Source organism: Camelina sativa, chromosome 12 (genome assembly GCF_030686135.1).
Source record: "Camelina sativa cultivar CO46 ecotype springtype chromosome 12, ASM3068613v1".
NCBI lineage: Eukaryota > Viridiplantae > Streptophyta > Magnoliopsida > Brassicales > Brassicaceae > Camelina > Camelina sativa.
The window spans coordinates 33,524,795-33,580,843 of record NC_141891.1 but is presented as its reverse complement, the minus strand read 5'-3'; the positions used below and the strand labels follow the sequence as shown (position 1 = coordinate 33,580,843).

Genomic DNA, 56,049 nt, shown 5'->3' with positions numbered 1-56,049 from the left:
TACATAAAACTCTATCGCGTTACTCTATCGGGATTAGAAACTCTATCATGTAACTCTACCTACTAATTAGTCTACCATCAACTAGATAAAGTCTACGATGGAAACTTACCATTTCTACTTATGTCTATCACATAACTCTACTGTTCTTTTCTAAGTCTACCGTTACTAGCTCCATACACTTTTGCAGAAGCGGGAAATTTTCCCTCCAAAATTTACTTACGTGGCATTTACATAAAATGGCATCCTTAGTTATTTCTTTTTTGTACCAACGTCCGTCCAAGGGCAATTTGGCCATTAAAAACCATACCCAATTTTTCACCAAACGAGTAATAACCCAACTTATATGTACTATTAGAGTCAACTTCCCTAAAAATTAATAACTGGAAAATCAAAAAAGTTTAAGTGGTAAACTCGAATTTACATAGCCACAAACAAGGGCGGTCGTGGCCAGTTGACAATTACGCATTATAAAATTTTGGTGATAAGTTAAACTCAAAGACTTTTGTTAATTAGTACATATTACATTATATTGATTTTTTTGGACAAAATTACATTATATTGATAAGTCCACAATTTGCTATATGTGTGTAGTGGTATTAATTTGAAATCTGGTTAACAAAGAATATATGTTTAAAGTGTTTGTTTTAGTTAACAAAGAATACATGTATACAAAAGATATCTTTAAACTCTAAATAAAGCACACACAAATAATCTTAACCGTGTAATTATTTATATGAGTTTGGAGATGGCATGATGATGAACTAATGTCACATGATCAGTGGAAACATGAATCACAAGTGAAAATTTTCACTTTTCCAAAACTAGCTCGGTCATTATACTTTGCATAGAAAAAAATAAATCACGCTTATTAATCTTTTTTAAAATAACTCAAAACAGAGCAAAAAAAATTATCTAAACTACCTAGGATATAGTATGAGCGGTCACAAATCAATTAACGTACGTGAAATAAGAAAGTAATTTTCGTGTTTCATCAAGTTTCATTTAAGTAATTTATTTACATGTTATCATATTCATAGCACGAAGCAATAAAATATAAGAATTCATGTGCCGTGCGTATTTATTTATTCATGCATATATTTGGCTTCATATTGGGTTGGTGTTTTGTGTTTAGGTAGTTTCTTCTCATGTTGCAGCGTTGCTTCCTATGGTGTGTCATTCTAGATTGCATAGGACAGTGAACTAAATCTGGGAATCTGGGATGCTTCATTGCGGTTGTCTCATGGCGGTGTTGGTGGATCGGCTTCGTTGTTGTTGCGGTTTTTGGGTATTTATTTTTCTGTAGTTGGGACGTGGGAGTTTTTGCTCGTGGTTAAGGAACCGGCGGTACGAGTTTCCTTGAAAGAGGTTCTCTTCTTTGTTTTTTTATGGCGCTCTGTTCAAAAAGGTTAAGTAAGCCATCTCTCTGTTTGGTTCCCCTTCGCCTCAGTTTGTGGTTGTTTGATGCTCAGTTTTTAATCTCATCCCAACAAGGATAGCTCATTGTGCGTTTCACCTCTGTTCAGATTATCACGGCTCTCCTATATATCTCCTCTGTTTTGGCTTCGACTTCGGTGTCGTAGTTTGTTTCCTTACCTTCCTCTGTTTTTGGTTCTCTATGTCTTGGCTTGTCTTAGGAAGTTCGATCTTCCCAATCCAAGTAGTTTTTCTAGTTTAGGTGATACCAGAGAACTAGCTTGTGTATATTGCCATTACGTATTGGTTTTGAGGCGTGGTTGCAGGTTGCGTATATTGCCATCCACTCCGTCTACTTCCTCTGTATCCCGTCTTTGCCCACTTAGCATAGTTTTGCCTTTGTTGATGGTATATATATGTTCCTTTAATTGTTGTTTGTGTTTCTTTTTCTATTTCTATGTACTTGTTTCAAATTTGAGTACACATATTTACTTTCGTTGGTGACTGATTAGTGATCACGTGATGAGAATGAGAATGTGTCCTTGTTTTTATTCCCCTAAGCCAGAACCCATATAATTACATGGAATTATGGAAACAAACGTATAATTAGGACATATCTATAGGGCAATCAACTCAAGCAAAGGATTAGGGTATCAAAAAAATTAGGGCATTTTTTTATAAAATTATTATAGAGTTTTTATATATATCTAAAGATTTTTACAAAAATGTGGACTTTAATATAAGTGCAAATCATAGTTTTTGAGGTTAATTGTTAGTTTTAGTTTTGATTTTGGGCATTCTAAAAAATGCCCCTTTTTCCATACTCCTTTTTAAAAATACCTCTTCATGTTGACCATTTTTAAAACTACCCCTCTTTATATACAAAATGACCAAATTACCCTTTTTTAGTGACAGCAAGAATGTACAGTCATCAAAATCGAAAATATTTTCCCGCAAAAAAATTTCCCGCCAAAATTTTTTTTTCCCGCCAAAATCGAAAATTTTTCCTGAAAAAATTATTTTTTCCCATCAAAAAAAAAATTTCCCCGCCAAAATCGAAAATTTTTTCCCGCCAAAAACATTGAAATTTATACCTTTTAAAAACATTATAAACGCTTTTAAAAAACTTTTAAAAGTGTTTACAAGGTTTTTAAGCACATTGTAAACGCTTTTAAAAACCTTGTAAATGCTTTTAAAAAACTTGTAAATGCTTTTAAAAGGTTTTTAAACACCTTGTAAACGCTTTTAAAAACTTTTTAAAAGCATTTACAAGGTGTTTAAAAACCTTTTAAAACCCTTTTAAAAATCTTATAAAAACTTTTACAAGATTTTTAAAAACATTGTAAAAGCGTTTACAAGGTGTTTAAAAACCTTTTAAAATTTTTTTAAAAAACCATTTGAAAACCTTTTAAAAAACCTTTTAAAAATCTTGTAAAAGCGTTTACAAGTTGTTTAAAAAACCTTTTAAAAACCTTGTAAAAAATTTTGGCGGGAAAATTTTTTTGCCGAAATTTTTTATCAAAATTTTTTTGGCGGGAAAATTTTTTCGAAAATTTTTTGGCGGGAAAATATGTCGGAAATTTTTTGGCGGGAAAATTTTGTTTTTCTTTTTATTGATTAAAATAATTTTCATCTAAGGGTAAAACGGTCATTAAAAATTAAAAGAGAGCAAAAATATAAATGGCCAGAAAAGAGGGTATTTTTGAAAAGGGGTATATCAAAATGGGCATTTTTAACAAATTCTCTTTGATTTTTTCCAGTTTAAGGTTAATAGTTTGCTTTCTTAAACTATTAGATAAATCTTTTCATCAAAACTAATATTTTGATTTTGGTTTGTGTTAATAAATTTTCAAAACACTAAACATAAAGTCTTATATACCATTAGTTATAATTTTTTGGTAATATATAAAAGGGCATGTTTTTTAGTTCAGTATAAGGCACTAATAAATGTCGGACCGGCACTGTCTACTGTTATTTCATCATATAATCACACATAAGTATGAATCATGAATGTCAAACTCATTTCGTCTCTTTGCTGGATTACCACCAAACACTTGGAATATTTTCAAAATTTTATGTTTGATTTGTCTTCGATGAAACCACGAGTAAAGCACGATTCGTGCTATATCCCACTATACGATGTCCTTGAACTTCAATTGTGTAATTTATGTATTTATAGAAAGTTTAAAGACGTGTATGTGTATAAATGCTTCGTATAGATTGAGTCGGTGACTGACGATCTAGAAATACTAAATAAGAGGCAATTACAGACGAATTAGTAGATAAGAGTTTCCTAATTAATCGAAAAAGCTGTGGTTTATTCAAAAAGACATGTAGAAGAAAATGGTGAATACATCGAATAACTTTTGTGGAAGAATTAAAATCAACACGCAAACCCCTAAGTTAATGTATTTTACCTACGTGACACAATACCTTAGATATATACACGAATTAGGGTACCACTTAATTACTCTTAATTATACACTTTATAAAATTATAATACATAATGTGTTTTGTAAACGTTGTACATGAACGAATGTGACAAAGTAATTTGAAAGAATCACACAAAGTTTAAATTTGTATATCAAGAATGTATGTTTATTTTTTTCTTACAAACAAATCAAATCACCAACACACCAATAACATAAAAAAAAACAAAAAAAAAAAAACAAATCAACAATCAAATCCAAAAACAAAGAATAAATCGTGGGGAAAAAGAATAAAAATCAAAGCTTTGGAAACGAAATCAGTAAATTTGTCTGTAACCAAGAATAGTCCGGCGACCACCACCACCGCCACCGACTCTTCTCCCTCCTCCACCGCTTCCATTAATAGCAGAAGCAGCTGCCATGGACATTTTCTTAAGATCCTCAACATTCGCGTAACTCTTACGAGCCATTCCCATCATCATTATCCCTTTACTCTTCTTCTCCCCTGCACTCGCCGACTTGCTCCCTCTCGAAACCGATCCCGACAAAACGCCGCCGTTTCTACTCTTCGAAGTCGGCGGAGTAGTAGTAGTAGTAGTGTTGTAATTCACCGGACGACGATTCTCTTTACGCAACACGGCGGAGAAATCAGGAACCGATTGAGCCAACGAAGACGGCACAGCTTTTCTCATCGGCGATAACCCAAACCGACTCTGTTTCTTCTTCTCCTCCGGCGAAAACTTAACTTTTTCTGGTGAAATTACCGAATTACCCTCGAATCTGACTTGTTTTTTGATCTTCGGCTCTTCTACTACGTCTTCCTCGTCAAGATATTTCTGGAAATCACGTTTCATACGAATCTTTGATTCGCGTAGTTTGGAGTATTCGTCGTATCTAGGACCTCTTTCGAAACCGGAGAAACCGTCTAACAAGAGTTTAAGCTGATGAGTGTCGGAGTTTTGAGAGAGTATAAGAGACATCGGATCTACAGAGAAGAACAGTTGTTCCATGCTCGGTTTAGAGAGTATATCCGCCATTGATTCAGTTACGATCTTCGAATTCGAATCACTTCTTCAGTAAAAGAGAGAGCTTTTTTATTTTTGTTAACTCGATTCTTCTTGTTTGCAAGAGACTTTATTTAAGGGATTGGTAAAAAAAGGTTTCTCTTTTATGGTTTCCGCAACGGTCTGATAGTAAAAAGGAAAAACTAGACTTTTCCTGTGTTGACGATTTTACCCTTTTCCTTTTTTTTTCTTACGTTCAACGGTCTTATTTAGATTGTGTGGGACCCAGTGAATCATTGATCAAACGGTCATTAATGTCCTTAATCCATCACTTTATCTATACAATTTGTGTAATTTGGTTTAGTCCGGTAATAAATATCTGATCTTTTGTTTGTTTCTTTAATAGACTTAAAACCAATAGAAAACTCATAACGATATATATCGATAAATTTTGATCGTTAACGCTTACAAATTACAATATAAGCTAGACAAAACAAAGACTAAGGGTAATAAGTAATAACAATGTTTGGACTATGGTGTTACTACTGTTACTGGTTACTGTGACAGGTATCATCACGACCAAGTAGATGTGAAGGAAATCAAACTGTGTGAAACTTGTATTTCTGTCCCAAATTGAATCGAGATATTGAGTCACTGAATCCTTCTTCAACAAGTGTCTTCACACCTTCAACACCTTGTTCCAGTCCATCATCGATCTAAACATGATTCAGTTCAACATATCCCATTTAAAATTCGATGAACAAATAGACATACAAGTTTCAGATTTGCAGAGTTCTATTGACTGATGAGCTTAGGTTTACCTGTTCACGCTCCAAAGGGCTGAACTTCTGGAGAAGAAACGCTTTCATGTCCATGTTACCTGGTGGATTTCCTATTCCTGCAATTCAAAATTACAATTTTTACTATGATTGCAAAAGGGTAGTTAGAGACAGGACTTCAAGGTGAAACGGGACACATACCGATTGATAAGCGGGGATAGCCTCGACAACCGTTTAAATGTTCTGTCACATTCTTCAATCTGGTACATACCAAAAGAAGTTATACACATGCAATGGTTACATTGTTTTAATTCTGACTAGAAATCATAAATGATGAAGATGCATTACTTTCTTCACAATGATGCGCTTCCTAGAAATAAAAATGCTTTACACTATTTGAACTCGATTCTATTTTTCACTATCCATAGGTCTTAGATCATGAACTTTTGTGTCCTTTCAAAATAGCTTCTCCCTTCCTCAAAAGCGAGTATTAAGTCTAGAAATTGAACTCGGAAAGAAAGATTGCAGGAGATTCGAATATTTGACTTCACATATGATTCCTTCTAAGTTTATAAGCAAAGACATAGTTTTTGTTCATTTCCTAAACCAAAATAACACACAGTGACCACTTCCCTCTTCAGAGACATTACTTACCCGTTGTGTTGGCTATGACCTCCTTTTGGTTGAAGCTTCAAGACACCATTAGGCAAACCCATGTCATCATATATCTACACCATAGAGGCAGATAATATCTTTTGGTCAATTCCACTTCATCATCATCACACAGCAAGCAATCAAACTCAGTACTTACCATCAGGATGTGGCGTAAGGGTATTTGATAATACGCCGCTAACGGTCCAACCTTCAGAACACATTACCACACCATTTCAAGTTTAGAGAATGAAGATACAGCAAAAGCATTTAGGCTATCAAATCTAGTGTAGAGAAAACAGTATATGTTATATCACTCAAGGGATAGCAATGTAAGAAAAAACTAACCGATTCACCACTAAAATTCATGTATGCTTGAGGTTTAACCAACAAAATCGGAACTTCTCCAACAGAACCTGTTCTGGTCACATAGGGAATCCCAAATTAACGAACAAACAAGTGAAAAAAACACCTGAAACCAAGTGAATCAAAAACAGGAAATTGCTGTGAACTAGAGAACCTACCTATCCCAACTAAAGCCTTGGACTGTATAGTGTTCATGGAAATGTCTGTAGCCTGAGCTATATGATCAATCATCTCAAAACCAATCTACACATAAACAAAACAAATCAAGAATTAAATAAAGAAGAGAACTTTGAAGTCATAAACATCAAAATTGAATGTAAAAGAGTGAAACTTTTACATTGTGCCTTGTTCCGTAATACTTCAATCCAGGGTTACCAAGTCCAACGATAAGCCATGGTGTGTATTCAAACTTAAGATTGTTATCAGAAACAGGCAACGAAGCACGCATAGAGCATAATGATCTCTTCGAATTCGATTTAGCTTGACCCAATTTATAAGCTTTTGGGTAGAGAAGAGATGTAACTGGAGAAGACAACGCACAAAACATCGCTGTAACTGAAAAAGATGTAAAAATTGCTTAGTCAAGAATTGATTCTGGAATGACCTAAAACCCTAAATTCTATCTTCTAAAGGGAAAAGTAACACTGACCCATCAATGGCGACGAGGTTCTGATGAACTCTTAAGTGTAAAGAGTTAAACTTGCGGAGATTTTTGAGGATTTCGAAGAACGATTAGGAGAATTGTTTAAACGAAACCTTCAAAGAGGATAAGCACAAGCGACAATGAGTTTATCAGTCTCACTAATTTTGCTGTTGTTTTTTATTCGGGAAAGCTGGAGAGGGGAAGGAACAAAAGGCGTTGGATGAACTTAACCTGCACCAATATTTTTGTTTCTAGATTTTTTTTAATTAGGATTATAGTATACAATTATAATAAATATTGAGATTTCAATATAAGTATTTTATGTGAATAGTCGACGAATTGGAAGTAATTGTTTATGATTTTGCTTTTTAATGTTTTTCATTAGTAACACATAAAAAACAAAAATTAATCTCGACAAAGAGAACCAAACACCATATTTAACGACGAAAATTAAAAGATTTATAAAAAAAATCTTTTATAGTTTTGAAATATGAAATAACATGGGATTTAAAACTAAGACTAAAAATGTTGGTATAGTAATTCATTCGTGTTTCTACTTAAACCGCAAAAATATTTACCCCATTAGAAATATTTGTTTTAGTTTTTCTTTTGTACTTTATCTTCATAATTTTTATAATACTTAGGGAAAAAATGCTAGAAAAAAAATCCGAATTATTTTTATTTGTGAAATGGACAGAGAAGGAAAACCAGATGGAGTGAATATCCTCATATACTGTATTAAGGCGATTACATAGCTTATATAAGTTGATACAAAATCCTAAGACATAAATACAATGATATGATATCTCCTATGATTTAATATATATATGATATGATTTCTCTAAACATGTGGGAAATGATTATAGACAATATCCCATTATCCCCCCAAGCTGGAGCATGGAGATTGCAAATGTCCATCTTGCAACGGAAAGTCTCAAATGATGGAGCCCCTAGTAGTTTGGTAAAGATGTCTGCGAGTTGATGATGAGTATCAACATGAACAAGATTAATAATACCGAACTGAAACTTCTCCCGAACAAAGTGACAATCATTTTCGATGTGCTTCATTCGCTCATGGAACACCGGGTTCGTGGCGACATAGATAACGGATTGACTATCACAAAAAACACGCATAGGTTGAGGATGTGCAATGCCAAGGTCTGCTAGAACACGTTTGACCCAGAGTAACTCCTTAGTGAGATGAACCATGGCTCGGTACTCTGCTTCTGCGGAGGAAAGACTAACCGTGTCCTGCTTTTTCGTTTTCCATGAAACAGGAGAGGCACCAAGTTGGACAAAGTAACCTGTGACTGATCGACGAGTGAGACGACAACTGGAATAATCTGAATCACACCATCCTGTGACCTGGAAATTCGTTTTTGCTTGTAACAAAATTCCCTGACCGACAGTGCCTTTTAGATAGTGAACCACACGAAAAGCTGCTTGCCAATGATCCTCTCTAGGGTGCTGCATAAATTGTGAAAGAATATGCACAGAGAAAGTCAAATCGGGTCTGATTGCAGCAAGATAGATGAACCGGCCAATGAGCCGCCGATACTGTGTAGGGTCTGTAAGCAAAGGCGACTTGGAGAGCGCCAACTTATGATTTTGTTCAAGTGGAAAAGCATCTGGTTTGGAACCAAGTAAACCTGCCTCGGCAACAATTTCAAGAGCATATTTGCGCTGACTCAGATAAAAACCGCTTCTTCCCCTAGATACTTCAATGCCCAAAAAATATTTGAGAGGACCTAAATCTTTCATCTTGAAACAGGTTGCCAAATAATCTTTGAAAATTTGCATAGCTCATGATGAATTACTTGAGACAATCATGTCATCAACATAAATGAGAATATTAATCTGGATGCCGCCTTTGTCAAATGCAAACAGCGAGTAGTCAGACAGCGACTGAACAAGACCATATTCACGAAGAGAAGACATGAGTTTTGCACACCAACACCTAGGAGCTTGCTTGAGACCATACATGGATTTCCTTAATCGACAAACTTTCTTATCGTCAGCAACATGAAAACCGGGTGGAGGTTTCATATATACCTCTTCTTCAAGATCACGATGGAGGAAGGTATTGTGCACATCCATTTGATGGACAATCCAGTTTTGACCGGCAGCAACCTCGAGGATTAAGCGAACCGTTTCCATCTTGGCAACTGGTGCAAAAGTATCTCCATAATCAATACCTTCAATCTGCTTATTTCCAAGAGCAACTAACTTGGCCTTATATCGCTCGATGGTGCCATCAGCGTGATGCTTGATTTTGTAGACCCACTTCGAACCTATTGCTCGTTTTCCTGTGGGTAAATCCTCAATGGTCCATGTTTCGTTCTCCTCCAAAGCTTTAACCTCTGTACCCATTGCATCCTTCCAGACTCGTTTTTGAACAGCTTGTTTAAAGCTGCGAGGTTCAACAGCCTCTGTAACCGCAACCAAATATGCCCAATGTGTTGCCGAAAAATGATTGTTCCCAAGATAATTATGAATTGGATACAAACATTTACCTTTAACGGGTTGTAAAAACCGAGTTTGAGCAGAATTGGTGACATAATCATTCAAGGCCACTGGTTGGGAGCGTGTGCGTTCACTGTGTGATGAAGAGGGATAGGAGCCAGAGGAGGGACGATCACTGCGACTGGTTCCGGCGAGAGTGAATCAGTATCAGAAGCCGACGAAGATGATTCATCAGCGTCGGGGGAAGTATCAGATCGGGTCGGAGAGGAGTCGTCAAGTGGTGGAGAAGATAAATTCAATGGAGGGCTTGCAATAGCAGGTGGATCGGTATCACGTGATGGGCTGCGATTTATAAGCCCAATATCATCCATAGGTAATGGACCTGGTGAAATAGAAGCCCACAGAGCATCTCCTTCCTCCAATAGAGCAGACGACGATTGTGTCGACACCTCTGTGAACAGACAAAACATCCTTGTAGAATTTGACATCATGAGAAACCAAAAACTCGTGTGTCTCAAGATCATACAACCGCTAGGCCTTTTCCCATACGGGTAGTCAACGAACACGCACTTGCGACTTCTTGCAGCAAATTTGTCACCTTTGTTCGTGTGAGCATAGCAAAGACTACCCAGAATTCACAAATGACCATAATTGGAAGCCTTATTGTGAATTCGTTCATACGGTGTTAAACAGTTCAAGACTGAACTAGGAGTTCGATTTATCAAGTAAACAGCCGTTAAAACGCACTCGCCCCAAAACTCAATGGGCAGAGAAGCTTGAAAACGAAGAGCTTGGGCAATGTTGAGGATGTGACGATGTTTCCGTTCGACACGGCCATTCTGTTGCGGTGTTGCGACACAAGAGGTTTCATGGATGATTCCCTGAGACCGGAAATACGCAGATATGGCCATGAACTCTGTGCCATTGTCGCTACGAACCCGTTGTACGCGTTTGTTGAACTGTCGTTCAGCCATGGAGATAAGATGTTTAAAGTTTGTTGCAGTCTCGGTTTTGTCAACTTGCAAATACAACCAAACACTTCTAGAGTAATCGTCAACTATGGTAAGAAAGTAACGAGCTCCAGAATGAGACGGTGTTTTATAAGGTCCCCAAAGATCGATATGAAGCAATTCAAAAATTGAACTTGTTTTATTACTGCTTAGAGGAAAAACAGATCGTGTATGCTTAACAAGGAGACAGACATCACACGCCTTATTGGAAAGTTCAGAAACAACAGAAACATCAAGGTTTGAAAGAAAACCAACTATCTTAGCAGAAGGATGACCCATCCTCTTATGCCAAAAATCATAAGACTTCTCCTCCTTAGGTAACACCGATGCAGCCAACTCCATTCTGCATAAACGAAAGGTTCCAGCATCACGCTTCCCCGCACCAATCATCATCCTCGAAGCGCGGTCCTGGATAACAAGGAACTTTTCAGCCAGTTGAACCACACAACTATTTTCATCCATCAGTTGTCATAGTGAAATCAGATCAAAGTGAAACCCACCAACATAAAAAACAGATTTCAACACTAAGTTGTCACCTATAACCACTGTGCCTTCTTTAACAGATATACGTTCACGCGTCAGCTATATAACCAAAACAGGTTGTCCCATATCCCTCACATTAGTAAGAATTCCTAAATTCCCAGTAAGATGATGAGAGGCCCCCGTGTCGAGTATCCAAGATGGAGAAAAGAACTTACCTGATATTGTTTCATTACTAGAGCTAGCACCACCGTTGAGAAGAGTCATGAGTGTTTGCCATTGAGTGTTATTGAGTCTAGCCACCGCATCCTTGTCTTTATCAGTGATCACATGATTCGCAGTTTCAATGAGTGGAGTTGCAGTGACATGCACAACATTAGCATAGGAGAGACCGCTACGACCACGTCCTTGAGCACCCGAAGGATACACGCCACAACCTCGACCAGAAGACGTACGAGACCGAGGACGACCACCCCACCACTCAGGATAACCAATCACTCCATAGCAATTCTTGGAAGGATGACCAGGACGATTGCAATGCTTACAAAACAAAGTTTTGTCTTTGTTATCCCGACGAAAGACCGGTTTGGTCTGAGCAACAAAAGCGGTAATCTCTTGTTGGTCATCACGGTGGAGAGTTCCATTCCGCACGAGGTCTTCCTCTTGGCGGACAATGTTATTCACCTCCTCCATCGGTTGTAGTGGAACTCGAGAGATCCAACTCGATCGGACGGTGCGAAACGAGGTATCATCAAGACCAAAAAGAAATTAGTGCACCTTGTCATCTTCACTGTATTTCTCTTGAACCTCCCCAAGGTAACACTCACACTTACCGCACTTACAAACACGGAGAAGACGGTAGGTAGCCATACTATCCCAAATGCGACTCAGTTTACCAAAATATGCTTCAATGGCGAGACCTCTCTGTTTGCAACAGGCTAACTCCGCTTTAATTTGTTGAAGCTTAGGACCATTCATGACAGAAAACCGTTTCTTGAGATGATCCCATAGATCTTTCGCAACATCCCGGTGAGAGATATTCAAACGTAAACCGGATCAATGGACATCTTGATCCATGACACAAGGAGCGCCTGAATTGTCCACCAGTCTTCGAGATCTGGTGATCCCTCAGTCGGTCGAGCAATGGTGCCATCAAGGAAACCAAACTTCTTGCGAGACAACAATGTCGTCTTCATGCCACAAGCCCATTCATCGTAGTTCGTACCTTGTAGCAGTGGATGGGATCATCGCTCCAGGATTGTCAGCGGCTGTCAGATCGTATGGAGAGATCGTGCGGCGAACCTCTGTAACAGCCGGGGTCGGGTTCGGTCGGGTCGGGGTCACTTGTTCGGCAGCCATCGGAGAACAATCGAGGAAAACAAAATATATGTTTATAAATGTGTCTCAGGCTCTGATACCATGAAATGGACAGAGGAGGAAGACTAGATGGAGTGAATATCCTGATATATTGCATTAAGGCGATTAGAGCATCACCAGTGGTAGAACGCTGATACGTTACTCAACAAAAGAAAAATTAATATTTTAATATATTACTAATAATAAACTGACAGCTGTAGAAAAAGAAAGAGTAATGTTTCTAGCCAGAGTAATTGAAACAACGTTTTCTCTTTTTTTCTCTGTTCTATATATTTTTATTTATTTTTAATAAGAGAAATTGGGGAAAGTAACGATGAGTAATGATGGTCTTACATAGCTTATATAAGCTGATACAGAATCCTAAGACATAAATACAATGATATGATATCTCCTATGATTTAATATATACGATATGATTTCTCTAAACATGTGGGATATGATTATAAACAATATCCCATTAATTTGGACGTTTAATACCCAATTGTTTTGGAATGGAATAAAAATACACCAAATAATAAAAACATGTCATTTAAAACCCAAAATAATAAGCATTGTTATTTTCATACCTACGATTTTTCAACATAATCAAAATTCCAATTTTATCCCAGTTATCTAATTAATTAATAATTTTTAATATAAAACTTTCGATTTTTTATTAACTATATCAAACCGGGAGTTAACCCGGTTATCTACTTTTATCTCTCTAGTTCTATCTCTCTTCTTCTTCGTCCCGGTTAATTAAAAAAGAAAGCAAATATCGTGTATATTTATATGTTAGTGTTTAGGTGGATATCCGACATCCATTTCAGATAGTTCTTATCTTATATACAATGGCGGACCCACGTGTAGAGGAAGGAGTCAGATGACCCCGGATAAATATTAAAAACAAAATTTGTAAGGTAGTTTCAAAATGGAGATTTCGGCACAATTGGTTAAAGTACTCCAATTAACCCCTCAATTCCCTTCTCAACAAGTGTTCAAGTCCTACATACTACATTTTTGTTCTCTGTCTTTTTACACTGCTTGATTTTTATTTTAAAAATAAATAAGTAAAACCCTTATAATTTATAGAATTTTTTTTCAATAATATTAATATTTTGGACATAATAAATTTTTATTTAATATTTTGACCCCCTTAAAAAAAATTTCTAGATCCGCCCTTTCTTATATACATTGTTTCAAGTCAGTAAAACATATGAACACATGTGTTTTTATATGATTTAAGCGCATAAAAGAAACAAGGGATTGAAGATAATAGAAAAAGAATAAGTATTGAAATAAATGAAAATGACACTCACACCCACTTTCTCCTAAAGTATTGACACTTACACCCACTTTCTACTATCCCTATACTTTTTTATGTCAAATTACAACTTACACCCTCTAACTAAACTAACCTTCTCTTTCTACTTTTTTTTTCCTTCTCATCTCTCTCTCTAACTTTTCTCTTTCTTTTCTAATATTTTTTTTCTTTAACATTGATTTTTCATTTTCATTACTAAATTTTAAGTTTAGTAACTTTAGTTGGTGATAAACATACTAAATTTTAAGTTTAGTAACTTTAGTTGTTGACAAACAAAAAAAGTTAACCTTATACCCTAAATCTTAAATCCTAAACCCTAAACCATACACCTTGAACCCTAAATCCTAAACCATGAATTAAAAATATAGACACATCATCCACATACCTAAACCTAAACTTTTAACCTTAACCCCTAAATCCTACACCTTGAACCTTAGACAATACAACTTGAACTCAAAACATAGACATTGAATCTATATACCATCTAAAGTCTAAACCTTAAACTATGGTGATGTTTGAACATGCAACAAACTTGTCAATAAATTTCATTTGGATTGCTTGTCCACGTGGTCAGAGTTTGGTGGATAGGCTTAGAGATTAATAATGACCATGTTTGTTGTGTAGTATGCTTCTAGTGACACTTCTAAGTTCTAATATCTCTAATTCTAGCTTAAAAATAGTACAAAAACATTTGGCTAAAAGACATCTAAGTGGCTAAACTATAGTGATGTTTGAACATGCAACAAACTTGTCAATAAATTTCATCTGGATTGCTCGTCCACGTGGTCAGAATTTGGTGGATAGGCTTTGAGATTAATAATGACCATGTTTATTGTGTAGTATGCTTCTAGTGACACTTCTAAGTTATAATATACTTACTTCTAGCTGAAAAATAGTACAAAAACATTTAGCTAAAAGAAATCTATGTGGCTAATTTATCTTGGACAAAGTTCTGCTCATGTAAAGAATGAGCAAGATATTATAAGATAAGTATCCATAACTACTAATCCACATGATTGATATTCAATGTTCTAAATAAATCAATGTTGTTAATTTTTATTTTGTTTATTAACCACTTATGAGTGTATATGCTTCTGGACCAACACAAAATATGAAGCAAGGAGCTCATGGTGTCTATGGATTTAATTGTGTGGATGTTGTATGATGATTCTTTGGTCTGTCTACATTGGTATCCACAAAAAAATATCCACATGATCACATCCATACCCACCATTCAACTGCTATTCTTCAGCTTAATGTCTAGATATGCTTTGTAAATCCATGGAGACCTATCCATAGTTTTTCTATCCACTAAACTTTGTTTATTTTTTTTTAAAGTGAATAGTTTTGGTTTTAGGTTCAAGGGTTTATGTTCTAGGATTTAAAATTTAGAATTAAAGGGTTTTGTACTTATTTGGTCTATGTTGTGTTATGGATAATATGCTATGGATAAAGATCTGACCAAATTTATGTATGTATATTTTGTATGAATAAACACAAGTAACTATCTATTAACAATACTGCAATTGATTATCCACTTATAATTGAACAAATGTTCAACGACTGATGGATACTGTATAATCTAAAAATTCATAAAAAAATATAGCAATATGTATCTTAAAATGTAGAAAATATATAATCATAATATATTTTATATAAATAAATAGAAAATTTGTTTTATGATAATAAATAAATATATTTTACTTTGTTAAAGTGTTAACAACAAAAAAAGAAGAGAAAAAGAGAGAAAAGAAGGAGAGAAAGAGGAGAGGGGCAAAATCGTCTAAAATGTGTGGACAAATAAGCAAAAAACTTGGGAAAGTATACCATGAGTGGAAAGTGGGTTTTTGTGATACAACTCACACTCAAAGTGGGTTTTCGTGACATTTTCCCTTGAAATAAACAAAGGCGAAAACGCGCTAGTGTAGAGACATAAACGAAGACGAATAAACAAACAAAAAATTTCGATATGATCCATACCAAAAAAAAAAAAAGAACGAATGAAAAGGGAAAGTGTTTTTTTACATAGGTGTCGTCAACTCTGAGTAGTATGTATTAGAGAATCGATCTGAGATCAATTAAGCAATAATTGAGTCATTAAGCTGTAATCGTTGAAGTCTCACTGTTATTGGCGGATTCAAATCGACAGAATCAGTGCGTTGACTTGGGGATCTCTGGTTCATTCAGTAAACTGCTACGGCCGTTTCTTAGCGTGAGTACTCTAATCCTTATTAATTCTCTTCAATATTTTTCTAGAGTCAATAGATTTTCTTGCTGTTCGTTCCCATAACGCATGCAGCTTCTAATTTCAGTGTTTTTTTTTTTCAATCGCAGGCCACACAGATTTGAGTCAAGTTCTATACTGGAGTCACATTTGGTCAAAACAGAGACGCTTTAAAAGGTGAACCAAATATGAACTGAATTATTGAGACAATGATGTAATGTCCTCATGTCAACAAATTATGTTTTACTGGATGTGTTTTAGCTAGCTTGTTATTATCCAATACATGAGTTTCATGTTGCATTGGATTATATATCTTTTTCCGTTGACTTGCAATGAAAATTAATTACTCGTAGAAATTTAAATGGAAAACAACTTTATTAACATAGCATTGACATATTAACAAATTAAAATCTACAGTCTGATACTCTGATCACTGCAGAGGACAAAGGGTAGTCATATAACTTCTTCTTCGAGCCAATGGTTGGAAGGTTCCCATTAATGTTCCTCCTTGTTTCACATTTATTCGTGTCAGGTACAGCCGTTACTATTATTCCAGATTACAATTTTGGTGTTTAATCACTATTTGATGATTTTTTTTCTTCATTGTTAATTTTCTTATCAATCGTAGGAGTAATGTCGAGAAACTTTACTATAGAGAACACATGCGATTACACTGTCTGGCCAGGAATCCTAACCATGGCTACTATGGTTTCTCCCACCACCGGCTTCACCCTCAAGAAAGGGGAGTCGCGTGTCATCAATGTGCCATCGTCATGGACAGGTCGTTTGTGGGGTAGATCCCACTGCTCCACCAGCTCAACAGGGAATTTCTCTTGTGCCACGGGAGACTGCGGCTCCGGAAAAATCGAGTGCTCGGGAGCCGGAGCATCGCCTCCGACGACTCTAATCGATTTTACCCTCGACGGTCCAAACGGTGAAGACTACTATGACGTAACTGTCGCGGACGGTTACAACCTTCCCTTGGTTGTGGTCCCACAGCTTTCAGGGAGACGGAGTGGCCGGACATGCAGCAACGTTGGTTGCGTGGTCAACCTAAACAAGACGTGTCCGTCAGAGCTTAGGGTGATGGGAAGCTCCAACAAGGAACATCCCATCGCTTGCATGAACGCTTGTGACAAATTCAAGTTGCCGGAGTTCTGCTGTTACGGTGAGCACGGCACACCTGAAACATGCCAACCGACGCTTTATTCGAAGAATTTCAAGAACGAGTGTCCACTCGCTTATAGCTATGCTTATGACGATAGAAACAGCACCGTCAGATGCTCAAACTCAGCTAACTACATCATCACCTTTTGCCCGCTGATTACTTCGAACACCACCAAGTAAGTTTCCGTAATCACCTTCCCTCTAGTCATTTTCTATCTTCTCAAAGACGATAGAAGGGTCGTTAGACATCACACAGCTTTAGTTTTGACCATTTATTCTCGTGATATATATATATATATATATATATATATGTATATATATATATAATTACAAATTTACAAATGCGAATTACGTTTGGTGTTTAATTGTTGTGTTAACCCAATCTAACTTATCTTGCTAATGAGTTGATGCCATACTCCGATCACAACCATGTTAGTATCATAGTATGTGATCCAATGCTATAGAAATATTATTCTAAAATTTGGTTGCATAGTTGTCTAATTGTCCATCTATCCTTAAGTTGTCAAAAAATAGTTACATTTTTCAAGGTTGGTAAATTTCGTTATTAGTCAGTTAACAAAACCTTTTTGGTAGTTTAGGAAACTAATCAGTCCTTAGACTGCCGCTTAAATATTCGAGGTGCTAAGCAAAATCTTATGTTTGATTAACGCCTATCAGTTTTTAAAACATTTTAGAGACTTCAAATGTATTTCTTATAAACTGATATAGTGATATGTATGTAATAAATGTCACTTGTTGGATAGCAACACCATAAGCTCAGCGTCTCAATCCTCCAAGGAAACAAATGGAGGAACAAAACGTAAGTTTATTATATTTACCTTTTCATACCAATATATCTCATGTTTCTTTTTTCTTAAGAAGACTTCTTGTTTGATTATTTTTCCATTGCAGAAAAATCATCATGGAAGTTAAAACTCATACTTGGTACAATATCTCGCTCAATCCATCTGATTGTACGTACCCTTGTATATATACAAAAACACCTGGATTTTTATTCTTCTTTATTATCTTATTCCAGGAGTCTCAGCAGCAGCTTTAACCATAATGATCACAATTTTCGTCGTAGTAATAGTCAGAAAAAACAATGAGAGAAAGAGTGATTGGAATGACCAGAATGTTGAAGCAGTTGTAATGTTGAAACGATATAGTTATACAAGAGTCAAGAAGATGACAAACTCATTTGCGCATGTTCTCGGGAAAGGAGGATTTGGAACTGTCTACAAAGGAAAGTTACCCGATAGCGGTCGAGATATTGCAGTGAAGATCTTGAAGGAAACAGAAGGGAATGGAGAAGAGTTCATAAACGAAGTAGCTAGCATGAGTAGAACATCTCATGTCAATATTGTTTCTCTGCTTGGATTCTGCTACGAAAGGAACAAGAGAGCTATTATCTACGAGTTCATGCCGAGTGGATCCCTCGACAAGTTTGTTTCTGAGAATATGTCAACCAAGAAAGATTGGGAAAAATTATATGACATTGCGATAGGTGTCTCTCGTGGGCTAGAGTATTTGCACAATCGTTGTGTCACAAGGATTGTGCATTTCGACATAAAGCCGCAGAACATACTCATGGACGAAAATCTTTGCCCTAAAATTTCAGATTTTGGTCTTGCTAAACTCTGCAAAAACAAGGAGAGCATCATATCGATGTTACACATGAGAGGGACCTTTGGATACATTTCCCCTGAAATGTTTTCCAAGAACTTTGGAGCAGTTTCGCACAAGTCAGATGTTTATAGTTTTGGTATGGTCGTTCTCGAGATGATTGGAGCAAAGAATATAGAAAGGGTTGAATATTCTGGATCCAACAATAGTTCAATGTACTTTCCAGATTGGGTCTATAAAGATTTTGAGAGGGGAGAAACCGCAAGGATTTTTGGAGATGGTATGACCGATGAAGAAGAGAAAATTGCAAAGAAATTGGTATTGGTTGCTCTATGGTGTATTCAGATGAATCCATCTGATCGTCCACCGATGATAAAAGTCATTGAAATGTTAGAGGGGAATCTAGAGGCTATGGAAGTTCCAGCTAATCCTTTCTTGCTTGCACAAGCAACAACGGTTCCAGATGCTCTTGAAGATAGTAGTGAGACTTCAGCCTTCTTTAATCCAAGTCATTCTGAAAGAGATACTCGCTTAACTAGTGAAGATGCTATACACTTTTCCAAGGAAGTGTTGCAACAAACTGTTGAAGAGAGTCAACATGGGTCAAGGTCCTCCTAAGCTAAAGTCAACCGGAGTGTGGATATCTATAAAACTTGACAAGATCTTAAGTTATTCTTCTCGATTAGGTTTCTAAAATTTCTGACTAAATTAGTCTTAATTCTATGCTTACTAGATGATGTTTATTGATGCAGGCACTCAACATTGTTCGTTAATGAAGACTAATTTCCGTTGTTTTTTTAAATGGAAAATCAATTTTATTATATCACAAAAATGTTATAGTATACATATACATGAACCACTCAATACATGAAAAAAAAAGTTTAACACTATCGTTGCTTAATAAAGTGTTGTTACAATTGTTGCTTTAGTAGAGAACAACGCTAGTTTAAACTTCCCTAAAACAAAGCTAAGGTGTCAATGAACTTATTTTGTTTCTTGAAAAAATATTACAACCAGACAGGCATTCTATTGATTGTATGAATGTTTGCGCCAATTTAATGTTTAAAGTAACAAATTTCTTCAACCCCACAAAAATGTAACTGTTTAGCAAAAGGGAAAAAATCTAACCGTTTTTTTTTGTAAGGGATAGGGAGAAAAAGATCTCCGTGTTATTTATTTAAAGAAACTGAACAATTACAAACGAATGTATCTTGGGATCGAAATCCCTCGAGCATCCTCCTCAACTAACAAGGCCATATCATCCGGAGCTAACTCCAACATTTGAAAACCTAAAGGCAATGTAAAAGCATAGATGGCTAGCGCGTCGGCAAGACGGTTCGCCTCTCTATACACATGTGTAACACGGACTATCCAGTCCCTAGATAAAAAACCATGGCACAGGCGTACCAGGAAAGACAGGGGATGAGTGTCACTGATCCCTATCCTTAAGAACTCCACCACCAATTTCGAATCCACCTCAACCTCCAACCTTCGAACATTCTTCCCCCATGCTATGTAAAGTCCATAATATACGCCCCATAGTTCTGCTAATTGGGCTGAACAGACGCCAATATTCAGCACAAAACCACCATACCACCGACCTGCATGATCCCGCAAGACACCACCCGCCGTTGCAGATCCCGGATTACCACGAGATGCTCCGTCAGTATTCAACTTAATCCATCCCTCAGTCGGCGCCTGCCATGCAACCATCCTTACCACCCCTTCCGCTGTATGCGGTTGATCACAAACCACCCGATTAGCTTGACCAACCTCCCTCGCCATATCCGGATGAACTTTACCTGATCCCTGCATTTACTGTTAGTACCAAATATGTTCCCACATCTCTATTTCCATCCCCACCAGACACCTATAGCAAAAAGTGTGGACCAAGACGACTCCGCAGCAGCCCCTGTATTAGTCAAATTGTTGTACAACCAGCCAAACAATGAAGTATGAAAAAGACCTGACGCTGCCGAGTTGGTACAAGACGAGACCAAACACCAGACATTGCCGGACAGTCCCTCAAAATATGAATTATGGACTCCTCGCCCCCTTTACAGATAAGGAAAATATTCGTGTCTCCCAGATGCCGTCTATACCTCTCCTGATTGGTCATGATGGCTTGCTGGGACACCAACCAAATAAAAATCCTCACTCGCTCTGGAACCATCACCCTCCATACCTTTGCGTAGAAATCTGTCATATTTGGCTGGGGTGCCCGAGTTGAGGTTAATAAGGCATAAGCAGACTTTACAGAGAATCTCCCATCAGCTGTACCACTCCAAGACAGCCGGTCTTTAGCTCCAGTAACATTATCAAGCACTATTGCAGACAGTTCCAAACGTGTATGGTTCTCGACATATGGTAGTATACACTCCAATAACCAACCGGATTCATCACTCCATAAGTCTTTCACTTTAATCGTGTTCCATCTTTCTGGTAATGATGTAACCACACAATCCTTCAAAGGATGCTCTGATAACCATTTATCCTCCCAAAAACGGATGTCTCTACCATTTCGCAGCACCCATCGATACCCTTGGCAAACCACATCACGCAAACCAACCCGTAAACTTCGCAAAGTCGAAGAACCCGGTTTCTTAGCAAATATCCAACCAGTCTCTTGAATTCCTCCTACCTTGTATTTGCTTCTCAGAACACTGGCCCAGAGACTAACTTGATCCCCCAACAGACGCCATCCCAATTTTGCAAGAAGAGCTTTGTTCATATGTTGAGAAGCGCGTATCCCCAACCCTCCCTCACAGCGAGGCAAACAAACTCTATCCCATGCAACTAAGTGCTGCTTCCTCTTTTCTGGTGTACTACCCCACAAAAAGTTCCTCGACACCTTATCCAACCCATCCAGCACTGACTTAGGTAACAGAATCGTACTCATCGTATGAACTGGGATGGACGAGAGGACCGACTTAGTTAGAGTGAGTCTTCCCGCCATACTCAACAGTCTTCCCTTCCATCCTGCTAACCGTGATGTAACTTTTTGAAGGACCTCGCCAAAAGTATCTTTATTGATTCTCTTCTGTAAGACTGGCATACCCAAATACTTCCCTAGGTCCACAGTTGCTTTAATCCCGCTCTCATCACTCATCTGTTTCCCCAGCTCCCTCGAAACATTATCAGAGAAAAAGATCTTGGATTTCTCCAAGCTAACCTGCTGACCCGATGCAACACAAAACTTCTCCAAGACTCGTCGAATAACACGCACTTGCGATACCGAAGCCTCAGCAAATAGTATCAAATCATCCGCAAAACAAATGTGGGACAATTTCGGACCCCCTCGTGACAAAGCAATAGGTTTTCACTCCCCCAGTATGATTGACTTATCAATCATGTGACAAAGCCTCTCAAGGCACAACACAAAGAGGTAGGGGGACAGGGGATCCCCCTGTCGTAAACCTCGAGCTGGTGTGAAGGCTTCAGTCTTCTCACCATTCCAAAGAATCGTCATTGAAGGGTCCCGCACACACCTAAGCACCCATTGAACCTAACAATCCTCAAAACCAGCCGCTATCAAGGTATCCTCGAGGAAGTCCCACCTGATTCGATCATAGCTTTCTCCAAGTCTAGCTTCAAAAGCATCCAACCCTTACGCCCTTTCTTCTTACGCATCGAGTGGACCGCTTCTTGAACCAAGACAATATTATCACTGCTTAACCTCCCCGGGATGAAGCTAGACTGAGCTGGACCAATAAGCTTCGAGATAACCCCCTTAAGTCGTATCACCATTGTCTTTGTAATAATCTTAAACAAGACAGTACATAGACTAATGGGACGAAACTGATTAATTGTTTCCGGCTTAGACACTTTTGGTATCAACACTACCAAAGCATCGTTTATATGAGGTGGTAACTGACCTGAGCTAAAAAACTCCAAAGCAAACTTCACCACTGAGTCACCAACCTCTCCCCAACAACTTTGGAAGAAAATGGGCTGATAGCCATCCGGACCTGGGGCTTTGTATCCTCCCATGGCTCTAGTCGCTGCTTCCACTTCAGACTCAGAGAAAGGTCTATTAAGACACTCCTTCTCCACTCTCGTCAAGCTCACAAAACCATCTCGTGGTAGACTAGCAACCACTATAGGAACATCATTCATAGAGTACAACCGCTGAAAGTAACTCACCGCGATATCCTCCAGCTCTGAAGCACCCGTAACCCAGACATTATTCTCATTTTTCAGCATCTCTATACGATTTCTCCTTCTTCTTATAACCGTAGCAGTATGAAAGTAGGTTGTATTACGATCTCCGTGTACAATCCACTTGTCTCGAGACTTCTGGAACCAAATCATCTCCTCCTGTTCAAGAACCTCTTCAAACTCTTTCAACATATCCTCTTCCTCACGTAACATCTCATCTGTCTACGTGACCTCCAACCTATCCTGGATCACCTTAATCTTATTTATTAACATATCCTTCCTCTTCTAAACATCTCCAAAAACATCACGATTCCACTTTTTAAGAGTAACCTGTAATTCTTTCAAGGCCTCTGGTGTTTTTAGTTGAACATCCCATGATGCAACCAAAAGGTCTTTAAAGCTAGGATGCTTCAGCCACGCCGCTTCAAACCGAAAGGGCCGTCGACTAGCATCTCTCACCACATCAGGACATAGTTGTAGATATAGCGGAGCATGATCCGACGCTAGAAAGGGTAAGTGTGTCACACTAGCATCCTGCCACTTCAACCTAGAGTGAGCACAACACAATACTCTATCCAACCTCTTCGCAATAAAGTTATTCTCAGTTCTTCCTCTCTGCCAAGTAAACTTATTGCCTAGAAACCCCATGTCAATCAAAGATAACCTTTGGATCCAATCTCCAAACTCCAAGGAATCAGGAGATAATCTTCCATTCCCTCCTGACCTCTCATCAATGCGGACTATAGTGTTAAAGTCTCCACCAACCACTATAGGACCTTCTAAAGCTTCAATAACCTCTCGCAGCTTATCCCATAAACCTGATCTTCTGCTTACCGATGGTGCCGTGTAGACAACAACCAGGTTCAACAACTCATCTCCATTTTGTATTGTCGCCACTATATATTGTTCGGACGACTCAATAACCGTGACTTCAACATTATCAGACCGCCAAAGTAACCAAAGACCCCCACTCTGCCCAACAGCATCAACCCTAAACGAATTTTCAAATCCCAAACCACAACAAATTCGACTAGCATTCTCTCCTCCAGCATGCGTTTCAAATAAAGCAAGGATATCCATTTTGAATTTCTTCATTAGGTATCGGATTGCTCTCCTAAAAGCGGGTTTATTTGCCCCCCGACAGTTCCATAATAGACAATTCATTAGAATTTGCAGACAAACCTTCACAACTATCGGGGCAACGTATCATTGCTCCCCCCCTCGAGCTTCATCACTCACCGGCCCTATCCGCCGCTCCGTAATCTCTCCAACCATTTCCTCCGCTTGATCGGGACGAGGGGGCACAGGAAGCATGTACTCACCACTTGAAACCTGCCCACTCATTTGGTTTCCGCTTACAACTTGTCCACTCAACGGATCTCCACTCTTACCGGAATACACTCCTCCCGATCGACCCAAACAGTCCGACTCCACTCGCAACCGTTTACCAGTCGAATACAGCAACTCCTCCCCTTTGGTTAGTCCGAAGACCAAACCTTTACTGGGCTTCTCACTACAAGAAAACAAGGCGATTACTGACGGAAATTACTGACGGCACTAATCTGTCGGTAATTACCGACGGCTTACCGACGAATATCTGACAGGAGATTAGTTTGTCGGTTGTTCGTCAGAAATTTACTGACCGACAAAATCCGTCAGTAATCCGTTAGTTTTTCTGACGGATTACTGACGGATATATAATTTTCTTCGCGTGTGTCAAATTTGGGTCGGTGATTTTTGATCTGTCGGTAATCTGTCAGAAATAACCGATGGAAAACTGACGGATATTAACTTTTCGTCGGGTGTGTCAAAATTTGGTCTGTTTTTTTCGATCCGTCGGTAATCCGTCAGTAATAACCGACGGATTACTGACGGTTTATATGTGGATAGTGTAAAATCTTTCTAACTTAGCTCCATAATGCATTATTTTATAAGCAATGTATAAAAGATGAGTTTTCAATGCCTAAGTAATCTTGTTTTAAACAACATTCTTCAAAATTTGTGTTTTTATAGAAAAATAAGTTGTTTACTTAAAAGACTTATGGTGTGGTATTACATATTATGGGGATTATGGGTAAGTATTTGCCATTTGTCTTTGAAATTATTTTTTCTCTCTAATTTAATTATATAGATGTTTATTTTCACAAATGATTTCGTGGTTAGTATATAATACATATTATATACATATTTGTCAATAAAAATTATGAAATTAAGAGTTTTAATCTTAAATCCGTCAGTAATCCGTCAGTAATCCGACAAATATAATATTGACAAAATTTTGGTATCTGTCGGTAATCTGTCGGAAATAACTGACGGAAAACCGACGGATATCAAATTTTTTGCCCGCGAGCTAAATAAAGTCAAATTTTTGGGACGCGGGAAATGAAAAAATTAAGACATCCATCAGTTATTCCGTCAGTACCGTTGATATTACCAAAGCACTTCATCTTCTTCTCCCCATATTGTTTTTACTTTTCCAAAAATCTTTCTCAAATCCTCTCTCCATGGCTGACCTCCATAGATTACTTCCTTCCAATATGGCTAGTCTCTCCTACCACTCTCTCCAACTTCTTATAAGATAAGTTCTCTTTTTATGTGTTTAAAATTTTTGCTTAGTTCTCTTAGATTTCTTAGGAATAAGATAGATTTGTTAGGTTTGATAGTTTGTTCTATTTGGGTGTTATTGATTTGATGAATTAGTTTGTAAGAGATGTGTGTTAGATTTGTTAGAATTGGGTTTTATTGGATTTGATGATTTGGTTTTGATTAATTGGATTTGATGAATTTGTTTAGTTTTTTTAGGGATGGGTATAAAATTTTTATACATTTTATAATTTTTGATATATTTTGTTTGTTTTTTACAATGGTTTCTAATATTGTTAGTATTTATTTTATACATTTTATTTATTTTCAGTTAAGTATATATTGTATATTATGAATTTTTGATATTGTTAAGTATATATTGTTATTTTTTGGAACAATTTTTAGTGTTTTTTAACAATTTCTTGTTTTGGGTTTTTAGAATATATTTTCTCAAAGTTTTAAACTTCTGAATTTAAATATTTAAGCATTTAGATAATAAATATTTTTAGTATTTAATTAAAATTGTATAATTATGCTAATTTTATTTTTCTAAAATTTTAATTTTTTTTTAATATTATATATATAATCTGTCGGTAATTCTGTCGGTATAATGAGAAATTTACGAATCGTTAGCCGTCAGAAATTCGTCAGTAAAACGACTGTCAGAAATTCGTTGGTAGAATTTCTGTCAGAAATCCGTCGGTTAAACTTCTGTCTAAAATCCGTCAGTAATTTCTGACGGATTTCTGACAGAATAATTTTTCCGACAATCTAGATCCGACGGACATTTCTGTCAGTTTTTGGTCGGTAATGCGTGTTTCCGACGGCTATCTGACAGATATGCCTGTCAGATCTAAGCTGTTTTCTTGTAGTGTCTGGGCAAACATTTGTTTCTGTTTCGGCCCATTATTTTTGGCTACTTGCTTCATAACAGGCTTTGAAGCCTTAGGCCCAAAATGCTTATTTCCTTTTCCCTTATTAGACGGTCCACCAGAACGCAGATCTTTTGCTTGAGGCGCACGACCCACATTTAAACAAAGATTCGAGGGAATTTGGTTCTCCTTATTCACTCCGACACTTATGGGATTCTCCCTTAAATCCTGTGATAATGGTAGATCCTCTAACCTTCCAAAACGGTTAGATGTTTCCAAATCTTGCCTCCTGGTAATATCCTGCAGATTACGTTCCAGATTTCCGCTCGTTTCTCCCGCGGCAAACACCATCAGGCCGACCCCCGTCGTCGTTTGCCGGCCCCTTCGCCGGACCTCCGTGAAACCGTCAGTTTGTGGGACTACTGAGCTCGTCCCCTTCTCACCCACCTGATCAGAAACTACCATACCCATCTCCGTCACCGTGTCAGACTGTCGCAGGAGACATGCATGGACTAGATGACCATAGATTCCACACGACGAACAAATGTTTGACAATCCCTCATAAGAGACAAAATAACGTTCACCATTAATCAACACCGTTCCTTTCAATGGTCGTGAGAGGTTAACCTCCACACAAATTCTAGCAAATCTTGCCCTCTCAAACGACAAAGTAGTGATGTCCACCCTCAACGGCTTCCCTAGACCGCGGGCAATGCTCATAAGTATCGCCCTGTGATAATAGTTATACGGGATATTCGTTAGACGTACCCACACCGGCGTCGTCACGATATCATCTCTCAATGGATCAAAGCTCGAAGACCAGTCTTGCACCATCAAATAGTTACCAAAGATCCTCCATGAACCACCTGTCAACGCCGCTAAGTACTCTTCCTCAACCTCAAAACGAATCATGAAGAACTGTCGGGGCAAATCCATGACGCTAACCGTTTAGCAAAAGGGTAAAAGTATAAAAAAAATATAACCGTTTAGTCTACCAACATATAGCATATTATTTGGGATCGAATTAGAGAAGTCTGATCGGACTACCATAAATTTTCAAAATCCTAGTAACCTATAAATTTTAAAGGACTAGTACTATGTATGATCTGGATGGAAGACCAAATTCATTATAAATGCTTCGTCTGAAAGATTTCATGATCATAAGTTTGATTTTGGAATGAAAAAAAAAACTAAAACACTAAGATTTTTTATAGATTGGTTCGTCAAGAATTGATTGTGGAATGAAATTTCCTAAAACCACACACATTTGTTTGTTTATCTTCTAAAGAAAATGCAACGTTAACCATCAACTATGATTTCTACATGATGATTTAAAGAGAACAATTACGAAAAATTTGACAATTTCTGCAAGATGATGGAAGCATTCGAAAAGCCTTTAAAGAAGTAAGTGCATGCAAAAAAAGCCTTCGATGATACGATTGCAATACACACAAATTCTTTTTGGAAAAATAATGTTTTAGTTTCTTTTTTCAATTTTAAGATGATGGCACAAAATTAGACTCATCTTTTAATCAACGATCCAAAAGTTAAACTTAAATATTAATTATATTGTAACTCGACATAATTTAAAACAAAATCTATTTTATACACAAAAGCTCCCAACATCAAATTGAAAATAATTTAATTATATTGGTTTATATTTTTACTTGATTTAAGAATAAAAAATGTATATATTAATACTTTATTCAAGCTCCATTTGGTTCTAAACACTTGTGAAAAAAAATAACGAAGAAAATTGAGGGTAACTTCATTCATTCATTGAAAATTCATGCTATGCATCATTTATATTTTCTAGATCTTAATTTTGTTAAGGATATTATTAATATTCTTGGGTTGATACAAAGATAATTTCTTGTTTCATTTTTTTGGGTATGGTTAAATTGTGAATTTGGTAAATAACTAAATCTGATATATATCAGATTTATGATGGTGAAAAATTTGTATGATGATTTATTAGATTAATATAAGGTTTATTTGACGAAAAAAACTAAATTTGATATATAAAGAAAAAATTATTCGGGGAAATGTCTTTACTCAAGTGGTTACAGCACCACCTCTGCGACCGAACCCACCGGAATTCGACTCCACTAAGTCGCGTTACCCCGCGCAGTAGGGTTTGACTATGAATCGGGCCTTGTCGTTTCAATGATGACAAAAAAGAAAAAAAAATTACTCAAATGATATCCAAAAGTTGGTTTATTTCTCATATCTAACAATGTTCTAAAAATTGCTTAGATGTTTAGTGCACTGGGTGTAATTACAAGTTACCCATTGGGTTTAGTTTTTCAATTTTGATTAAAAAAATACACATCAGCAAATTAAAATACACATCATTTTCGATTTTCCACGTCACAACCCGAAAAAAAACTTAACGGCTGAGTTATAATATTTACGGAAAGATGAAAGGTCTCGTCGATTCATATGACGGCTGAGTTATAATGTTTTGTGGTAGAGTTATCACAATAAATAATCTGAAAGCAAACAGTTAATTTATATTACTTGACGGCTGAGTTATAGTATTTACGGGAAAACGAAAGGTCTCGTCGATTCATATGATGGCTGAGTTATAATGCTTTGTGGCTGAGTAAGTATTTGCCATTTGTCTTTGAAATTATTTTTTCTCTCTAATTTAATCATATAGATGTTTATTTTCACAAATGATTTCGTGGTTAGTATAAAATACATATTATATACATATTTGTCACTAAAAATTATAAAATTAAGAGTTTTAATCTTAAATCCGTCAGTAATCCGTAACAATATATATATGGTGATGAATAATGCAAGATTCATATCATCAGCAGACGCATTTTCTTATAAAAACAGTACTAGTAATCCGTAACAATATATATATGGTGATGAATAATGCAAGATTCATATCATCAGCAGACGCATTTTCTTATAAAAACAGTACTATTATTTCTTTGATAAATGAAGAACTGAAGCCATCTGATCATACCCATTAGCTTCCTTCTTCGTTATGTGAGTACCACCAGCGTCAGCGCTGGGCAAACATTTGTTTCTGTTTCGGCCCATTATTTTTGGCTACTTGCTTCATAACAGGCTTTGAAGCCTTAGGCCCAAAATGCTTATTTCCTTTTCCCTTATTAGACGGTCCACCAGAACGCAGATCTTTTGCTTGAGGCGCACGACCCACATTTAAACAAAGATTCGAGGGAATTTGGTTCTCCTTATTCACTCCGACACTTATGGGATTCTCCCTTAAATCCTGTGATAATGGTAGATCCTCTAACCTTCCAAAACGGTTAGATGTTTCCAAATCTTGCCTCCTGGTAATATCCTGCAGATTACGTTCCGGATTTCCGCTCGTTTCTCCCGCGGCAAACACCATCAGGCCGACCCCCGTCGTCGTTCGCCGGACCTCCGTGAAACCGTCAGTTTGTGGGACTACTGAGCTCGTCCCCTTCTCACCCACCTGATCAGAAACTACCATACCCATCTCCGTCACCGTGTCAGACTGTCGCAGGAGACATGCATGGACTAGATGACCATAGATTCCACACGACGAACAAATGTTTGACAATCCCTCATAAGAGACAAAATAACGTTCACCATTAATCAACACCGTTCCTTTCAATGGTCGTGAGAGGTTAACCTCCACACAAATTCTAGCAAATCTTGCCCTCTCAAACGACAAAGTAGTGATGTCCACCCTCAACGGCTTCCCTAGACCGCGGGCAATGCTCATAAGTATCGCCCTGTGATAATAGTTATACGGGATATTCGTTAGACGTACCCACACCGGCGTCGTCACGATATCATCTCTCAATGGATCAAAGCTCGAAGACCAGTCTTGCACCATCAAATAGTTACCAAAGATCCTCCATGAACCACCTGTCAACGCCGCTAAGTACTCTTCCTCAACCTCAAAACGAATCATGAAGAACTGTCGGGGCAAATCCATGACGCTAACCGTTTAGCAAAAGGGTAAAAGTATAAAAAAATATAACCGTTTAGTCTACCAACATATAGCATATTATTTGGGATCGAATTAGAGAAGTCTGATCGGACTACCATAAATTTTCAAAATCCTAGTAACCTATAAATTTTAAAGGACTAGTACTATGTATGATCTGGATGGAAGACCAAATTCATTATAAATGCTTCGTCTGAAAGATTTCATGTTCATAAGTTTGATTTTGGAATGAAAAAAAAAACTAAAACACTAAGATTTTTTATAGATTGATTCGTCAAGAATTGATTGTGGAATGAAATTTCCTAAAACCACACACATTTGTTTGTTTATCTTCTAAAGAAAATGCAACGTTAACCATCAACTATGATTTCTACATGATGATTTAAAGAGAACAATTACGAAAAATTTGACAATTTCTGCAAGATGATGGAAGCATTCGAAAAGCCTTTAAAGAAGTAAGTGCATGCAAAAAAAGCCTTCGATGAACGATTGCAATACACACAAATTCTTTTTGGAAAAATAATGTTTTAGTTTCTTTTTTCAATTTTAAGATGATGGCACAAAATTAGACTCATCTTTTAATCAACGATCCAAAAGTTAAACTTAAATATTAATTATATTGTAACTCGACATAATTTAAAACAAAATCTATTTTATACACAAAAGCTCCCAACATCAAATTGAAAATAATTTAATTATATTGGTTTATATTTTTACTTGATTTAAGAATAAAAAATGTATATATTAATACTTTATTCAAGCTCCATTTGGTTCTAAACACTTGTGAAAAAAAATAACGAAGAAAATTGAGGGTAACTTCATTCATTCATTGAAAATTCATGCTATGCATCATTTATATTTTCTAGATCTTAATTTTGTTAAGGATATTATTAATATTCTTGGGTTGATACAAAGATAATTTCTTGTTTCATTTTTTTTGGGTATGGTTAAATTGTGAATTTGGTAAATAACTAAATCTGATATATATCAGATTTATGATGGTGAAAAATTTGTATGATGATTTATTAGATTAATATAAGGTTTATTTGACGAAAAAAACTAAATTTGATATATAAAGAAAAAATTATTCGGGGAAATGTCTTTACTCAAGTGGTTACAGCACCACCTCTGCAACCGAACCCACCGGAGTTTGACTCCACTAAGTCGCGTTACCCCGTGCAGTAGGGTTTGACTATGAATCGGGCCTTGTCGTTTCAATGATGACAAAAAAGAAAAAAAAATTACTCAAATGATATCCAAAAGTTGGTTTATTCCTCATATCTAACAATCTTCTAAAAATTGCTTAGATGTTTAGTGCACTGGGTGTAATTACAAGTTATCCATTGGGTTTAGTTTTTCAATTTTGATTAAAAAAATACACATCAGCAAATTAAAATACACATCATTTTCGATTTTCCACGTCACAACCCGAAAAAAAAACTTAACGGCTGAGTTATAATATTTACGGAAAGATGAAAAGTCTCGTCGATTCATATGATGGCTGAGTTATAATATTTTGTGGTAGAGTTATCACAATAAATAATCTGAAAGCAAACAGTTAATTTATATTACTTGACGGCTGAGTTATAGTATTTACGGGAAAACGAAAGGTCTCGTCGATTCATATGATGGCTGAGTTATAATGCTTTGTGGCTGAGTTATCACAATGCATAATCTGAAAGCAGAAAACGAAAGGTCTCGTCGATTAATATGACAGCTAAGTTATAATGCTTGACGCCTGAGTTATTGCACAAAATAAAACAAATGTATTATAATACTGCATTGGACAAGTTTTCGCATTGTGCCCAACTTGTTTACATCTAGAGCATGTGTTTAGCTCATGGCTAAACGCGTCCAATCCGTAGTCTTCAAGAACAAGCTCCACAAGATTGTTGTATGTTGTGCCTCCATCTATCTGCACAACTATACACCCTCTATCGTCGGTGTTAAATACATATCTCTGTTTCTTTACCCAATTACCGGAAACAACTAGTACCAGAACTGGATCCATGAAATAAAATGATGAACAAGGTGAAGAAGAAGTAGAAGAACAAGGTGAAGAAGAAAGTGAAGAAGAAGTAGAAGAACAAGGTGAAGAAGAAGGTAAAAACCATGTAAGAACAAGAGTCGAAGGAACGACGTTTCGTATTTCCGGAGAAGAAAGATGATGACATGGAATGCTGAGATGGATGATGCGTCTGACGTGGCAAGTCAGCCACCAAACAAATTATAACTCAGCCTAAATAAAACTCAGCCATCAAACAAATTATAACTCAGTCACAACATGAATAACATTACAGTAATTAAAAAGCAAAAAAATGGTAGCAAAATTCAGCCGCTTCATCAACTGAAAATTTGTAACTCAGCCGTATCGTTTAATAAGTCAGCCGTAACTGAATAATATTCTAGTAATTAATCTTTTGCTACTAAGTCAGCTGTGAAATGGCCGACTTGTACGATAAGTCAGTCTATCACGGCTGAGTTATAGTTTTTAACCATAACTCAGCCGTAACTACATCTCATAAGTCAGCCGTTTTTCATAACTCAGCCATCCGGAAAAAGTTAATTCAGCCGTGTCTCAGTGATAACTCAGCCAAAATTTTGACAACTCAACCATCGGGTGAAAATTCAGCCGTAAGGACGGCTGAGTTAGAGCATAACTCAGCCAAATTTTAATAAGTCAGCCGTAACGCTTCGCTGAGTTATGCTCTAAGTCAGCCGTCCGCTTTTATTCAAATGTTTTTTTCATAAATCAGCCGCAACATACCTATAACTCAGCCATCATTACCTCTATAACGCGTTACGGCTGAGTTATTTAATACACGTCAGCGATTTCTGACGTGACGTCTGACGTGACAATGACATTTTTTCCGATAACATAAAACAAGAGCACGTTGGGTATTTTGAAAATACCCGAAATATTCTAGTAATAAAATTTTTTTTTTTGTAGATTTTGGTAATATTATGTATAACATCTAAGTAAATCTCCCATATATAAATGACAATATAGCACCTACTATGCACAAATTAATTGACTATCTACCACTTGATGATGAAAGACACTCCAAATGACTAATTGTATCTCATCCGTACATTCCTCTCTATTTCTCTTTATTCTTTGTTGAATAGTTATCCTCTTCTAATAATTTACATGATTTTGATTTCTGTACGAACATTAGTGTTGTTAAAATGGATTTTCTACATATATATATATATATATATATCATAGTTTGAATATGTGAACAAATATTTGAAGTAAAAATAGACATACAATTTCCAAAACTTTTTTCCAGGTTAGAAGATACTTGTTTGATTGTTGCTTTTACTAGAACTTAGTATGCATTGACGTGGATTTTTCATATCGCTTTTGAATTTAAAATTTTCTCTTGGATGGTGTTCACCACCGAAAATCATGTATAAGAATGTTGATTAGACTTGTTGGAAAATTTTGACCAAAAAAAAAAAAAAGACTTGTTGGAAAGCATAATTTACATTTATGACTAAAAACTATGTCAGTAAATGTTTCTTCATCACAAGCTGATGAGAAATAATAATGGTGGAAACAAAGAATTTGAGATGATCATCAAAGAGTTATTGAAAAAAGTACAATGTCATTCGAGAATCTTTCAAGTTACTCTATCCAACAAAGTACCTCAAACATAATTTAGTTTCTTGTGCCAGAGATAGCAATATCATGTTTGTTGCAAACTAGCCATTGTATATAGGTGCATGGTACAAAATACAGAGAATTCTAGAAGTATACAAATCCTAGAAGGAAAAGTTCAGAGATCGGGGTTTATGCGATTGCTCGTCACAAGGGTCTAACAGCCAGAATTGTAAAACGGTGAGTTTGATCATAATGTTTTAACCCCTGTTTTAGAAATCGCTAGATGCTAGTCGGACGGTGAAGGGAGACCTAGCGATTAATCGGAAAATCGAATTTAAATTGGGGATTAATCGGGGACTAGTTTTAAGGGATTTACCTATATATGTGTTGGCGGAGGCACATTGATGACTATGGGTGCAATTGACACCAACAAAAATTTTAAAATTCTCCTAACGTACATCAATTTTTTTAATATAAATCAGTTTGAACCCAACCAATTATTAGTTTGAACCCATCAAACAATTTTCCTAGATCCGGCACTGTATGTGTATAATATATTGAATCTGTAATAAGCTACTGATAATTAAGATTGGGATGGTCCAGCAGTTCTCACATGTATATGAAACTGTCAGATCACGAGTTCGACCCCCATATTTTCATTTTGCTTTTTTTATTACAATTTTTTAATAAATGCAAAATGACAAAAATACCTTCGTCCTCTTCCTCTTGATTTCGATCTGTAAACTCTGTAAACCCTAATTTAAAGAGATGCCTTTTCATTTTTCTCAACTATTAGTCATTTTAACTTAATGTTCTCATAGTTTCAGTCTTCATAGCTTCAGATCTATGAAAAGAAAACAGAGTTAGAAGTTCAAAAGCCCTCAACTTTTTTTTTTTGATAATTCCAATTTGTTGGCTGATTTCACTAAAATTCCGGCGGTAAGGAGTTGCCTAGCGTGTAATCGCCGATGGCAATTACACGGGCACCTAAACCGATTTTTAAAATAGGGGTTTTAACTAGTGTTGTAAACTTTTTTTTTTTGATAATATAGTGTTGTAACTTTGATTAAACCCTTTACCCGAACAAATTAAAATCTCCAAAAAAACTGAAAGTTTAAAATAAATTTCTACTTGATTAGATCAATTAGAGAGCATTATATGCCATTTTCACGATTTACATATATATGCTATTTAATAATCTAAATCCTAACTATTTATTTTCAAAGTTATAACAAATTGACTAGTAAATTAACTTTCAAAGTACGATGTGTGTGCTTTTTTTTGTCAAGATTTTTCAGCCTATAGTTAGATACTCAGATCATATCCACACGGTGAACAAAAATGATTGGCTAAGAGATTTATATGGCTAGGAGAAAACACTCCTCTAGTGAAAATGGTCAAAATCAACTCAAACTATTTGTCGCTTTTTCATATCTAAACTTTAACACCCTGCAAATAACAGCCTGAACTATATTAAAATTCAAATTTGCTAAAAAAACTATATGAAATGTTGTCAATTTCAACATCTGCTCGGTGTTAAGTCACAATTTAACGGTGCTAAGCCAAACAACCTGTGGCGTCCACGTGGCACTGGGACTTACCAAAACTAAATTGTTTTGGTCATTTTAGATGTGTTATAGAGAAAACCTCTACGATGGTCGTATGGTTACGGTGAAAATCTTGGAGGACTGTAAGAGAAGTGGTGAAGATTTCATCAATGAAATCACAAGCATCAGCCAAACATCTCATGTTAACATTGTTTCTTTGCTTGGATTCTGCTATGAAGGGTCAAAAAGAGCAATTGTGTATGACCTTCTAGAGAATGGATCTCTGGAACAGTTCATTGGAGAAGAGAATTCGTTGAATCTGGACGTGTGTACTCTATACGGAATTGCGCTAGGTGTTGCTTGAGGACTTTAGTACTTGCACCATGGTTGCAAAACAAGGATTGTGCATGCATTTGACATCAAACCTCAAAATGTACTTCTAGATGAAAACCTATGCCCAAAACTCTCGGACTTTGGTCATGCTAAGCTATGTAAGAAAAGAGAAAGTATATTGTCATTGCTAGACACAAGAGGAACGATAGGCTATATCGCACCAGAGGTGTTCTTAAGAATGTATGGCCGAGTCTCCCAAAAATCAGATGTTTATAGCTATGGAGTGTTGGTCCTCCAGATGATTGGAGAAAGGAACAAAGAAACAGAAGAAATTGCGGCTTCTAACTCAAGTTCAACGTATTTTCCAAATTGGATCTATAAGAATCTTGAGAATGCAGGTCATACATGGAAATTTGGTGAAGAGATAACTCGAGAGGAAAAAGAGACTGCAAAGAAGATGACCTTGGTGGGTCTATGGTGTATACAACCATGTACATCAAATCGTCCACTGATGAACAGAGTAGTTGAGATGATTGAAGGAAGTTTGGATGCTCTTGAAGTCCCTCCTAAGCCTTCTTTACATATTTCTACAGAACCTCTTCTCTGGAATCTTCTTCGCTCTTAGAAGAGAATTCCAACAACTCCGAGGTATTTATATGATCCACAAGTAGAAAATCTATTTCTGAGACTCCATCATATACTTGTTGTGTAACCATGCAAGAGAAAGTTATTTAATAAAATATTTTTATGTTTAAAATCATATACATTCGTTTCAAAACTTTCCCTTAGACTACTTAAATATCCAAAAGTTAACAGATTGCAAAATAATTGTTTGGTTTTGTGTAAGATTTAAAATAATTGTTCCGAATTTGATAGAATTGATAAATATGATTTTTGATACCTTCCTTGTGGTCGATTATATGATAGTTAGGCCAGTGAAGGCTAACATTGGAGTAAACTTTGAAGAGAGCGTTTGAGTTGTCATGTAAACTGGAAAATAAATCTTATTATATAGAGATGCTTTTTTCTATAATAAATGTTAAATTATATTCAAAAGAAATAAACGTTATACAAAAATGTTTTCGACTTTTCTAAAAAAATTTAAGAAACTCGAAACAGAGCAATTATACAAAACAGAGCTTTATATGCGATAGAGAGTTGCAGCAAACCAAGGTTGAAAAAGATGGCCCCCTCCAATGGTGCTTAGTCTGTTGCGGAAGTTTTAATCTAGCAGTTGAACCAGCATTGCCTCCTGAACTGGTGTCTCCCCATGTCGTCGAGCGTTTCGCTCCCTCCATAGCGAGTGAATCGTGTTCTGGAAAGTGTAACCCAAGATAAATCTGGTTGTCTTATCCAGCTCCGTGCCAGTGAGTAAGGTGATGACTTCAGACCAAATCGCAGTGAATCTATCCCCGAGGAGACCCTAATGAGCTCCTTCCACACTTTCTTGGTGAAAGGACGCAGGAAAAACAAATGCTCCCTCGTTTCTTGCGGGTGCTTACAGAAAACACAGCTCGCATTTGTATTTTGATTCCATACCCTCATTCTTTCTCCCGTGGATAGTCTGTTTTTCACCGCTAACCAGGTAATGAAAGCAAATTTCGGCGTCGTAAAGGGGAACCAGATGGCTTTATGATTCGCCATAACCGGTTTGGCTTCACGTATTTGGGACCAGGTGTCATTTGTCAGGAATCTGCTGCGGTAAAGATCATTCTTCCCTTTCCAGAGAGACACATCGTCTTGACCCGGGACACAAGTAAGCTGACATTTCCGGAGCTCTTCTTCAACAAGGTTCAGGAATGGTTGTCTGTGGTTTCTGCGTCTGGTCATGATCATTGCAGTTGCCACAGTGCCTGTCAGCGGGATTCCTAGATCGATTGGACCTCTATTGTCAAGTTTATCATGTAGACGCCCTAAAGAGCACCGGTCATCAAACCAGAAGGAGGTGGAACAACCATCTTTCACCTGAACGCGATGAAACTGTTTCGCTGTGTTGCGAGACTTGAGAAGTTTTATCCAAATCCAAGACCCCGTATAAGGGTTACTTTTTTCAGACCACAAAGAACCTGATCGATTGAGGTATCGTTTCACCCAATTAACCCATAAAGAATCTTTAGCAGACAGTATCCTCCAAAGCAACTTTAAGGTGCTAACTTTGTTTGCCTCTTCTATAGAGCGGAGACATAATCCACCTTCGGTCTTAGGTAGACAAACATCAACCATGCAACTTTAGCCTTTTTTGAACTTAGAGAGGGACCAGAACATAGATAAGCAGAACATAACTTATTTATTTCTGCAATGCATGCTTTAGGGAGTCTAAAAGCAGCAATCCAGAAATTTGCAGTGCTAAAAATGACAGAGCTGATGAGTTGCAGTCTACCTGCAAAGGAGAGTGACAGAGCAGTCCATGAGCTGATTTACGATCGTATTTTTTCTGTGAGGGGGAGGAAATCCTCAGATGACATTCTCTTAGTTAAGAGGGGAAGACCAAAGTACCGTACTGGCAACTGGCCAGGAGCAAAATGGAACTGCTGGAGAATCTCTGCGCGAGTCTCAGGAGAGTGACCAGCCATATAGATGGTGGACTTTTCAATGCTTATCTTTAACCCGGAGTGTGTTGCGAAATCATCAAAGATTTCCAATGCTCCCTCAACATATTGCTTTGTGCCATCCATGAAGACCATTAAATCGTCTGCAAGTGAGTTTCATAGACTTACAGTTCGGGTGATAAACGAATTTTGTGTCCTTTGCAGCCTTGTCCAACTTGCAGGAGAGGACATTCATGCAGATGACAAAGAGGTACGGACTGAGTGAGCAACCTTGACGTAGCCCTCTTTTGCTCCCAAAGTAGCCAGCAAGCTCACCGTTCACTTGGAGAGAAAAAGAGGCCGTTGTTACACAAACCTGTATCCATCTCACAAACTTTTCAGTTATGTCCATTGCTTTCAATGTGTTGAGAAGGAAACCCCACTGAACAGAATCAAAAGCTTTTGAAATGTCTATTTTCATAGCACATCTTGGGGAAACATCTTCCTTGTGGTAGTCTTTCACAATTTCTGTAGCCAGGAGCAGGTTCTCCATAAGAAGTCTGTCCTTTACAAATGCTGATTGGTTTGGGGATATAAGCTTTGGCAACAGAAGCTTGAGTCTATTGGCCAGGATCTTTGAAATTATCTTGTAGAGAACGTTACAACAAGATATCGGTCTGTAATCTCTCATGACCAGTGCTTTCTTCTTCTTTGGGATTAGAGCTAAGATAGTTGAATTAACTCCCTTAGGCAAAAAAACAAGTTTGAAAGAAAGACTGGATAGCAATGATACAATCCTCGCCCACCACTGACCATGATTCTTTAAAGAACTCCACATTAAAGCCGTCAGGACCAGGAGATTTATTCGCCGGCATGGAAAAAAGCACCTTTGTTATCTCATCCTTTGTCACCTCTTTGAATGAGCAGGCACTTATCATTTGCACCACATTTAACCTTCAGGATATCCGCGAGTTCCTCTGGAGACCATTCATTATAGTCATTTGGCACAAAAGAAAGAAATTCCCTGAAATATCGTTCAGCCTCGAATTTAATCTGATCCTGCGAGCTTGCAACACTCCCAACAGCACATTGGATCTCCTTAATGCTGTTGCGAATCTCTCTTATTCTAGCATAAGCATAATAAGCTTTATTATTCTGGTCGCCGATTTTTAACCAGTGTAATTTAGCCTTTTGTTTTAGATAGTGTTCCTCTATATCTGATAAAGACCGCCATTTCGCAAAAGCATCCGCCTCGGCACGCACCGCTTGTGGAGATGGGTTGGTCAGCGTCGCCTGTTGCAGGTCACAGATAAGAGCATAAGCCTCTTTTGTGCCCTTTGTGATTGAATCAACAACTTGTTTCCCCAGCTTCCTGATCAAAGGCTTGAGACCCTTCAAAGACTTTGAGAACCGGTGCATTGCAGAAGTGGAATGGAAAAGCGGTGGAGCCTCTCTCCACTTGTCTGCAAGCACCTGTTTATAGTCCGGATGCTTTGCGACAACATTTACAAATTTGAAAGGGCGAATAATCCGTGGAGCCTCCTCTGAAATGTAAAACCGACAACGTAAATGGTCAGAAACACCACCAGGTTCAAAAACCGAGTAAGACTGCCCATACCGCTGAAGCCACTGCTGATTAACTAGTACTCTGTCTAGTTTTTTACAGATAACCCCATCTTCCCTCTTATTACACCAAGTGTATCGCTGGCCCTGATAGCTCATGTCAGTGAGTTCACAATGACGAACTAGATCCTGAAAATCCCTCATACCCGGAGGGATCATTGGTGAGGAAGTATAAAGAGAATGATCCTCGTTCTCCAAAATTTTATTAAAGTCACCTCCAATAAGCCTGGCTTTATTTTGAAATAACGGAGAGTCATGATGGTGCTTAAGATCCGACCACAAAGCTTTTCTATCAGCCACAAATTAGAAGCATAAACAAAGGAGACAAAGAACTCAAGTTTGTTCTCGATACTAACTGCAACTGTAATAAGCTGAGATGTTTTATAAATTGGGGTGACTCTGACATGCTCTTTCCAAACCAGCCATAGCCGACCCAAACGATGATCTTCGTAATTGGCGATGAGAGAACAATTTGCAAAAACAGAACTGAACACTCGATCAACCCTTCTCTCCTTGACTTTTGGAGTCCCAAGTGGGCTAACAATAGCACTTAGCACCTTCCAAGAAAAGTATTTTGGTGGTACATTCTTAACAATAACCCAAAGAGGCATAGACTTGATTTCCTCTTGCTCGACATCAACTATCGGGCACCATTTCGTGAGAACCACAGGAACACCACAAAGATTCCACATACCTCTACGCAGAACATGCAACCGAGTCCATTCATCCGGAATCCGAAATCGAACTGTGGTATCATCCACGACATGAACATCAATCTTGATCGTTTGATCACCCAAAGTCCAGATCTTATTGACAAGGGCATGAATCCCACCCACAAAAGGGGCCTTGGCCAAAAATTTACCAACCAGAAAATCCTCCCATAAAGGATGAGCATCCTCAAACACACTATCCGGTATCCGAAAACTCTGCACACCATCAGTTTCCTCTATGGCCAGATCCAGCTTTTGAACTATGCATGGACTGGTTCATGTCCTCTTTATCCAAAAAATGATCTGTTTTATGAACAATGATTAGGTCTAAAAGCTTTGTCAACCGAAAGCTAGAAAATAATATTTACATGATGACATATCGAATTATGGATCTGCGGATTTCATAAGTTTTTCTTATACGTTAACAGATTCTCCACAATGACTATTGACTAGTAAGGAATGTTTTTTCTGTTTTGGGTGAGTGCAAAACATAATTAAAAAAGTGAGGAGAAAAAAGGTCTCTAGTCAATGAGATAGACTCAGAAACGTATGATTTAAACTCACCAAGTCTTTTGTATGTGTCGCTTTCACGCTTGACTTGCTCCTTCAACATTAGCACTTGCTTTTTTTTTTGTTCTTATGGTTTACGTTTAATCGCTTATCTGCTCAGCCTAAGCCGAACCCATCGAAGACTAAACTATTTAGATATCAATCATGTTCTCTCTAGTACTCTTCAAATTCTCAAAGCCCAGTTCTTGTCTGGTCTTGCTCTTCTTCTTAACCTCTTTTCACCATCTACCTTGTGCTTTAAGTCAACGTGAACCATGTGATGCTCTGTACCAGAGTGGAAATCTAACTGCCGGTTTCCCTTTCTGGGGAATGGCTCGGCCCCAACCTTGTGGTCATCCATCTTTAGGGCTTCACTGACAACAATCGTCGACCGTTCTAATCATCTCAGGTCTGATGTACCGTATTCTCGAAGTAAACATCACAACTAATACTCTTAAATTAGTAAGGCAAGACTTTTTAGGTAAATTCTGCTCGGCTTCATTCAGCAGCACAACGTTGACTCCTGAACTCTTTGATCTTTTGCCGGACTACAAGACCCTCTCCGCGTACTACCTCTGCAACCCTGATGTTAATTATCCTGCGAAATTCAAATGTCGACATAACGGTGTTGTCTCGATGTATCAGAATGATTTCTATCACAAGCATTGTGGTGCGAGTTTCAACATCACTGTTCCCATGAGTTATACTCCAGAGGAGAAATATTTGAATGTAACCAAATTGGATAGTCTTCTTAAAGAAGGATTTGAGGTGAAGCTGAGGATTGATGAAAGACGGTGTCAAGAATGTAAATCCACAGGTGGAATCTGCGCCTACAATGTATCAACTCCAACTTGCTGCAAGAGAAACTCGTCATCAGAACAAAAATGCACTCCAATGAATATGATCTCATCTAGATCTTTTGGTAAGTTACCCGAACTCTTAGAAAACAATACCAAATCAATCTTTTTTCCGTACTGGGTTCTTGCCTAAAGGGGTTAACTCGACTATTTTGGCTCTCATTCCCAAGAAAAAGAAAGCTACGCTCATGAAAGACTATCGGCCAATTTCATGCTGTAATGTTATCTACAAAGTTATTTCAAAGATCCTGGCTAATCGACTCAAGATCATACTACCAAAGTTCATCTCGCCTAATCAATCGGCTTTTGTCAAGGATCGACTGCTTATGGAAAATGTGCTGCTAGCCACAGAACTCATCAAAGATTATCACAAGGATACAATATCCCCTCGTTGTGCTTTAAAGATTGATATATCGAAAGCTTTCGATTCTGTTCAATGGAGCTTCTTAATCACCACTTTGAGAGCAATGGACTTCCCTGATCAGTACATCCACTGGATCCAAACTTGTATCTCGACAGCATCTTTCTCTGTTCAAGTTAACGGAGAACTGGCTGCTTATTTTGGTAGCTCGCGCGGTTTACGCCAAGGCTGCTCACTTAGTCCATACCTCTTTGTTATCTGCATGAATGTCTTATCCTGCAAGTTAGATGTGGCTGCGGTCAATAGAGTTTTTGGATATCACCCCAAGTGTAAACCGTTGAAGCTCACTCACCTCTGTTTTGCTGATGACCTTATGGTGTTTGTTGATGGGTCCAAACAGTCGGTTACGGGTGCCCTACAGGTTTTCGACGACTTTGCGGTTCACTCAGGCTTGCACATTAGTATTGATAAATCCACCATCTATACGGCTGGCATCCCCTCGACCATCAAAGAAGAGATACTGCACCAGTTCCCATTCGCATATGGTTCTTTACCTGTACGATATCTTGGTCTACCGCTTTTACCAAGACGGATGACATCAGGGGACTATCTCCCACTCATAGAAAAGATACGATCTCGGATTGCCTCATGGACTGCTAGGATGCTCTCATTTGCTGGCAGACTTCATCTTATTGGATCAGTTCTATTCAGTCTAACAAACTTCTGGATCTCAGCGTTTAGACTCCCCAAAGCCTGCATACAGGAGATTGATCGACTATGTTCTGCTTTTTTGTGGTCCGGACCTTCTCTGAACGCAAAGAAAACAAAAGTGGCTTGGTCTGAAGTCTGCATGCCAAAGAGTGAAGGAGGTTTGGGACTAAGATCAATTATGGAAGCAAATAAAGTGAGCATGCTTAAGCTTATCTGGAGAATTTCCTCGGCTAGAGGCTCTTTATGGGTGGACTGGGTAAAGAGATCTCTTATTCGCAGTGGTTCTTTCTGGGCAGAAAAGGATAACACAACTTGTGGTTCATGGATTTGGCGAAAGCTTTTGAAATATAGAAGCCTAGCAAAGCAGTTTATAAAGATGGAAGTGTACAACGGTGAATCAACCTCCTTTTGGTTTGATAACTGGTGTTCACTGGAATGTTTACATGATGTTTTGGGGGAACGGGGTTTCATGGATCTCGGCATCTCAAAGAAAAGCACCATCGCTGACGTTCTGACTAGGCAACGGCGAAGGCGACATCGGCTCCCATTACTCAATGTTGTCGAGGATGAGATACAGAAACTGCAGGTACATCCTTCTCGTGAGGCACAAGATATACCACTCTGGAAAGGGAAAAACGATCACTACCGGAACAGTTTCTCTACCAAGGAAACTTGGTCACATATCCATGTTTCTCACCCACACATGGCCGAATACAGTGTGATATGGTTCCCACAGGCAACACCTAAGTATGCCTTCCTCACTTGGTTAGTTTTTAAAAACAGAGTCGCAACAGGGGATAAGATGCAGCAGTGGTCTTCACAGGCTAATGCGAGCTGTATTCTCTGCAACCACCCGCTAGAGACAAGAGACCACCTATTCTTTCAGTGTTCTTATTCACAGTTGGTGTGAGAAGGGCTAATGCAGAAGCTCCTCGCAGACAAGTACACAAGCCATTGGCAAGAAGTTTTTTCCCTTCTCACAGGTAATGCTCTTGATAAAACTCTACGGTTCATCCTGGGCTATGCTTTTCAAACAACCATCTACCTACTTTGGCGAGAAAGGAATGGACGAAAACACGGTGAAGATCCAATAACAGCAGAGAACCTGATCAAGCAGATCGATAAGTATGTCCGCAACCGTCTTAGCACACTAAAAGGAGGTCAAAACACATCCATTTAAGTCTGGTTTGAAGCAAGATTTTATTGAATGTTTTATTTTCAAACTGTTCTAAAATCGTTTACCACTCAAATTTTGTAAAACGTTTATTTTTCTTTTGAATATAATTTAACATTAAATTAAAAAAAAAAACAATACCAAATTAGCCTCTAAATACATTTTTTTTTGTATTTTCAGTTGTCTTTTATATTTAATCAAATTATAAAAGATTTAATTGTGTCTCTGATTATATGGATGCTCTTTGTGATCCTCTCTTGCTTTGTTTCTCTGAATATTCCAATTTCCAGCTAACCTAAGCTAATATGAAACTTTAGTTTGTATCTGATTTGCTAATCTTCTTCCATACGAACCAGATATTTTCCTTTCCTCATCATGCTTTCTTTTATATGTACAATTCCAAAGTTCTGTCTTGAATATTGAACTGACGTTTTTTTCGCTCATGCAGGTCTCTCCAAAAAAGCGAAAATTGGTATGTCTCCTTCTATATTTGAAGGGAGACTAATGTTAGTAGAACATACCTGAGTAATAGCATAATCTTATGGAGGTCTTGTCATTTTGTTTGTCTATAGGCATCGGATTTGCTAGTGGATTCTTCGGTACCAGTCTTTTCATAGGATGTATGCTCTGTTTCATCATCCTGATAAGAAAGAAACTGGAAGCTCAAAACACAAGAAAAGGCTTATCAACTACACTGCCTTACTCCACCAATACAGTGTCAAACACTCCAACTATGGACTTGTCCCTTAACGGTCTACTAGAAATGAAACAGTACAGTTATGAAGAAGTGAAGAAAATTACAAATTCATTTTCAAACACAGTTGGGAAAGGAGGATTTGGAACTGTCTATGGAGGAAACCTATACGATGGTCGCAAGGTTGCGGTGAAAATCTTGAAGGACTTTAAGAGCAACGGTGAAGACTTCATCAACAAAGTCGCAAGCATGAGCCAAACATCACATGTTAACATTGTTTCCTTACTTGGATTCTGCTACGAAGGGTCCAAAAGAGCAATTGTGTATGAGTTTCTAGAGAATGGGTCTCTGGATAAGTACATATCTAGCAAGGAGTCATTGAATCTGGATGTTGGTACACTATATGGAATCGCGCTGGGTGTTGCTAGAGGACTTGAGTACTTATATCATGGGTGCAAAACAAGAATTGTCCATTTTGACATCAAACCACAAAATGTACTGTTAGATGACAATCTTTTCCCTAAAGTCTCAGACTTTGGCCTTGCTAAGCTCTACGAAAAAAGAGAAAGCATGATGTCTTTGCTAGACACAAGAGGAACAATAGGTTACATCGCACCTGAGGTGTTTTCAGGAATGTACGGAAGAGTCTCTCACAAGTCAGATGTTTATAGCTATGGAATGTTGGTCCTTGAGATGATTGGAGCAAAGAACAATGTAACAAAAGAAACCACTGCTTCCAACTCAAGTTCAGCTTACTTTCCAGATTGGATCTACAAGGGTCTCGAGAACGGAGATCATACATGTAAATTTGGTGATAATATATCTAGAGTGGAGAAAGAGATTGCAAAGAAGAAGGCCTTGGTGGGTCTATGGTGTATTCAACCATGTCCATTAAATCGTCCACCGATGAACAAAGTTGTTGGGATGATGGAAGGAAGTTTGGATACTCTAGAAGTCCCTCCTAAGGCTTCTTTACATCTTTCTGCAGAGCCTCTTCCAGACTCTTCTTCACTCTCAGTAGATAATTCAAAATACTCCGAGGTATTGATATGATCCACAAGCCGGAAAATTATTTTTGAGACTCCATCATACAGAGAATTTTATTGAAGAAAAAATTAGAAAGAATTACTGAGATGTACTCTAAAAGTTGGTTTATTCCTGATATCTATTAATTTTCTAGAAATTGCTCAAATATTTAGTGTTTTGGGTGTAATTACAATTAACACCTTGGGTTAATTTTTTATTTTTAATTCCAAAAATATTAAAAAAATACACATCAGCAAACTTATCCACGTCATTATTGACAGTGAATGTCTGATTTATATTATTTTACTTAAGGGAAAACGAAAGGTCTCGTAGATTCATATGACGACTGAGTTATAATGCTTGGTGGCTGACTTATAACAATAAATAAGCTGAAAGTAAACGTCCAATTTATATTACTTCACGGCTGAATTATAATACTTAAAAGAAACCGAAAGGTCTCATAGATTCATATTACGGCTGAGTTAACATTTTTCGTGGCTGAGTTAAAAAATTTCGTGGCTGACTTATTAGTCGTTTCATCCTTCTTCGCGTTCAATTCATAATCATCAAGAACAAGCTTCACAAGCTTGTCGTGCGTTGTTTCCGCATCTATCTGCACAACTCTACACCTTCTATCATCAGTGTTAAATACATATTTGTGTTTTTTTTACCCAATTACCAGAAACAACAATTACCGGAACTGGATCTATGAAAGAAAATGAAGAAGAATGAGGAAAATTAATAAGGATGAGGAAAATTAAAAAGTGAAGAACAAGGTAAAGAACAAGGTGAAGAAGAAGGTAAATAACTTCACTTTTGAACCAGGTGAAGAAGATGGAAGTTAAAAAAACGACGTTTCGTATTTCCGGAGAAGATGATGACATGGATGATGCATCCGAAGTGGCAAGTTAGCCATCAAACGAACATGTAAATCAGCCTAATTAAATTAGCCATCAAACAAGGTTATAACTCAGCCGCAACATGAATACTATTACAGTAATTAAAAAGCAAAAAAATGGCTATCAAATTCAGCCGCTTAATCAACTGAAAATTTGTAACTCAGTCGTATCGTTTAATAAGTCAGGCGTAATTAAATGATTTGATGGTTCTGGTAATATTACCTAAATTGGAGTACATCTGAGTAAATCTCCCAAAAAATTATGTATGGTAAAATCTAAAATGTTTAAAGTGTATGTATTTCTTCTATGTGAATTCAAATTCTAAAATTTGAAATGTTTCTAAGTTGAATTCCAACTAGATTTGGACCCGCACATACGTGCGGGATTGATTTCAAAAACTAAGGTGATTTATCAGGTTTACAATATATTACGTATGTGTGGACTTATGTTTGTAAACATATTTTTAACGAACATTATTAATATTTATAATCTAAACTCATATCAGTACAATATTTTCTATGTTTTAGTCAAAAAGAAGGATTAGATCTGTTTTGTTATTAGTAGAAATAACTACAATAAAAATATAAGATAAAAATAGTATGTTTATTTCTAGAACAAAAAACTCGTCCGGTCTCATATATGTCATGTTTTTTTTCTATCTCATAATTATGGTTTTTATAAATTTGAGATTGTATTTTTTAGTCCAACATATAAAAAAATAGGTAAGAGGTTCATATGGAATATATACCCTTATTTTATGTACCTTTTTTTGGGTATTTAAGTTTTATAAAATTAATGAAAATTATCCAAATTTTCTTTATGTTTTTCAAAATTTATCTATTATGTTTTTAAAAATACTTGAATTTCCTGTAAATTTTGTCCCCAAGTAGAACTTTACCTGTCCCAAAATTAATCATTTGCAAAAGAGTACAAAATTTATTGACTTTTTATTCTTATTGAAAATATCATATTTTATAGTATATTTATATATCATATGAATATATGATATCCTTTTCTATTGGTATTTTTATTCATGAAATTTATCCTTATGTATTATCACTATTACAGTAATTATGGTTGTTAATCTAATTAATGTTTGCTTCAAAAAAATATATTCGAATTATAAGGAAAATTAAGAATATTTGTGTGAATCAAAATTTTATCATTTTGATATATTTGTATTTAAAGACTTATGATATTAACGTAATGATTCAAATTGAAACCCAAACATATCTTTTTGAAATCGCATTATATGGTTCATGAAGGCGAAGATTATGGGGATTCTTTATTTTTAGTTGGTATGATAATTTGTATATATACGGTAGAATTAAATATGAATTACTTATATTACTTAAATTTATAATTATCTTTCCAAAATTTTATTGAAGATTGTATTGATTCCTATCAGTTTGGATAGACAATTGTAGCCATATGTTTTGTTAGGCCTGGGCATTTGGGTGTTCGGGTCGGGGTCAGGTTCGGGTAATTCGGGTTTGGTTTTTTCGGGTTTACGAATATAGGATCCGAGCAGGTGTTCATATAATTTCGGGTCGGGGTCAGGTTCGGTTCCTCTCGGGTTCGGGTTATTTGGGTAATGACTTTAAAAAACCTGTAATGTATCCAAAATATATTCGGTTATGGATAGTACCTACTCAAACATATCCAAAGTACCCACAAAAACCTGAAATGTACCCAAAAAACCCGAATAACCCGAAAAACAAATGAAACTGCATAACATGAAATCTTAAACAAATGAAACTGAGCATATCATGTCTCGCAAAACAATTCAAACACATACCATGTCTCGCAAAATAAGCATCCCAACAAAGAAAAGCATGTCTTAAAATCTTAAACATCCCAACAAAGCAAACGAAACTTAAACATCCCAACAAAGAAAAACATGTCTCGCAAAAGCATGTCTAGCTGCTATGAACGGAGAACCCAAAGATGAGACTAACAGCGGAATTAGGTTTTGGAGATCCAATTTGAGAGTTTTGGTTTATAAAAGCCAAAGATTCTTGAAATCGGACAAAAATTGGCAACTTCGACATGTTTATGCAAAGTAAAGAAGATTCACAAGGATTCAAGGAGAGGAGATTAAGGCAAACGGAAATATGGCAATATATGTGATATCATGTATGAATAAATGTGTTCTCGGGTTCAAACAGATATCGTCGGTTTCTCGGGTTCGGTTCGGGTAATACCCGATACCCGTGGGTATTTGGAAACAAAAACCGAGTGGTTATTTATACAGAAGCGGGTCGGGGTCGGATCGGGTTTTTGCAGGTCAGGGTCGGGTCGGTTCCTCGGGTTCGGTTTATTTGCCCAGGCCTATGTTTTGTTTTGTTTGATAACCTCAATTTAAATAGCACCCAAATTGAATAAAAATAAACAAAAATGTGAATTTAAAATTCGATTTTTAAAATATATTAATAACATTTTGATTTTTTATACCAAACATATATATACACATATATACCTACGTTATATGTGTGGATGGATAAACAAATTTGATATATAATTACATATTATTCATGATTAAAGTCCCTTAACAATTACTTTTTCATATTTTCTCTTTCACACCATATGTAGTAACAACATTTGTTATTTTTACCGCCTCCAAACATATATATACATATAAATATTATTAAATTATGTATGGCTAAAAACAATTAAAATCATTTTAAAATGAAAAATATCAATTTAAAATATTAGATCTTAAATGAAATATGTTACAAATTTTTCATTACAATTTTTCAAAGTTACTCTAGTCTTGAGATGTTAAACCTAAGAGAAGGAACCATTGCATTATTTATATTTTAGTTCTAAACCTTCATCAGATGGTTAAGCTAGCCATTTCAGAACCTTATAACACTGCAAAATTTATTATGATTTGGAAATAGATCGAAGAAATCACTCACACTAATATGATTATTATCAATAGGCGACGTGTAACAATATAATCATGAAGTAAAACTATACGGTTATAACTAATGTATATATGTACTAACATTAAAAAACGATAATTATACAAAAAAAAATCATAAGATAAAATCGATTATAAAAACCTCATTGTTTCACAGCACCCGTATTTTAACAGTTTTACAGTCTTGACTTTTATATTTCACATGTTCTTGAAGAATTTCAAATCTGAAAGACTAAAAGATATTGAAATATAAAAGTTAAGAAACTCAAATCTCAAAATATTGATGCTCAAAATTTTTTTTGTGAATGAATGAAACAAAATACTTCGATGTGTCTTATATAGAGATTACATTAGCTCAATACAATCTATTTTAATATACTAACAAAAAGGAAAATCATAATGTAAAATCCATTAAACTGTTCGATTTTATAACAATATAATCATGAAGTAAAACTATACTATTATAACTAATGTATATATGTACTAACATTAAAAACGGTAATTATACAAAAAAAATCGTAAGATAAAATCGATTATAAGAACTTGATTGTTTCACAGCACCCATATTTTAGAAGTTTTATAGTCTTGACTTTTATATTTCACATATTCTTGAAGAGTTTCAAATCTGAAAGACTAAAAGATATTGAAATATAAAAGTTAAGAAACTCAAAATTCAAAATATTGATGCTCAATTTTTTTTTTTGTGAATGAATGAAACAAAATATTTCCATATGTCTTATATAGAGATTAGATTAGCTCAATACAATCTATTTTAATATACTAACAAAAAGGAAAATCATAATGTAAAATCAATTTTAAACTGTTCGATTTTGTAACATAAAATCGATAATCAATGTTTCCGGAAATATCTCAAAATAAATAACCAAATGAAATATGTTTACATATATAAAATTTTGAATTTATAATTTTATACCTGTTTTTATAATTAGCTAAGATAACTACAGAATTTGGTAAGCAGCTTAAATTTCGTATATATGATAATCTAATTTTTTCAAACTAAATCAAGAAAAGATATGAAACGTGTAGACTTTTGTATCACATTAATTTCTTAAATAAAAACAATTTTCCCAAATTACTGAAATTATATATGGTCGTATTTAACTTGCTAATTAACAACCAATTGAGGTTAATTAGATATTTGATTTGATATCATTATTTAAGGTAATATTCGAGATTTCAACTTAATGATTCATTTTTAATTAGAATTTAAATATGGATAGTTTTCTATATTGAATTATATGTTATTTAAACGGTGTGATTAATGTTCCACAATATTAGCTATGGAAGTTACTAATTATCACCGATACTGATTTGTTTTCACTTCCCTAAAATATATATTTTTTGTTTGACTTTTATTGTGTATAATTGTGGTCGATTATGTTTGGATGCAAGACTTTTTATTCTTGATCTGTTTTGTAAAACACGATCCGAATTTTATATTAATAAAACCGGGGTCACAAACGGATCATCTTGTTTTTACATTAAAAATTACTTTAATGTCCTTCTCCTATTGTATGCTTTTTAATTTATTCAGGGTTATTTTATGTCATATATTCTCAAGTTTCATTTTTCCTTGTAAATAATGCTTCCCTTTTAATAGTATAGATACAAATATTTACTTGTTAAAATTACAACTAATTCTTCCTAATGTTACAACTTACAAAAATATATGTTCAAATGAACATATCCAAAATAATGGATTTGTGGGTTATGTATATATGACACTTTCTTATACGTTAAACAAGATTCTCGTCACGGCATCTAATAAACAAAATTTGTATCTGTCACTTTCACTCATGACTTGGTCCTTCAACATCTCCAAGTCTCACATGTTCTTGTTTTCTTTAATAAAACTTTTTTCATAATGAGTTTATTTAACAGACAGAGAAACAAGAAGAGTTAAAATCATAAGGATAATACTTGATTTACCTTTCAAGATTTAATTATGTTTTTGCTTAGCTGAATTTTACTCACAAATTATTTATTAGTTATATAATATATAAAAAAAAATATTCTTAACAGAAACAGAGCTTACATCTTCGTGTAGCTTTTTTTAATAGTTTTACTAATCATATCAATTTCAATATATACTTACAAAAAGTGATGAATTCTCAAGCATTTAGGGTTTAGTTTGGTGATATTGGTCATATTTCTGTTTTATACCCTTCCTTGCACTCTAAGCAACCTAGCTCTGATGCGACTCTGCGTCTGTGTTGAATCATCACAGCAAAATTCCTTTCCGGCGAGAGAGTCGGGGCGAAAATTGTGGGCATATATCGGAATGTCTCCAACTTGTTATAAGAGTAGTACATATTGTACTTTAAATGTAATTACATTGTACTAGGTTTAGGCTGTGTCTTAGTATAAATATGTAAACTCTCTTAATCAATATTATCACTTTCCATTCTCTACATGGTATCAGAGCAGAACGCTCCTTAACCTAAACACAAAAAAAAAAAAAAAAATTTTAGTCTCAATATGTCTAACATAACGAAGCTGACACCCACCACCTACGTAATCTGGAAGTTACAAGTCCATGCTCTTGTCGATGGTCATGGTCTTGCTGAATATCTTGATGGATCGGCTGAGATTCCCGCTGCTACTGTCACCGTTGGTGATGTCGTCTCTCCGAACCCTGCTCTCCTTCATTGGCGACGTCAGGACAAGCTTCTTTACAGCGCTCTACTTGGATCCGTCACTCCAACTGTCCAGTCGGCTCTCTCTCGGACAACCACTTCAGCCGAAATCTGGGCCACTCTCGCTGACATCTACGGCAAGCCAAGCCGTGGTCATGCACGTCAGCTGCGTGATCAGTTGAAACTGATTGTTAAGGGCACCAACACCATTGATGAATACTTACATAGTCTCATAACACGTTTTGATGCTCTTGCCAATTTAGGTAGCCCCATTGCACATGATGATCAGATCGAACAGATCCTCGACGGTCTCCCGGATGACTATCGTCCTATTGTTGATCAAGTTGCTGCACGTGATACCTCACCGACCATTGCCTACGTCCATGAACGCCTGCTTAATCACGAAGCAAAGCTCCTCTCCAAGGCTGCGACACCTGCCTTGCCTCTCACGGCTAACGTTGCTACTCATCGCCCTCGTCAACAATCTCGTACTGGTAATTCTCCCAATTCCAATAAGCGAACATCCTCTAATAACAATTCTGGCTCGAACTACGGGGGTGTGTCTCGCAACCAGTTCCAACAGCCGCAGTCCACACATGAGTCTCGTGGTTATAAGGGTCGATGTCAAATTTGCTACACTCACGGTCACAGTGCGAGGTGGTGTCCACAGCTTCAGTCTCGGACGGTTCCCACGTTTTCTCCACCAAGCAGTCCGTTTCGTCCGTGGCAACCTCGAGCGAATGTCGCAGTTGGCTCCCCCTATGATCCCAACCCATGGATCCTTGATAGTGGTGCGACTCACCACATGACCTCCGACTTGGCTAATCTCTCTGTTCATGAACCATACACTGGTGGTGAGGATGTTATTGTTGCTAATGGCTCCCCCTTAGCCATTTCTCATACTGGTTCTAAACTTCTTCCCTCTCGTTTACGTGATCTACGCTTAAACAAAATTTTATGTGTCCCTGACATTCACAAGAACTTGATTTCTGTCTACCGCTTGTGCAATGCTAATAGTGTCTCTGTCACGTTTTATCCTGCCTTCTTTCAGGTGAAGGATCTCAGTACGGGGGTTCTACTTCTTCAAGGCCGAACCAAGGATGAGTTGTATGAGTGGCCGGTCTTGCCGCATCAAGTGACTGCTTTGTCTACCTACACTAGTTCAAAAGCTTCTCTTCCGGTGTGGCATTCTCGCCTTGGACATCCCTCTACTTCTGTTTTAAACACTATGCTTTCAACTTCTGCGATTTCTGTTTTGGGTTCTCACAAACAATTGTCTTGCACTGCTTGTTCTCTTAATAAAAGTCATAAGCTTCATTTTTCCCAAAACACAATTCAAACCACTCGACCCCTTGAATGTTTATACTCGGACGTCTGGACATCTCCTGTCTTGTCTACTGACAATTTCAAATATTACCTCCTCATCGTTGATCATTTTACTCGTTACTCTTGGCTCTACCCACTTAAGCGCAAATCTGACGTCAAAGAGGTCTTTGTTGCATTCAAGTCACTGGTCAAAAATCATTTTCAACAGAAGATCGGGACTCTGTTTTCTGACAATGGTGGTGAATTTATTGGATTACGTGATGTTCTTCGTGCTCATGGCATCTCTCACCTCACGTCTCCGCCGCATACACCGGAACACAACGGTCTGGCTGAACGCAAGCATCGACATGTGGTTGAGACTGGTCTCACGCTTATGTCCACTGCTTCGATGCCTCTTGCGTATTGGCCATATGCTTTTATGACTGCGATCTATCTTATTAATCGACTCTCCACACCAGTCCTTGGGAACCAATCACCATACCTCATGCTTTTCCGTGTCCAGCCAAACATTCACAAGTTAAAGGTTTTTGGGTGTCTCTGTTTTCCGTGGTTGAAGCCATATACAACACATAAACTTGAGAGTCGTTCCCTTGCATGTGTGTTTCTTGGGTATTCTCTCACACAAAGTGTGTTTCACTGCCTCCATGTTCCTACTGGCCGCATTTACACATCGCGCCATGTTCAATTTGATGAGACTAGATTCCCGTTTGCACCTGGTTCGTCGTTATCGCTGGGTTCTGCTCCTGTGTCGTCGGTCTCTTCTTCGCAACCAGTGGTCACTACTATACCGTTCTCACACACCATGCCGCCGTTGCCAACTAGAACCCCCGGCTCCGTCCTTCACCCGGCTCCGTCACAACCTTCGCAAACTCAGGTAAATCCTTCTCATTTATCTTCTCCGATCCTTCCTTCTCCTACTGAGCCCACTGCTCCATTAAATGGACCTCGAACCCAGGTCCAACCTGAAAATGTTTCCCGTGAGCCCACTGCTCCTACCGAAAATGAATCACATCCCACGATTCAGCCACAACCTTCTCCGTCAACCTCCGCAACCTCTGAGCATTCTCGCTCTTCCTCAGAAAATTCCCAAGAAGCTCTAGCCCAGCAACCACAAATTCCCCAACCTGTTGAACCGCCACAAAATGTCCACAATATGAGAACTCGAGCCAAAAATAATATCCTCAAACCCAAACATATGTTGAATCTTCATGTTACAGGTTTACGCAAATATAGAGAGCCTCGTACGGTGGCTCAAGCCTTAAAGGATGATCGATGGCGTCCTTCTATGTCTGATGAATACAATGCTCAGATGGCTAATCACACATGGGATTTGGTTCCACCACACCCGTCTCAGAATGTTATTGGTTCACGGTGGGTCTTTACAACAAAATTTCATCCCAATGGTCAGCTCAATCGTTATAAATCTTGCCTGGTAGCAAAGGGATATCACCAACGTCATGGCATCGACTACGCTGATACCTTTAGTCCAGTTATCAAGACAACAACCATTCGCTTGGTTCTCGACATTGCTGTTGCAAACTCTTGGCCGATTAAACAACTAGATGTGAACAATGCTTTTTTGCAAGGTGATCTAACAGAGGAAGTCTATATGGAACAACCTCAAGGTTTTATTGATCCTACTCGCCCCGATTATGTTTGTCGTCTCCGTAAGCCGATCTATGGCCTTAAACAGGCTCCCCGGGCTTGGTATCTGTCTCTTAAGCATCATCTACTTCAAACCGGGTTCACAAATTCTCTTGCTGACACATCTTTGTTTATTAAACGATGTGGGTCGACATATGTTTACGTCTTGGTCTACGTTGACGATATCTTGGTTACTGGTAACAACTCAGCTCACATTGCTCAAACCCTTGCCTCCTTTGCAGCTCGATTCTCTATCAAAGACCCGACTGACCTGAGCTACTTTCTTGGTGTCGAAGCGACTCGCACCAAGGCTGGTCTCCATTTGATGCAACGGAAATATATCGTCGACCTCTTGGCTCGGCACAATATGC

General features: G+C 37.1%; 7 protein-coding genes across 10 annotated transcripts; 2 read left to right on the top strand and 5 right to left on the bottom strand.

Moving 5' to 3' along the window:
* Positions 1 to 3,963: 3,963 nt before the first annotated feature.
* Positions 3,964 to 5,006, bottom strand: LOC104733026 (uncharacterized). The gene has a single exon (XM_010452639.2). The coding sequence runs from the start codon at positions 4,877 to 4,879 to the stop codon at positions 4,160 to 4,162; it is 720 nt and encodes a 239-aa protein (XP_010450941.2). The 5' UTR covers positions 4,880 to 5,006; the 3' UTR covers positions 3,964 to 4,159.
* Positions 5,007 to 5,267: 261 nt separating this feature from the next.
* Positions 5,268 to 7,549, bottom strand: LOC104733027 (chloroplastic group IIB intron splicing facilitator CRS2-A, chloroplastic). 3 transcript variants are annotated; one of them, XM_010452641.3, is made up of 9 exons: positions 7,292 to 7,549; positions 6,980 to 7,197; positions 6,801 to 6,885; positions 6,625 to 6,692; positions 6,437 to 6,487; positions 6,280 to 6,353; positions 5,827 to 5,885; positions 5,668 to 5,744; positions 5,268 to 5,562 (listed from the first exon to the last, which is right to left on the bottom strand). In XM_010452641.3, the coding sequence occupies exons 1-9, from the start codon at positions 7,293 to 7,295 to the stop codon at positions 5,446 to 5,448; spliced, it is 753 nt and encodes a 250-aa protein (XP_010450943.2). In that variant the 5' UTR covers positions 7,296 to 7,549; the 3' UTR covers positions 5,268 to 5,445. The 3 variants fall into 3 exon arrangements, with proteins under 3 accessions (XP_010450943.2, XP_010450944.2, XP_087334677.1); XM_010452642.3 differs by having other exon boundaries at positions 6,980 to 7,191; positions 7,292 to 7,537; XM_087478551.1 differs by having other exon boundaries at positions 6,625 to 6,697; positions 7,292 to 7,503.
* An 8,293-nt stretch (positions 7,550 to 15,842) lies between these two features.
* On the top strand, positions 15,843 to 19,758 carry LOC104733028 (PR5-like receptor kinase). Of its 2 annotated transcripts, none has more exons than XM_010452643.3 (7): positions 15,843 to 16,130; positions 16,253 to 16,319; positions 16,582 to 16,674; positions 16,771 to 17,485; positions 18,074 to 18,129; positions 18,222 to 18,254; positions 18,349 to 19,758. In XM_010452643.3, the coding sequence occupies exons 3-7, from the start codon at positions 16,620 to 16,622 to the stop codon at positions 19,551 to 19,553; spliced, it is 2,064 nt and encodes a 687-aa protein (XP_010450945.2). In that variant the 5' UTR covers positions 15,843 to 16,130; positions 16,253 to 16,319; positions 16,582 to 16,619; the 3' UTR covers positions 19,554 to 19,758. The 2 variants fall into 2 exon arrangements, with proteins under 2 accessions (XP_010450945.2, XP_010450946.2); XM_010452644.3 differs by having other exon boundaries at positions 15,845 to 16,130; positions 16,560 to 16,674.
* Positions 19,759 to 23,378: 3,620 nt separating this feature from the next.
* Positions 23,379 to 24,173, bottom strand: LOC104734083 (uncharacterized). Its single transcript, XM_010453588.2, has one exon. The coding sequence runs from the start codon at positions 24,171 to 24,173 to the stop codon at positions 23,379 to 23,381; it is 795 nt and encodes a 264-aa protein (XP_010451890.2).
* A 126-nt stretch (positions 24,174 to 24,299) lies between these two features.
* Positions 24,300 to 27,484, bottom strand: LOC147932997 (uncharacterized). Its single transcript, XM_087477248.1, has 2 exons — positions 26,562 to 27,484; positions 24,300 to 24,606 (listed from the first exon to the last, which is right to left on the bottom strand). The coding sequence occupies exons 1-2, from the start codon at positions 27,482 to 27,484 to the stop codon at positions 24,300 to 24,302; spliced, it is 1,230 nt and encodes a 409-aa protein (XP_087333374.1).
* Positions 27,485 to 29,567: 2,083 nt separating this feature from the next.
* LOC147932996 (uncharacterized) lies at positions 29,568 to 30,494 on the bottom strand. Its single transcript, XM_087477247.1, has one exon. It carries the CDS (start codon positions 30,492 to 30,494, stop codon positions 29,568 to 29,570), a length of 927 nt encoding a protein of 308 aa, XP_087333373.1.
* Positions 30,495 to 41,493: 10,999 nt separating this feature from the next.
* On the top strand, positions 41,494 to 46,383 carry LOC104734084 (LEAF RUST 10 DISEASE-RESISTANCE LOCUS RECEPTOR-LIKE PROTEIN KINASE-like 2.1). The gene is made up of 3 exons (XM_087478549.1): positions 41,494 to 42,325; positions 44,955 to 44,978; positions 45,079 to 46,383. Exons 1-3 carry the CDS (start codon positions 41,818 to 41,820, stop codon positions 46,251 to 46,253), a joined length of 1,707 nt encoding a protein of 568 aa, XP_087334675.1. The 5' UTR covers positions 41,494 to 41,817; the 3' UTR covers positions 46,254 to 46,383.
* Positions 46,384 to 56,049: the final 9,666 nt, after the last annotated feature.

Coding starts and splice junctions, on each gene's coding strand:
- LOC104733026 (XM_010452639.2), bottom strand. CDS start 4,879: ATGGCGGATATACTCTCTAAACCGAGCATGGAACAACTGTTCTTCTCT.
- LOC104733027 (XM_010452641.3), bottom strand. Junction 5,886..6,279: donor GGTCATAGCCAACACAACGG/GTAAGTAATGTC, acceptor GGTATGTACCAG/ATTGAAGAATGTGACAGAAC. Junction 5,563..5,667: donor GCCCTTTGGAGCGTGAACAG/GTAAACCTAAGC, acceptor AATCATGTTTAG/ATCGATGATGGACTGGAACA.
- LOC104733028 (XM_010452643.3), top strand. CDS start 16,620: ATGGTTGGAAGGTTCCCATTAATGTTCCTCCTTGTTTCACATTTATTC. Junction 18,130..18,221: donor AACAAATGGAGGAACAAAAC/GTAAGTTTATTA, acceptor TTTCCATTGCAG/AAAAATCATCATGGAAGTTA. Junction 18,255..18,348: donor GAAGTTAAAACTCATACTTG/GTACAATATCTC, acceptor ATCTTATTCCAG/GAGTCTCAGCAGCAGCTTTA.
- LOC104734083 (XM_010453588.2), bottom strand. CDS start 24,173: ATGGATATCCTTGCTTTATTTGAAACGCATGCTGGAGGAGAGAATGCT.
- LOC147932997 (XM_087477248.1), bottom strand. CDS start 27,484: ATGGATTTGCCCCGACAGTTCTTCATGATTCGTTTTGAGGTTGAGGAA. Junction 24,607..26,561: donor GGGCCGAAACAGAAACAAAT/GTTTGCCCAGAC, acceptor GTTTTCTTGTAG/TGAGAAGCCCAGTAAAGGTT.
- LOC147932996 (XM_087477247.1), bottom strand. CDS start 30,494: ATGGATTTGCCCCGACAGTTCTTCATGATTCGTTTTGAGGTTGAGGAA.
- LOC104734084 (XM_087478549.1), top strand. CDS start 41,818: ATGTACCGTATTCTCGAAGTAAACATCACAACTAATACTCTTAAATTA. Junction 42,326..44,954: donor GATCTCATCTAGATCTTTTG/GTAAGTTACCCG, acceptor TCGCTCATGCAG/GTCTCTCCAAAAAAGCGAAA. Junction 44,979..45,078: donor CTCCAAAAAAGCGAAAATTG/GTATGTCTCCTT, acceptor GTTTGTCTATAG/GCATCGGATTTGCTAGTGGA.